Source organism: Schistocerca piceifrons, chromosome 3 (genome assembly GCF_021461385.2).
Source record: "Schistocerca piceifrons isolate TAMUIC-IGC-003096 chromosome 3, iqSchPice1.1, whole genome shotgun sequence".
NCBI lineage: Eukaryota > Metazoa > Arthropoda > Insecta > Orthoptera > Acrididae > Schistocerca > Schistocerca piceifrons.
Window position 1 is genome coordinate 363,629,812 of NC_060140.1, and position 72,089 is coordinate 363,701,900.

Sequence of the window (72,089 nt, forward strand, 5' to 3'; positions counted from 1 at the left end):
ATACACTGTACTAGTGCCGACATTGTGCATGCTCTGTTGCCTGTGTCTATGTGCCTGTGGTTCTGTCAGTGTGATCATGTGATGTATCTGACCCCAGGAATGTGTCAATAAAGTTTCCCCTTCCTGGGACAATGAATTCACGGTGTTCTTATTTCAATTTCCAGGAGTGTATTTTGAAGTAAGCTGTCATGACGGCAATCTACAATACAATGTTTGGAACATTATTCCAAGAAGTTGTCGGCTTCTACTTAACCCTACCATATTTTCCCCGTGGAAGTTTCGGGACTCCTGAAAAGCTGTGAAAAACTAATCTGCAGTTTCTTAAATACTGTCATATGTGTCGGCCTCCGTATGTAAAACACGACTCAAATTAAATTTCATGTAGAAATTAAGGGCAGATATCAAGTCAAACCTCCATTACTGTAATTAATGTGAAAGCTCTGTAGTCTTCAGTATCTGAGCTTTGATTTAAGGACATCCGCTTAACAAAACATGTTGATACTGGGAACGTTTTACATTTTTAAAGTTTATACGGAAAGAACATAAGCAGAATATCTTATAATGTGTGAAATACCCTTCACAACAGGTTAAAAATTTTATTTATTTATTTACTTAGTTACTTTTTTTGGCGAAAAAAAGAAGAAGAAACCAACTTTCGTTTGTCCAAATTATTGTGCTGCATCCTGCACGATATCAATGTTCCCACTCTGTGCTGTCGAAGAGTACGTGGCATTGCAAATTTTATATTGCGAGGCGTGTTTTTTAAGTAAGTACCGCTTTGAAATTAAAGAAGATGTGCTAAGATATCTCAATAATTTTATTTTTACATGAAAGCCTGTACCTTAGTCTACGCACTGACGCCATTACAGTCTGATTCTTCCTTGTTTACGTTGTGTACTGAGTGTTTATGATGCCACCTATAATCGTGAGTCCCGGCGACTTTGAAGTACGGAGTGTTACAAGATTTCTTAGTGATAAAGGCCTAAAAGCCACCGACATTCATCATGAGATTTGTGCAGTTTACGGAGAAAACATTATGAGTGATGGGATGGTAAGAAAGTTGGTGAGAGCATTTAAAGATGGCCGCACAAATGTGCATGATGAACAACGGAGGTGGCGTCCTTCGGTCGTTAATGAAAGTTTGGTGCAGGAAGCGGGCAATAAGGTGAGAGAAAACAGAAGCTTTACGATTTCCTCCTTGCGGGATGACTTTCCTAATATTTCTCGTAGTGTTTTGTATGGCATTGTAACCGAGCACTTGAATTACCGAAAATTGTGCGCACGTTGGGTACTGAAAATCTTGACGGATGTGCACAAAACCAAACGTTTAGACATTGTATTGACTTTCCTTGAGCGGTACCACAACGATGGTGATTATTTCTTAAGCCAAACTGTTACGGGTGATGAAACATGGGTGGCCCACGTCACACCAGAATCAACGCAACAGTCCATGGAAGTTGAGCAAGGGCACCGTTTTGCTGCAAGACAATGCCCGTCGCCATGTGGCGAATCAGACCAAAGATCTCATCACATTTTTTCGATGGGAAACTCTAGATCATCCTCCGTACAGCCCCGATCTTGCGCCTAGTGACTACCATCTGTTCCTGCACTTGAAGAAACACCTGGGCGGTCAGCGTGTTCAAGACAATGACGAAGTCAAAACAGTGGTGATGCAGTGGTTAACAAGTCAGGCGGCAGACTTGTATGAGGAGGTTACTCAGAAACAGGAACAACGTTATGACAAGTGCATCAATATTGACGGAAATTACGTAGAAAAGTAGATTAAGGTACAGCCTTTCGTGTAAAAATAAAATTATTGAGATATCTTAGCATGTCATTTTTAAATTTCAAAACGGTCCTTACTGAAAAAAACACGCCTCGTAAACTTCTTAAGCTATTTTTCTTCGAAGAAAGGTTATTTTAATTTTATATTAGAACAAAAGGTGCATTAGTATGTAGTCATAACAGCAGTGTAAACACAAATGTCAACACGCCGCAGTAACTGCCAACAAGACTACTTAAACTTTGTAGTCCGTTCCCTCAGCCCACAGAAGCTGCTAAAATGTTAATATATTAAGTGGAATAAGAGTCGATCCAGCACACCGCACTGCACGAAATTACAAAAATTATTTGCTTTTTAAATTAGAAAAATTAGAAAGGCAGTGTCAAGAATATTCAGAGCATATTTGTGTCTACTAAAATTCCGGCGACGCGGGAAACAGAAGCCAAAAGAGAGAGACTGTCCTGTTTTCTTTACGAGATGAATTCCAGCCGACTGACAACAGAGGAAGAGGCGACAAAGAAATTAAATTATTATGCATTGTCGTTCGTTCATAGCGCAGTTACGTCGAGTAATCCGAGTTAGTCAGTTCATCGCTCAGTGTTCAAAGGAAAAATCTTTGTGCTCGTGTGCCGTGTTTAAAGTAAAAAGCTATGTGCACATGACGGTTGGAGCTTTTACAATTTTTCCTTTGTTTTGAATGTTGGTTGACAATTTTGCAAGTGCCTGAACATGAATAACAGGGGAAAAAAACACCGTGCAAAATTAAGTGAAGCGACATTTCGTAAATTATCGAAGGCAAGGCGAAATCGAGAAGCCAGTGTTTTAAAAACGCTTGTCAAAGTACGTAAATTGTTCGCAAAAAATGTTGCTTATGCGACTTCCAGTTCAAGTACTACGGATAATATTTCTGGCACTCCAGCTGTTGTAAAAGAAGTAAATACAGACGGAACAAACGTTAAAAATGAAGAAACAGAAATTGTTCCTGATTTCGAGTTTCTCGAAAAACTATGTGTCGAGTCAAACATTACAAAAAGAAATAATGTTGTTATTGATGATCCTGCAGAATGGTGTATCAATGAATCAACAATCGACATTCTCTTACAACGTGGCATTTATCAAAATTGTAACGGTGATTTTTCTAATTCAAGAAGATCAATAAGCGATAAAACCAGATATTTGAACAAAACTGTATTTTACCATAAACTTTTAAATGTTGAATCAGTTTTGCGTGATTTTCTAGCATACTCCTGTAGCACCGGTGTTGATTTTTGTGCACGGTATAAATTGTTCGGAGGTAAGGCAGCGGTTGCTACTAATAGTATTGCAGTGGAAAAATAGAATTTCTAATATTTTATCTCATCATGAGAATTCACTTGGACACAAAAATTGTGAGTTATCTCTTTTAACAAGAAAAAAGTCACTTGCAACAACAGATGACCATTTAGAGTCATATATTGAGACAGAAAACATGTACTAGCGCAGTGTATTGAAAAGGTGTTTGCAGTAGTGAAGAAACTAACAAGTCGTGGACTTCCCCTACGTGGACATGATGGTCAATTTATGATGTCTCTGGAACTTATAGCCAAGTTCGATCCTTTTCTCGCAGAGCACATTAAACGATATGGAAATCCAGGACAGGGACATACAAGTTATCTTTCTTCAAGAATTTGTGATGATATAATAGAGTTTTTCTTTCTGATCGAATAAAAAGGATTATCATAAGTGAAATAAAACAGACTATATATTTTTCCATAATAGTAGATTCTACTGCGGAAATTTCACATATAGATCAATTATCTTTCATATTAAGATATGTGAACTAGAATGGTGAAGCTGTTGAACGTTCCTTCTGTTTTTAGCAAACGTGGGACACTAGTCCGAAAACTTAGCTGAGGCCATTCTAAAAGTCCTGTCTACAAATTCCATTGATATTAGTGACTGTAGAGACCAGTCATACGACAACGTAGGTAATATGTCAGGAACCTAAATCTGTTTGCAGGCCCTCATTAAAGAACGGAATCCCAAAGCGCACTACGTGCCTTGTGCAGAACTTTCTTTGAATTTAGTCGGAAATAGTGCTGCAAGCTGTTGTCGGGAAGCATGTTCATTTTTCAACGAAGTGCAAAACCTTTATAATTTTTTCTCTGCTTCTACACAGCGCTGGGATAAACTTCTTTCTTTCCTGAAACCAGCAAGCAAAACGGTAAAATGTTGATCAAAAACATGTTGGCCAGCAAGAGAGGAATACGTTTGAAAAACATCTTGTGCAAAGTGAGGGTTCAGCATTATTGAATCTACTCAGCAGACTAGAAATAGTGTTCATGATGACGGTTTGGAAGGACATACTACAGAGATTTAATAGTGTAAATCTGAAATTGCACAGTGTAAATATTGATACTAAACTAGTGCATGAACTATATGAATCACTTGTAGCGTTTATTGCATCTATTCGTGGCATGTTCGACTATTATGAAAATAAATCCATGGAGATTGTGATTGATATGGTCTATGAATGCCCCTATAAAAGATCACGAAAACGCAAACTTCATGAGGTCGAAGGAGCTGACTCTGAAGAAGTTTTTCTGGCTGGAAGGGAAAAATTTAGAGCCGAAACATTTCTCCCTGCATTCAACAACTTGTACGCCGAATTAGTGAGAAGGAAGGAAAGCTGTAGAACACTCTTGGACTCGATCACAGTTTTCAGTAACCTGAAGAACAGTTCACCTGACGATATTGCTGAACGTGCAGCTTCATATGACACAGATTTAGAGCCTTCTCTCCATAGCGAATGTGTACATTTCGTGGAACTTTTGAAATCTTCTGAGATTAGTGCTATACCAGTCGAAATGAGTAGATTTTTACGAAAAAAGAGGTTACAGTCCGTGTTTCCTAATGTTGACATTGCTGTTAGAATATGCCTACGTATGGCACTTGCAAATTGTTCAGCAGAACGCTCGTTTTCGGTTCTTAATAGATTGAAATCGTTTTACCTTGTTTTACCTTGTCTGAGGAGAGATTGAACGCCTTGTCCATTCTTCACATCCAAGCTGACCTCCTAATAACCATCTGCACTATGAAGATATGATGACGAGTTTTCCGTCGTCAAAGCCAGACGCAGACTTTGCTCACTGGTGAGTTTGTTTACTTATTCATATTAGTTTTAAAAATTTAAGATTATAATGTGATTGTTATTATAACCTAGAGCATATTCATTGATTTACAAACTACGTGTTACATGTTTATTTTACAATTGCCGATGGCAGAACGCGGAACTAAACCTCGTTTTCGTGCAGACGTGACGGAGGGCGCCCGACAAAACTTAACAATACTCGAATGACCCGGGCCGCTCAGCGGCGTATTCTTGGCGTCTGCTGAAATTTATAGTTACCGCGAAAATATACGTTACCGGAGAGTACGCTCAGAAGAAAAAGTGTTAATAAATAACGTAGTTCAATTCTGTCGATAAATACGTAAAAGCTTTGCTAATACCGTTAGAACGAGCTGTAGTAAAAAACTGTTCAGCCCTTAATGGTACTGGGTACACTTATTATGCAGCATCTATTTACACAGACCCTAATGCTTTACACGTCAAATATCAAATTTGATTTTTCCACACTAGTCTGTAAAATTATGTAATAGCAAATCGAGTTGGAGTTTGTTCGCCTGTATTTAGCTATTAGTTCGTGCACCGAAATCTCTATTTCATTTTTATTTCTTGCGCTTTCCTATAGATTCACGTGTTAATGCAGAAGGTGTTTTATTATCTGTTACACATTCAACAAACGACAGTTTAATTTTAATTTTGAATGCATCTCTGTAAAGGTACGTATTAATTTCTAATGTATGAGACCTTCGCTTTAATTTTTAGATCGTAACACAACTTTTTCATTTTAATTTTCAACGGTTTCGTGTAAACGAACATATTAAAAGTGAATGTATAACAAAAATCCGTTGTCTCCTACACGTTCTGCTGAATTTTTAGGCCATAAAAGAAAAGTTATTTTCCTTGTGTTCGTTTCTGATGTCTTTCGACAGAAGAATGAATTTTTAAGTTTGTTTTATCAGCTGCCGAACACCAAGTATAGTTCAGGAACCATATTATATTTTGATTGAGCGGGTCTAGACTGCTGACGCTTCCTTCAGAACAACGAACAGCAGACTACGGAAACAGCTCACAGCGCTCCCACCCAAAACGGCAATTGTGAAGTGATTGGGTAATAGTTATTACTTAAAGCACTTTTTTTGAGGAGGGAGGGCATATAATATGGTGTGCCTAGGCGCGCAAAATATGTAATCCGCCACTGGTTACCGCTAGGTAGCTGAAGTGTGCGCCCACATCAGTTCCAGTAAAAATGGCGTCGGAACAACAGAAAGCGTTTTGTGTTCTACGTTACGCGCAGTGCGGCTCAGTATTAACTGTTCAGCGTGACTTTCGTACTACGTATGGTGTGGGTCCTCCTAAGCACAGAGCATTAGATGATGACATGAACATTACCGAGAAACAGATTGTTTGTGTAAAGTCAAATCGCCGGGCCGCCCCGAGTCTCTGACACAGACGTCGAACACATCCGCCATAGTTTCACAAGGAGTCCGCAGAAATCCGTTCGTGAGTGCGGCTCGACAGCTCAACATACCTACGATGTCCATCTAGCGTGTGTTGCGTCGTGAAGGTGACAGACAACAACATGTGGAATTCTGTAATTTCGTTCTTGTCAAGAAGGAGGATGACATTTTCTCCCACGCTTAGTATTTAGTGACGAGACAACATTGCATTTAAATGGATAGGTGAATCGTCATAATGTGAGAATATGGGGTACGGAACAACCGCATGAAGTTGTAAGACATCAGAGGGATTCTCCAAAATTTAATTTGTTTTGTGCGGTTTCTTTGCCGAGAACACTTTTACAGGAAGCACGTATCTCGTTACCCTTGAGAACTTTCTTTTCTCAGAGTTGGAGACCGATTCGAATGACTTCATTTACCAACAGGTTGGGGCCCCGCAACACTGACATCTGGAAGTGCGGGAATTTTTAAATGAAAGGATTGTTGAACGATTAATCGGTCGCACTGGACCAAATGATTCTGCCTTACATTAGTGGCTTCAAGGTCACTGAACCTGACTGTATATAATTATTTCTCGTGGGGGTTTATAAAAGTATCTGTTTATATTCCTCCATTACATACAAGAATGAATGAACTGAAACATCGCATAATAGCAGATGTGGAGGCTATAACCCATGACATGCCTGCTTCAGTGTGGGAACAATTTGAATATGACATTGACATGTCATGCATCTCGGGAGGGGGGAAGGGGGGCATATTGAACACATATGAACAAGTAGGAAAAAAACTTTTTGAGTATCCCGTTCACCAAATAACAATATTTATTGTACTTGTTTATTAGTTGCAGAAATATAGACGTGTCAAATCGGATGATTCTTTTTAATACACCCTGCGTTAATATACTACACATACCACCAACATATTTATGGAAAAACAAGCAGTTTTGGTTATAGCAATAAAATTTTGATTATTTCTAAAGGACGCTTTCCACCTTTATTTAAGCATTTTCGGAATGGCTGAGTTTTTTATAGCGAAGGGTACATGGGATACCGCGCGTACAGTATCACAGAAGGTAAATGTCTCTTGTCAGAAGTATAAAAACACTGCACCATGTCTGATGTTTGGTAGCAATGACATGTTTATAATGTAAAGCTTTACTTATAGGCCTAATACCGTTTGGCTTGCATTCGACGGCGACATACAGTAATAAGGACACTGCACAGCGTTTTCAAAACTTTCAAAAGGGGAGTTTACCTGCTGGGATATTTTATGCGCAGTATCCCATGTGTCCCTCGCTACCATACATCAGCCAAACCGAAGATGCCTAAATAAAAGTGAAACGCATCATTGAGAAATAATACAAGTTGATCAATGCAAAAAAGACTGCTTTTTTCCGCTTATACTGTTTGGTTGCTGTACTAATCACGTTAGGGGGTGCAAAAATTATTATCATTATTTTTGTAGGACAGTACAAATGAAGAAATGGCAATTTTAGTGCAGAGTATGATTCACATCCCACACAGGTTTGTCAAAAATAGAATTACAAACAGATTTGTCACAAATTAAAATATACACAGTTACAATGCACCTTGTAGAACTTGGCAAGTGTAGATATGTAGCGCACCTTTGATCCTTGTCAGTTGTTCAAATCCACAGTATATAGTAAAAGTGGTGCTCATTTATGATAATGCTTACATTTCATGACAAGTTAAGCTCATCTTCGAACCTTCTCATTCGAAGTGCATTAATGCAAAGATAAGGCATGTAAATACCTGCAGCCACTAGAGGGATCTTTCGCATTATTCTGAAAACTTGTTAATATGTATACGCACAGTCAATTCTCAGGTTCAGCGTGTTCCCCCCCCCCCCCCTTTTCCTGTTGATCACAACTTTTATGACACACTTTCTGTACCATGCAATCGTATTAAACAAGCTATGTATACTGTAAGAATATTGAAAAGGTTACGGAAAAATAGGGGTGCACTCATTGAGAGCCGAATGTATATATATTGTAATATACTATAACGTAGAATACTGATATCTGACTTGTATGTGATTAACAAGAATTTTTTGAAGTAAACAGCGAAAATATAAAAGCACTTATCACATGTTATCTATATAGTTCTCAAATGTTAATTTGTTAACACTACTTACACTATGTGATCAAGTTCCACAAGGTGCAGTTCAGCTGCGTGTGTGTTTGCTTGTGACTCGCCGCATGGAATGCAGAACATATTCTGCACCAAAATACCCTAACGTGACATGAGTAATAAACGTACAACATAATATGACGTACAACCAAAAAGTTACTGAAGTTAATGTACAATAGACATTTCTTCTATGTTTTGAAGTTAATGTGTTTTAGGCATTTCCTCATTTGCACCGTCTAACAGAAATAATGATAATGGTGAAGGAACAGACATTGGAGTATTGGCGACAATCTGCAGTGTACTAACACTAGGCATTTTTGTCACAGTTGCGGATACTTTTAATGTCAGCTGTATTAGGCATGATTTTCGTATCTATTGCTGACACATCAAAATTTGTGCTGCACACGGATTTTTTGCCTTTCGCGGGCAGTCACCTTAGCCATCTCGGCTTTCCCTATACGTTTCCTGGACCGGTCCTACCTTCCATATCTCACAGTGTGTACATTCACATTATTCGCGGCGTACCTGGATTCCCGCAACAGGGTTAATGAGACAAACGTGTTCAAAGTTAGCACTTTCGCCTTTTTGCCAATCTACGCTGTAATATTTATTATTAAAATGTCTCTTACTTGAGTGGCTGCCGAACTGATGCTCAACCTGGAATCTTTGACTTTCGCTGGCAACTTGGCCAATCATGGAATACCCACGACTGATGCTCATAGTTTTCCTCATCTCCTACATTCTACATTTAATTAAAGCTCTCCTGCTAAACTTGCGGGGCTACAGCTTCTGGACGAAAGGAAGTTACGTACACACTGCTTAGCGACAGCCTGGACGATTGTTTCCAGAACGAATTTTCACTTTGAAGCGAAGTTTCTGCTTTAATGAAACTTTGTAGCAGATTAAAAGTGTCTGCCGTACAGGAACTCGAAGCCAAGACCTTTGCCTTTCGCTGGCACGTGTTCTACTATTCTGGAAACAATCCCCGAGACTGTGGCTAAGCCGTGTCTTCACAGTATCTTTTCTTTCAGGAGTGCTAGTCTTTTCACAGGAGAATTACTGTGAAGTATGAAAGGAAAAAAATGAGGTACCGGCCGAAGTAAAGCTGTGGGAAGGGGTCGTGAGTCGTGCTCCGGTGACTCAGCCAGTAGTGCACTACCTCGGGAAGAGCAAAGGCCCTGAGTTCGAGTCCCGCTCTGGTAAAAAGTTTTAATGTGCCGGAGGTTTCATATCCGCTACACACTCCATATCCGCTATACACTTCATTCTGAAGAAAATTGCGTTCTTGCGAATAGGTGAACCCTCTAGAATTCGTTAATATTTCTGCAAGCACGAAAAAAGAACTTAGAGTTTCATTAAGGTAACCACCAATACGTGGAAAGGAGCTGCCACTAACTTCAGTATGAAGTATTGCCGTAGTTGGCACTAATTTATTAAAAATTTTAACTTTACGATTATGTCTCCAATTTCTTTGGGTCAAATTTCACCCATGACCTATGCAGGGTGAACGTTAAGAAAACCGATAAACTCCAGGGACGGATTCCTGATTGGAAGTGGAGGTCCCATGAACATGTGTCCGGGAATGGACGTTTCATAGGGTTTTCACTAAAATAATAGATATAAAAATTATAAAGTCTTTCACATATATACGTACCAGAACTTATGATCAGTTTACACGTGCAGATGAGGTGTGTATTGCTCCAAAGGGCTTACACCATTTTGGTGGAACACTTGCCCGGAGCAAAAGTCCTGTTCTAATTATGACTGGGATTCCCATAAAAAAACCTACGTATCTAATGAAAGGAACAGTTAAACTGAATGAAGGTTTCATCAGTGATTATTTTTATGACTTGTATAAGTTTTTCTGTAGCGGAATTAGCGATTTACTTCGTTCCTGTCTGTTGTTCTTTCATGATGTAGATTGTGTAACTGAGTGAAATTAAAATGTACATATCTTGGACTTAAGAGGAAATCAGTTTTGCAGTTGATTTGGTGCATGACTTTTTATTAAGGCTTCGACATTTTATATACATCTCCCTTTTTCTCTAGTTTGTAATAAAAAGTGCGATACATGTGACTCTAGACTAATGCAATGGTGCGTTGTTTCCAAGCAGAGTGCAGGAAATGTCTATAGTAAAATTTAGATCAGTCATCTCCACTCTGTCGACAAATATATTGGAGATATTATCACGAGTAATCGAAAAGCGACCCTTCATCTTCCCTAATGCCCTCTACTTAGACGGTATTTTGATCGAATCAGAGAAATTTGTTTGTGTAGGCGGAATGATTACACCTTTTAAAACTACGTTGTACAGTGTCACGCATAGATTTGTGTTTCATAAAAGACCTATAGGAGCCGATTTACTAAATGGTTTAGAGCAATATATTTACCCTCGTAATTTTCTTCTAATACCTGTTGGGATCAGTGCCCCTGCTAATCAAGAACAAGAAATTCTTATGGTCCGTGCCAAAATGAGACCAACTTTAACGTTCTTGCTATCGCAATCAGCAGTGGACAAAGTAACCGTAAATTACTCAGTTAATTAGGTTCATTGAGTAGAATCAGGGTAATGTTGTTCGAATGCCAGTTGCACGCTCCTTGTGTTAGCTGCTAACTGGACAAGAAAATTGTTCCAGTAATTACGAACATATTAGTGACAGAAGTGGGTGAACTTAAAGCACTAGGTAAGTAGTTCTAGTTCATGATGAGGCTTACTGTATGATAATTTCAAATTCTAGACCTCTGTCAAAACACAGAGTAAGGAGGAGTGTGCGATGATTATTTCAGCGAATACACTTTGAGGGAGAAGCTTGTACTGATGCAATGATGCTTAATTATGTGATTTGAGTCAAACATCGACAAGGTTTCTTCTGCAAAGATTGTTCACGATTTCTTCAGTTACTGAGTTGTTGGACCTTCTCCGGTAACAGAGTTTTCTACGTTGCTGTACACGTTAACCTGAATTGATGAAGTAACAACAACTAGAAAGAACTTGTTGCTCATACGCCCTAGATTTGTTTTATACTGCTGAAAAATTCACAGCTAGCAGTTCGGTGCTTTTGTTGTTTCACAGTTCTCACAAAAATCGTAACGCCAGAAAGTTCTCACCCACTCCATCCACCCGTCCTAGGCCCCCTCTCCTCCCCCATAGAATTCCAAAGAAAATTAATTCTAGGCTAGCCCTTCGCCTGAAACATAAACTGCAAGCACAGTGGCCATAAATAACACCCGCTATAAAATGTTTAGTCCTGCGCTTCTTTACATCCCAAGATTCCGTGCTTCAGCAGTATCTTATATAGCTGGCGTGCGACGGGAAACAAAAGGGAGAAGCAAGGAACAGGAAAAAATAAGAAAAAAAATTCCAGAATAAATTGTTTACTGCGTGTCATTCACCTTGTATTTTCATAGTGTGTAATTCATAAAGCGACACGGAGAAAATGGCTGAAATCTTTTCTTACTACGTGTAATAAAGTTTTTATGGAGCAGATAAATCACCGGTTAGAGCACACGGCGACGCTCCGAGAATGCAGAAGGCACAGCGACGCCTTGCTATACAATCCTCGTGTCCGCCGGTTCCGTTTTAATTCCGTCTGCCGAAGCACACAATTTTCTCGCGGCCCGTAAGGCGCAGGTGTTGGCAGCCAGACCAATACCCATCGATCGCCTTGAGAGAAATCTAAGTGTTGGAGAAAGTCTCTTCGTTGTGGCCTGAATTGTGTTGCCGAGGTACAAGAAGGAGCTGCTGTGACTGATGTCGGAACTTCAGCCATAAAAAGGGAATCTGATGCACGTGTAAAACGTCAGGTAAGCAGGAAGGGACGTCAGGAAATACAAGCGCTCGCGAAGGAAAGAAGCAGAAGGAATGGCGGCGGGAGACAAGATCCTCAAACAAAAACATTGAGTTTTACTACCTTTTCACTGACTACCAGAAGTGCTCCTCAAAATTATTAGAGCTGATTACGTGACAAAAGAGTTGTTTGTAAACATACGATGATCACAGCATAAAAGGTAAACTTTATTGAATTACTACTACAGCACGGCCGAGAATCTCCTGTTTTGAGGAGTCAATAATATGTTACCATCACGAGGCAATGTAAAAGCTTCTAATTGGAAGCGAAGGATGTCATCTGGCATGTTAAAAAAATATAGAATGCAATATAATTGACGGTTGCTATTCAGCTTGCCGTCTTAGGTTATTCATAAAATAAACACTTTCTTTGTACAGAGGAAGAACCAATAACGCAATAGGAATAATAAAGAGCACATTTTACTACAAAAATCTACCAGTATTCTATGACACAGAAAAGCCTAATAAATACACAATTGCCATAATGTGGATCACAGGTGACAATGTTGTTGTTGTTGTTGTGGTCTTCAGTCCTGAGACTGGTTTGATGCAGCTCTCCATGCTACTCTATCCTGTGCAAGCTTTTTCATCTCCCAGTACCTACTGCAACCTACATCCTTCTGAATCTGCTTAGTGTATTCATCTCTTGGTCTCCCTCTACGATTTTTACCCTCCACGCTGCCCTCCAATACTAAATTGGTGATCCCTTGACGCCTCAGAACATGTCCTACCAACCGATCCCTTCTTCTGGTCAAGTTGTGCCACAAACTTCTCTTCTCCCCAATCCTATTCAATACTTCCTCATTAGTTATGTGATCTACCCATCTAATCTTCAGCATTCTTCTGTAGCACCACATTTCGAAAGCTTCTATTCTCTTCTTGTCCAAACTATTTATCGTCCGTGTTTCACTTCCATACATGGCTACACTCCATACGAATACTTTCAGAAATGACTTCCTGACACTTAAATCAATACTGGATGTTAACAAATTTCTCTGCTTCAGAAACGCTTTCCTTGCCGTTGCCAGCCTACATTTTATATCCTCTCTACTTCGAACATCATCAGTTATTTTGCTCCCCAAATAGCAAAACTCCTTTACTACTTTAAGTGCCTCATTTCCTAATCTAATTCCCTCAGCATCACCCGACTTAATTAGACTACATTCCATTATCCTTGTTTTGCTTTTATTGATGTTCATCTTATATCCTCCTTTCAAGACACTGTCCATTCCATTCAACTGCTCTTGCAAGTCCTTCGCTGTCTCTGACAGAATTACAATGTCATCGGCGAACCTCAAAGTTTTTATTTCTTCTCCATGAATTTTAATACCTACTCCGAATTTTTCTTTTGTTTCCTTTACTGCTTGCTCAATATACAGATTGAACAACATCGGGGAGAGGCTACAACCCTGTCTTACTCCCTTCCCAACCACTGCTTCCCTTTCATGTCCCTCGACTCTTATAACTGCCATCTGGTTTCTGTACAAATTGTAAATAGCCATTCGCTCCCTGTATTTTACCCCTGCCACCTTTAGAATTTGAAAGAGAGTATTCCAGTCAACATTGTCAAAAGCTTTCTCTAAGTCTACAAATGCTAGAAACGTAGGTTTGCCTTTCCTCAATCTTTCTTCTAAGATAAGTCGTAAGGTCAGTATTGCCTCACGTGTTCCAGTGTTTCTACGGAATCCAAACTGATCTTCCCCGAGGTTGGCTTCTAATAGTTTTTCCAATCGTCTGTAAAGAATTCGTGTTAGTATTTTGCAGCTGTGACTTATTAAGCTGATAGTTCGGTAATTTTCTTTGGGATTGGAAATATTATATTCTTCTTGAAGTCTGAGGGTATTTCGCCTGTTTCATACATCTTGCTCACCAGATGGTAGAGTTTTGTCAGGACTGGCTCTCCCACGGCCGTCAGTAGTTCCAATGGAATATAGTCTACTCCGGGGGCCTTGTTTCGACTCAGGTCTTTCAGTGCTCTGTCAAACTCTTCACGCAGTATCATATCTCCCATTTCATCTTCATCTACATCCTCTTCCATTTCCATAATATTGTCCTCAAGTACATCGCCCTTGTATAGACCCTCTATATACTCCTTCCACATTTCTGCTTTCCCTTCTTTGCTTAGAACTGGGTTTGCATCTGAGCTCTTGATATTCATACAAGTTGTTCTCTTATCTCCAAAGGTCTCTTTAATTTTCCTGTAGGCGGTATCTATCTTACCCCTAGTGAGATAAGCCTCTACATCCTTACATTTGTCCTCTAGCCATCCCTGCTTAGCCATTTTGCACTTCCTGTCGATCTCATTTTTGAGACGTTTGAATTCCTTTTTGCCTGTTTCACTTACTGCATTTTTATATTTTCTCCTTTCATCAATTAAATTCAATATTTCTTCTGTTACCCAAGGATTTCTACTAGCCCTCGTCTTTTTACCTACTTGATCCTCTGCTGCCTTCACTACTTCATCCCTCAAAGCTACCCATTCTTCTTCTACTGTATTTATTTCCCCCATTCCTGTCAATTGCTCCCTTATGCTCTCCCTGAATCTCTGTACAACCTCTGGTTCTTTTAGTTTATCCAGGTCCCATCTCCTTAAATTCCCACCTTTTTGCAGTTTCTTCAGTTTTAATCTACAGGTCATAACCAATAGATTGTGGTCAGAGTCCACATCTGCCCCTGGAAATGTCTTACAATTTAAAACCTGGTTCCTAAATCTCTGTCTTACCATTATATAATCTATCTGAAACCTTTTAGTATCTCCAGGGTTCTTCCATGTATACAACCTTCTTTCATGATTCTTAAACCAAGTGTTAGTTATGATTATGTTGTGCTCTGTGCAAAATTCTACCAGGCGGCTTCCTCTTTCATTTCTGTCCCCCAATCCATATTCACCTACTATGTTTCCTTCTCTCCCTTTTCCTACACTCGAATTCCAGTCACCCATGACTATTAAATTTTCGTCTCCCTTCACAATCTGAATAATTTCTTTTATTTCATCATACATTTCATCAATTTCTTCGTCATCTGCAGAGCTAGTTGGCATATAAACTTGTACTACTGTAGTAGGCGTGGGCTTCGTATCTATCTTGGCCACAATAACGCGTTCACTATGCTGTTTGTAGTAGCTTACCCGCATTCCTATTTTCCTATTCATTATTAAACCTACTCCTCCATTAACCCTATTTGATTTTGTGTTTATAACCCTGTAGTCACCTGACCAGAAGTCTTGTTCCTCCTGCCACCGAACTTCACTAATTCCCACTATATCTAACTTCAACCTATCCATTTCCCTTTTTAAATTTTCTAACCTACCTGCCCGATTAAGGTATCTGACATTCCACGCTCCGATCCGTAGAACGCCAGTTTTCTTTCTCCTGATAACGACATCCTCTTGAGTAGTCCCCGCCCGGAGATCCGAATGGGGGACTATTGTACCTCCGGAATATTTTACCCAAGAGGACGCCATCATCATGTAATCATACAGTAAAGCTGCATGCCCTCGGGAAAAATTACGGCTGTTGTTTCCCCTTGCTTTCAGCCGTTCGCAGTACCAGCACAGCAAGGCCGTTTTGGTTATTGTTACAAGGCCAGATCAGTCAATCATCCAGACTGTTGCCCTTGCAACTACTGAAAAAGCTGCTGCCCCTCTTCAGGAACCACACGTTTGTCTGGCCTCTCAACAGATACCCCTCCGTTGTGGTTGCACCTACGGTACGGCCATCTGTATCGCTGAGGCACGCAAGCCTCCCCACCAACGGCAAGGTCCATGGTTCATGGGGGGGGGGGGGATCTGACAATGTATGGGATGAAATGCAAAAGAAATATTATATCTTCCAAGTTTCTTTTTTATTCTTATGTCAGAAACATACACGAACACAGTTTATGCAAATGTTGACATCGCCAATCACAATCTGCACGTTTTTATTTTGGTAATTTGTTGGTTTATTAACAGTCAGCTCTTCTCCAGATGGTATGTAGAGAGACGAAATGGTGCAATTTTGTTTCTGTGGTAAGGATTTCGATGTTATTTTCCTCTGAGTTCTGTAGAAGAATTTGGACGTCTGGATGACCGAAGATGGCGCTTCCATATACATCACGCGGTCTTTCGATGGTAAGGTGCTTTCCATTTGTTTTCAGTCTACACAGGTCGCAGCTCCCGTGTTTTACGTGTATGCACAGTCGATGACATTGGTGCTATCTGCAATGTTCTTGTAGCAGTTCTCCTTCCTCTGTTGTTATTCCTTGTAAGTTTACTGACGTAATTCTTAGCTGTGACCATAAAAAGGGCTTGTATATGGATGTTTCTAGTGTGAAAGGATCTGCCGTCAGTTCTTGATGTCCAGGGTACGCCCGATTGCTATTCTCAATATTTCCAGTGAGAGAGGTACATGTCATGGCAATGCTTAGCTCATGCTTAGCTCATTGAAATGACGCAGAGTACGTCTGTCCACTGCCCTACTGCTAATACACATATCAAAAGACGTTTTGCATCACCCTGGTTCCCTGAACTCCTAAAGATAGACGCTGACTGTGGATACTGTATCACAGACACAGTCCTTTTGACTGTTCAGAGATGTCACTAAGCCCGGCCAAAGATGTAAACAACCATGCATGAGCAGCGCCTACTAGACGGAGGGAATACGACAGCCTATCAGTTGCAGTCATTACATCAGGAAGGAGGTACATGGCTCGTGTTGTCTGTAGTTGAACCATGCCTAGACGGTCAATACCGCGGTACCATAGCGTCCACATTGCTACTGTGTGCCAATATTTGCTCTCAACAAGGGAAGTGTCCAGGCGTCTCCGGATGAACCAAAGCGACGTTATTCGGACATGGAGGAGATACAGAGAGACAGGAACTGTCGATGACAAGCCCCGCTCAGGCCGCCCCAAGGTTTGCTACAGCAGTGGATGACCGCTACCTACGGATTATGGCTCGGTGGAACACTGACAGCAACCCCAATATGTTGAATAATGCTTTCCGTGCTGCCACAGGACGTCGTGTTACGACTCAAACTGTGCGCAATAGGCTGCATGATGCGCAACTTCACTCTCGACGTCCTTGGTGAGGTCCATCTTTGCAAACCACGACACCATGCAGTGCGATACAGGTGGGTCCAACAACATGCCGAAGAGACTGCTCACGATTGGCATCACGTACTCTTCACCAATGAGTGTCGCATATGCCTTCAACCAGACAATCGTCGGGGACGTGTATGGAGGCAATCCGGTCGGGCTGAACGTCTTAGACACACTGTCCAGCGAGTGCATCTACGTGGAGGTTCTCTGATGTTTTAGGGTGACATTATGTGGCGTCGACGTACGCCGATGGTGATCATGGAAGGCGCCGTAACGGCTGTATGATACGTAAATGCCATCCTCCGACCGTTACTGCAACCATATCGGTAGCATATTGGCGAGGCGTTCGTCTTCGTGGACGACTATTCACGCCCACATCGTGCAGATCTTGTGAATGACTGCCTTCAGGAGAACCACATCGCTCTACTAGAGCGGCCAGCATGTCCCGCACACATGAACCCTATCGAACACGCCTGGGACATATTGAAAAGTGCTGTTTTGGACGACGTGACCCGCCAACCACTCTGATGGATCCACGCCGAATCGCTGTTGAGGAGTGGGACAATCTGTTCCAACAGTGCCTTGATGAACTTGTCGATAGTATGCCACGACGAATACAGGCATGCATCAATGCAATAGAACGTGCTACTGGGACTTGGAGGTACCGGTGTGTACAGCAACCTATACCGCCACCTCTGAAGGTCTCACTGTATGGTGGTACAACATGCAATGTGTGGTTTTCATGAGCAGCAAAAAGAGCGGAGAATGATGTTTATGCTGATCTCTATTCCAATTTTCTGTACAGATTCCGAAACTTTTGGAACAGAGGACATGCAAAACCTTTTTTTGATATGTGTAATTTCCTCGCTTCGCAGAAATGTGGCTGGGAAACAGTCACTTTCAAGACACCGAAACACATGTTAGCATACGATAAAACGAGCGAAATGTTAATTCCACCATCAGATGTACATTTAAAGGAAGGAAAAGTCAGTAGGAAGAGTTCCGGATTTTAGTAAGTAGGAGAGCGGAAAACGGTCCTTACTAACCGCCTCAAGAGTTGCTTGGCGTTCCACCGAGATATAGACATCCATCACCTAATTCCAAAGGAAATTGTTGGTACCGTTGCAGAGTGTTCATGGTGTTACAGTAATGCGGAAATCACCACCGTGTTCAGCCAGCCGAGGATTAAAAGTAAGCTTTTACATCTGCCACTGATAGTCTGTATTTCTCGACTAGACATGCGCAGGGACGTATCCTCTCGATCAGCACCTTCACGCAGTCTGTGTGTGGTGAAAACATTAAAGGTAAAACTTTTACGATGTTTAAAAGTATCGTCACTAACTTTTGCATTGCAAGTCGAGGGATGATATCTCCGATTCTTATTCTACTTCATGAAATAGTGTGTCGGACGGAGTTACTACCGAGGATTCCTGCAACCTAAGTAACATTTTAAGGCAGTCAGTCTCAACAGTGACGTTTGTAACACACTGTGTGACGAACCCTTCCAAGTACGCCAAGTGCAGTGAGAGCGCGTGGGCGTTCGCGCTAGGCCAGAAACAAAGTATGAGTGGAGAAATAACTAACGAAAATGGAAGCAGGTCACAGATTCGGGACCTTAAGATGAGGGACAAGTCGCTGCTCCATCTCTGATTTGCGTATCTATTTTACTTAGACTGATATAAAGGTTCAGCCGCGAATTAGACCATCAAAAGAATTACGTAAAGGAAAGATTCTTTGTAATAATGATACTCTACAGACAGAGGAAATGATATCAGAAAACAGATATCGGTAGCCATCATTTTTAGAGGAATTCATAATTTGTTTAATATGGCGACGGCGTGTAGAAAGATTCAAGTTTAAACGGAGCGTCTCCTTGGTCCCGAGGAGAGCATGAATACAGAAAAGCCGGCCGTTTCCACGGCCGATCCTCCACCAGGTTAGGAAACCTCTGGGGCAAAGAGAACGTAGTCAGTCGCATGGCTCAAAGGGCGACAGCTAGCCGCTTGACCGCCCATTAAGTTGGCATCAGAACTGCTTTTCCAGCCGTAAACACACTAGCGTGATGCGCCTACCAGGTAACAAAACCCTGAACCATCGGCACTCCGAGCTATTCTGCAACAGTGTCTTGGAAGGTTCACCAGCTGCCGTCTTGCCCGCCACCGCGTCTTGTCTGTAGGTCCGCTCGCCACCAGTGCTGGGGTAAGATTTATCGGTTCGTTACTTCGGATACCGTTTGGTAATGACGTTTCTGTTCTAAGATAGCTCCATATCAACTTTTGCTGTTGTATAAGAAAGTTTTCAGAAAACTTTACATTTTCTTAATTCTTCCAAAAGTGAAACATGACAGGGATCCTCTTATTTTTCAGGCTATGTTTTTTCTTTGTGGTGGCTTCTATTTTGGATTCTTTGCACACAAAAATCAACTGTTCGTGGTTTCGGGTGCGTAGGAAAACGAGAAGTAGTGCCACTCCCTTTGAAATACCGTAGAATAGTATAAAGTCGTGTTTACTTTTTGTTTCAAAAAATATTTTTCAGAAGAACATTTTCAGCGAAAAACTTCCAGCTTCATTACCAGTATTGCATTGACTTTATTTAATAATAACACATAAACTTTTTAATAATAACCTGTAGATACACTGTTCACTAAGCGTGTGGGGCACATGTGAGGAGAAAATCACATTTTCCAGTAAAAATACTTATTCTTCAATGAAGTGTCTTTTTTAAAAAAACCCTCTGCTTACCAGAAAATCTGTATAGCGCTGACTACCAGTCGGGCCTCTCAGGCCCGCATGTTTAAACAGACATAAATTGATACAATTTTGTTTATAATGTGAAAGACTTTTGAGATATAAATAATTTTAAAAGAATTTTATTTCCTTAAAATTATTTTATACTTTTGCTGGTGCCTTTTCTTCTTATTGCTAATTTGCAAAGGGTCTATAGACAACAACAGAGCGTTCCGAGCATACAGGTTTTGTCCACTTAGAAGGTGTAATTTGACTTTTCCTATTTTCGTTCTTTACACAATATGCACGTCCTCTCCTTTTCTTAGCTGCTGGTTTCATGTTGAAGAACACCACTAATGGCTAGCGCCTTATTTTTCTCTTTAATCTGTAGCAATGCGTCCTCTAGTCCATGGTGTCAACGCCACCCTTTGTGGCATTGTGTGTCACTGTAACTTCAGGCTTCTTTACTTGAGATGATGACACCGTTGGTTGGTCGTGAAGAGAGCTAAGGACGGTAACAACTTCGTTTTTCTTTGTAACATAAGAGGCCATCATCACATATGGTTGAAAACTATTTAATATGGAGTGAACTTCAGTCCTTCGGTATAGTAAAATCGGCAGCAGTTCACCTATGTTTCCTCGGATGGTACCGACTAGTGTCAGATCTTTTGACAGCAAATAACGTGTTCAATCGAGACATTGGCAAAAATTATGACACTTGATATTACGTCCTGATATTTCAAGTTCAGTCGCCAAGGTTTTCACAAAATTCTCTTCAAGTACCACGGCTTTGGTTTCTACCTCCTTCCCCAAATACACTTTTCCATTTCTACCAGGTTTTGATGTGATGTATTTTCGAAATGAGAAGCGACCTCGAAATGTGGCCAAATGTTCATCCGAGTTCATGCACCATCTTGTAATGTAGGCACCCCTAAGGGTAATATTCCACATGCCAAAAACTTCTCTGATTGATTCCAATTTGTCACTTGACCTGTGTTTACGTCGGGCTTCTGCATTGTCAAAGACCAGTAACCTCAGGAGAGCATAGAAGCGGTTGCTAGACATAATTTCATTGAACAGTGGTCGGCGATTCTCAGTACTCCAACTCAGACTGACAGCTTCATTTCCTGACTTGTACACTCCAGACAGGATTAGAATACCAAGAACCTTTTTCATTTCGTAAATGATTCAAACTTTCTAGTTGGTCCACACACACTGCTTGTCAATGAGGAGTAAACGAAAGATCAACATAAAACAACATTTTTCATCATCACAGTTACTAGTAGAATAACTTGTAGGTCCCCAGTCTTCTTTCAGTACATACGTTTTCCTCCACCTACCACATATTCCAGTTTGAGGAGTCGTGGCCCGCATTTCATTCCCATTACGAGAAAACAAAATAAAATTTGAACTGCATTATTCTTCTCCGTGTTAGTAAAGAAATTATTCATGATTATCATTTTCGCGTAGTTCTGAGTTTTCAGCAATATCTACCTCCTTAGTATCATTACTGGAAGATACGTATTCACTAGGTGGGTTTTCAGAATCAGAGGACTACTCCAACAGTTCTCTTATCTCGTCGTCTGATAGTCTTCGTCTCCGGAGCATTTTCAGTTTGTAGAACGGACAACTCTTACGAAATAATGCACCAAAATAAACAAGTGCTATCAAAAGGAGGACTACTGAACACACAAAGAATAACAGCGTGAGACAAAAATGACAAATGACGTAACCGACGCTGCGCAGAGAGAAATTTGGTTGTTGAAAAATTGTTTCTAACCGCACGGCCCTGCGAGGCCCATATGGGAGCAAACGTGCACAAACGCTTTAACACAAAGCCACAATTAAATTATTATAATTTTTCCCAAATTGTGAATAACCTGACAAACTAGGAGAAGTCATAAATTTCATTAAAATAAAATGTATAGTTACTAACAGATAAGATATTAAACATCTGTGACAGGTATCTGAGGCTCTACGGCAGGTAAAGGATTAAGTGGATACTGTCTCACACACTGAGGTCCATATGGCTGTTCCCGTTTTTGTTTTTGTAATTCACTTATTACTGTGATCCATGAGCTTGATCCTTGTCTCAGTCGGATAATTTACAACATTTAGTTTAGTATCTAGGTGTGGAGCACTGCCGTGTTTGTGTATGAGAATTCGGTTGGAAATTTTCCTCATGTCAGCACGCTGTAGGTGTCGCTACCGGCGCCAACCTTGTGTGAATGCTCTGAAAAGCTAATCATTTGCATATCACAGCATCTTCTTCCTGTCGGTTAAATTTCGCGTCTCTAGCACGTCATCTTCATGGTGTAGTAATTTTAATGGCCAGTAGTGTATTTCATTAAAAACGGACAGTTCAGTTCTGTTAGTCGATTTTTGGGATATGATCGATCCCTACTTTAATACATATGTAGCTTTGTCGGGTCTGCTTCACGGTTTTAAATTTTGATGCTGAAAATTAAGACGACAGAACAAGCGACGGGAACCACTAACGATATTTCCGTTTTTGTAAAGTCACTTGCGTAATATCAATAGCGACAACCTGATTCATAAACATGAAGTTTTGAAAGACATCTGAAATCGAAATACGGTGTTTTTCTTCTGAAGCCGCACAGGATCATGCTTCGACATACATACCGGCAAGGAAAATACATAGCGAACCAACTGTAGTCTTTTGTCGTGATGGAAATTCAGCTTCTGTAAGGAAAATAAACTTTTTCAGTTCATAATTAGTTTTCGCAATCGACCTTGCATGAACAAGGAAAGATACTCCATGAGATAGTTCATCGAGAAGAGTATTCGCAGTTAACTGAAAAAGTAACAACATAACTGTCTTATATATCTAATGCCTACAAGGTAAATACAAGACATCTTTTTCCAAAGCATTTTCACTGAAAGCACACGCTCCTTTAAAAGAGGTCATATGTCATCGTATTTTATGCTGTTCTCACTGACACTAAAGATTTAACAAAAAGCCACTTTGTGGAGCTTCACGGACAGCCTTCTGCCGCACTTTTCCGTAGTAAGTTAAACGACCGAAGTATACGGAAAATTAGCAGCACTCAACTAGTACTGCATTTCTCTTTTCTTTGAGTTTGAAGTACGTTTGTGTGTAAATTTTGTCTTTTAAGTATATTAATACATAATTTACTGATTTGTAGATTTTCCATGTTCGTTTCACTCTCGTCTGTTAATAGCTGCCTGTGCTCGCTCGGAAGTTCTTATTCTCATATAACCCATTACTAATTCCATGTATGTAGTTTGGGGCGTTTTTGAAATCTTGACTGATCAAAAACTAGTTATCTTTTCCGAATGTAATGATCTTGAAAGCTTTGACGAATGCCAATTCGAGAAGGTTTTGAAAAAGCTTCCTGTTTCTTTTCACGCGTTACTGGTTTCGACCATCTCCCAGTACGTTTATGTAGTTGCTATCCTCTTCATGCTAGTATTGTCTACGCAAATATATTTAATTTTCTCTAAATGAACTGCCATCCAAGAGATTGTTCTTCCCACTAAAAGCTTTCCTCGAAAGTGTATGACGATTCGGGTTGTCCGTGCTGGGCTGTAAACAGTTTCAATAATTCCACTTCTGTTCCGTATGTTCGGGCTCTGACTGCCTGTCTTTGCTGTCACTGCCCTTTCGGATTACCACACTAATGTAATGCGTTCTGAGAACACATTCAGGTAAGGAAATCTGAGTAAAAAAACCTGTCTCTATTAAGTAACCAATGAATTTATCATACGGAAGTAATACTTGTGCCTGCCTGACTATTTATTTCGGTACAGTTATCTGAAATCCATACAGCACACAATTAGGTAAAAAAGGACCGGCGAACGAGTTAAAATGAATAGTTCTCAAAAAGGAATGATCGCCAGTAAACTAAATGCCAAAGATTAACGGCTTTGCCCATTTCTATCCAGCACTTTGCGTGAGTGGTTTGGGGGTGCATTTGGAACAAAACAGCCACTTCCGGTAGGCATTGTAATTTCCACAATAGCTGTTATATTTGTGAAATGTTGACGTCGGCTGCAGAGTCCGGTCTTCGAGGTCTTTCCGACGTTATCTTTCAAGAAGATGAGGGAAAACTGCATGTTGCTGGTGTCCCGATGTAACAGTTACAGATGTTCTTCAACTTTGGCCCTGATCATTTGGTTCTTCAGATAACTCATACATTGAAAAATGTCTGGGTTTTTGTTGCTGAGAAACTGGCACACCACCAATCACCGTCCACGGCTTGGACCAGCATGAAAGTTCCAGCACGGGTAGCATCACAAAGACCGCGTCACAAAGATGTCTACTCCACGCTCAACCTGGTTGGTGCCTTTTCTATTGCCAGAGTTTGCAGCTGTGTGTAGTAAATTTCACACATGGTATACCCTCAGATAATCTATAAATTTTACTCACGCATTCTTCCTACTTTACTGTCCACTCACAGTAAGTAAATAATTCTTTTTTTATATTCCTCTCGGTGTATCATGTTGGATGACCAATAGCGTATTTGACAGCTCCCTCGAGTGTCCCACGCACTGCATGTCTGGGCTCCTGAAAACACCGCTACAGGAAGCACCCTCTGAATGTGAGCTGTAGCCTACCATTCAAAATAAACTTATCTTCATAGACCATAAGCGTAACACTTCATACTATTAGAACAGTAATCAGTATACGACGAATAAATAAAGTTGGTCTCGATGTTAAACGACGCAGATAATTTCATTACCATAAAATGTGGTGATACTTAAATAGTTCCAATTGTCATTAAATCAGATGACATAAAACAAAGCAGATTTGTCAAACAGTTAACAAAGAAAGATTCTGTAACATGTTTAACACATCCTGCAAGCCGGTAGAGATCCCTTCCTTAATTTCTTTCATTTTATGAGATTGACGATGATAACAGAATTTTGGATTCTCGACGTCACTGGTCTTTACAGCCTGGAGTGGTATGCTACAGAGGATGACATAAATCGCGAGAGTCTCCATCGTTCAGCTTCATAATTGATCCACGATGGCATAGTTTGCACCACTATTTTCTTGTGTCATGCAGATAGAAGCTGGATTATGTTATTCGGTTTGCCGTAACAAACAATAACATTAATCAATCATCAAACAAGTAGTGTCCGTTTGCACAAATACGGTTCCATGTAGGTATGTTCAAATGCAGCCCATTTAAAATATTTTGATAAAATTAGAGCTAATACAGAGGTTTATCGGCATCCATTCTCTCCAGGCGCCAATCCCAAATGGAACAGAGAAAGGGGGATGGGTTAGTGGTATCAGAATTACCCTCTGGCACATCACATCAATTGGCTTACGTATTATAGAAATAGATGTATATATTCTGAACGAAATCACTTACTAAGTGGAAAAGAGGTCCTTTCAGTAAAAATTTTAATTTAGCCAACAACGAAAACTCATAATGAAGCGCAGTCAGAGTAGTATAATATGTAACGGAGGAGAGGTTCAAAACTAGCCAAGTGACAAAGATACGTAGCGGTATTTTCGTGATGTAGAGCTATCTTTCTACTACTGCTGTCAGTCTTTGTCAATTTGCAGACTTAACATTATCTTGCATGACCGTTACTGTTATCATCTTTCCATAAGGGGGGATGTAACTGAAAATGTAAACATTTATTTAAAAACCCATTACAGCCATATTTATCAATGGGCAAAGCTAAAATTTTGCGTCTGTGAAACAAAAGAGCTATGCTGTGACGGAAAAATATAATAAAATATGCAGGATTAATATTGTGCCAGAAATTTGAATTTTTAATTTTTTTCTTTTCTTTATGAAAAGACATAACTAAAATTCTAATCATGCAATTAATCTGAAATTTTCTTGTAGTTCCTGAGAAGGTTATATGACCATTGAACTACAGTCATTAATTTATGGTACAAACTGTATTATTAACAGAGTTTTTAATTTTGCGCCACCAAGATTATTTTTTTCTCTACATACAGTCATCTAAAAATCGGAACGAAATTGCAGGATCTGGAATTTTTTAGTTCCAGGGAGACAGTAACACGTTACGAACAGTTCGTGAAAATTTCATAGCATTAGCGCATATACTTTTTGAGAAAAGCCTTCTAATAGCGTCAACAATGTATAACAGAGAAAATGAGGTTTCAAGATTTTCTTCTCGTACTTCTACATGTAATAAACTTAGCTCAATTTTAAAATTCTCCATACTGATACTCCTTATTCTCCAGGTTTCTCTTCTCTCCTCTTCGAATCTGCTTCGCCTGTATTTGCAGATAAGGCATGGATCTGTTAGATTTCTTTACCCAGCTCTCATCGATGATGTAAAATGCTTTTGTTGTAAACTCACCATAGTTTAGACCAACTCTCTTCAGCAACTCATATCTGCCATCACTTCCGTTATTGTAACATAAAACTGCACCATAGACACCTATTTTGAGTACTTCAAGTCCACAGAATGTCCTTTTTGAGCGCCTAATCCAAATTAAATCAGTGAGGCTTTCATTTGCATTTGGTGTCTTTCCGTGAAGACACTTCCTCAATAAATCAGTGTTTGCAATAAACCTGAATGTGGGCTTAATTGGATTCATAACAAGTTCTGGTAATGAGTGTTTATGTGAATGTGCCTCATTTCTGTTGCTGAACTTACACCAATCGTCTTTCACACACGGAATGTGCATTGGTGTTTGGTCAGTGGATAGTTTGTGGAAAGAAAACTGCCCACACAGCACGCCTCATTGCCTCTAAATTATGTGTGTTGTTGCTGATAGCTCTCCAATAAAATAACTGAAGAGAATCAGTTTATTTGAGAGTAAGCGTGCCTGTTCCTCCTAGTGGTTTTCCATCCTCAAGTACTTCACCTTTCTTCTCTTTCAGCAAGCGACGAAGCCTACCACCAAACCTCTTTTGGGTGCTGCCAACACTTTCCAACTTTTGTATTGTAGTATTGTACGATTTTTTGTCTGTTAACGCTTTGAACGAAAAGGAGTCCCTATCACCTCGATATTTAGTATATCTAACACCATGCTGATCCTCAGATCTGGAGAACATCCTCACAACTGCAGCAGCCTCCATGCCACCACTTGAACCACTACAATTTTTATAGCAAGCTAATGCATGCTTTTCTTGACACAGTTTCTCACTGTCTTCATTGTTGGACATTTTCCTTGTTGCACACTGGTGGCAGTATTTAGACATAATTTCTACATATACAACTTTACCTGAGTCAATACCAATAATAGATGCAACTCCACACAGAGATATGTGACCCATTTTCATCCAGGTTCCATCTACAGAAACACACAGGTCAGTAAAATTTGTAGGAGATTCACTGTCATGAATATCTACTCAGGATCTATTTCTTTTTGGTTTATTTCCACCAATTTGCTTTCTTCATAGAAAATTTGGCAGTTTTACATACATAATCAGACATTTCTTCATTTATTTTTTTAACCTAGTACAAGGTTGAGGCATGTTCAGAAAACCACACAATAAATCACCTCCTTCCTTGCCGTGTCCAAGGCATTTCAGGGTATATGATACCTTAAAATTGCTTTTGTATGTACCAGCGTCAGTTTTGTTGGAGGAGGAAAATTATGAAAATTCATAGCCACACGAACCACAAATTAATTTAAAATTACAAGCTATTCCTTCTCTTCTTTCTTCAACAACAATCATACATTCCGTGTTTTCACAGCTAACTCGTGAATATGAAAAACTTACGCACTGGCAGAGAAGCTCTAAATCAATAAGTCTGAATCCACTGGACTCTATATCAACATCATTCGCGCACCTGTGCAATTCTCTTGCCAAGTTTCGATGCTGAAGCTGAGAGCTTATGTTCTTCAATTCGAGCTGCTTCCCCTTTTTTGTTGGTAAACCGATTTCTATGAAACCTCCGTTTCTTAAACACAGTTTTCCACCACCCATTATGTATAAATCTTGACTTCCACTTAAAGGTTTGCGAATTCAACCTTCCACCTACTGTTATGAGTTAGTATCGTCGAAACGTAAATAAACCACATGCAAGAAAGATTTCAGGCAAAGATATAGATGTCAACCAGATACATAGATTCCGCCAAAGGTATCGAAAGAAAATAGCCTTCACACTGACAAAAATTCCACTGAAGCAAGCAGTTTCCCACATATCGGAAAAAATGGGAGTGGCCGCTAATACAGAGTTCATCAGTTTAATTCAAAGGCATCTCTAAAGCTGCTATCACAACAACATTCGCACACAACATAGATTGAACTATGTAGATAAAGAAAATAACACGTGTGAAAAATCGATTTTTTGGACCAAAATCCATCAGATCCCCCCTTAAACACAAACAATATCCATTCTCCTTTTATGATTTTTGTTCAATAGATTTTTGTTCTAAGTTTGAACATAAACTATATAAAATTTATGTTGTAGGATATAACTCATCACTTAGTCGACACAAACAGACCGCTCCCGGCCCCCCCCCCCCTCCCCGACACACACAAATATGGTATGTATACACTCAGGTTGCAAAAATCAAGGGATACCTCCTATATATACCCACAATATATATACACTCTGGGGACAAAACTCATGGGATACCTCCTAATACCCTCTCGGTCCACCTTTTTCCCTGCATAGTGCGCCAACTCGGCGTCCCATGATCTCTAAAAGTCGCTGGAAGTCGTCTGCAGAAATATTGATCCATACTATGTCTACAGCCAACCCTAACTGGGAAAATGTTACTGCTGACGAATTTTGTGTACGAACTTTCCTCTCGATTATGTGCCATAAATGTTCAGTGGGGAGCCAAATCGTTTCCTCGAACTGTCCAGAACATTTTTCAAATTAATTACAGTTGTGGGTCGGAGACATGGTGCATTTTCATACATAAAACTTCCATCATTGAGAACATGAAGTCCTTCAAAGGCTGCAGATGGTCTCCACGTAGCCGAACATAATCGTATCCGAGCAATGATCGGTTCAGTCGGATCAAAGGACAAGTTCATTCCATGTGAACACAGCCCGCAACATTTAGCAGCCATCACCAGCTAGTACAGTGTCCTGTTGGCAACTTGGGTCCATGGCTGCGTAGTGTCTGCGCCACTCTCGAACCCTACCTACCATCAGCACCTACCAAATGGTTCAAATGGCTCTGAGCACTATGGAACTTAACTTCTAAGGTCATCAGTCCCCTAGAACTTAGAACTACTTAAACCTAACCTAAGGACATCACACACATCATGCCCGGGGCAGGATTCGAACCTGCGACCGTAACGGTCGCGCATTTCCAGACTGTAGCGCCTAGAACCGCTCGGCCAACCCGGCCGGCTCAGCACCTACCAAATCAAATAGGAATCGATCTGACCAGGCCACGGTTTTCCAGTCGTATAGGGGTACCCGTGGTCTAGGGGTACGAGCGCCGTGGTCCTGTGGTTACCGTGAGCAGCTGGGGAACAAGAGGTCCTGGCTTCAAGTCTTCCCTCGAGTGGAAAGTTTAACAGTCGGCTCTCAGCCGTGGCAGCGTGCGGACGGCCCCGCGCGCCGGCCAATGCTCCGCTGCAGGCGTTGTTTACTTCCGCGTCGTAGCTTCAAGGCTTGTGTCCGTCCACCGTGAACAACATGTCGAGCGCTTACCGCCGTGCGACCCTTAAAGTTTCCTTCCCAGCTGAACATGCGCGACCTCGTGCACATGAAGTTGAAACGTTCATACGTGAAGAAGTTCGTTTAGATCCTAACCACGTTATCGGAATCCATTTTTCGATCACGAGTAGTGTCGTTCATATTAAAATGACAAACACCGAGGTGTGTGAAGATGTTATTCGCCGCCATGCCAATGGACTTAAGTTCAAATACTCTGATTGTCACGTCGGAGCTGTGACACTTGAACTCGCAGAGTACGGTCAACGCACGATTAGGGTGTTTGAACTACCTTTTGAAGAGCCGAAGGACGAAGTTGTCTCTGCGTTACAACCATACGGTAACGTCATCGGTTACGTAGAGGAAAAATGGCAAACCTTCACGACCTACCATGTCCTTAATGGTGTGCGTCAAGTCAAAATTGAACTGAAAAAACATATACCATCATACCTGACCATTGGCGGGTTGCGAGCCATTCTCATGTACGACGGCCAACCCCGAACATGTGCGGGTTGTGGACAAGAAGGCCACGTCAGATCCGCCTGCATGCGACGCCGCCTGATCCAGACGCCGGTCGGCGAGGAAGCGTCCCCAGCGGTGATGACTCAGATCCCTGTCACATACGCCAAGGTTGCCCAGGAAGGTAGCACGTCTACACAGAGTCTTCCTGCTCCGTTGACGTCGTCTGATCAGGTAGATGCAACCGCTCCTGAGATTCCTTCTGAGGTGCCCCAGACGCCAGATCCTGACCTGCCGAATCATCGCAGCACTGTGACTGAAAATGCTACTGAGATGGACGTTGATCCGGGAGTGGTACCTACTTCTGCTTTCCTTCAGACTGGTCCGGGGTCAGACGAAAACCACCCGCAATCGGACTCTGAACGAACTGTTCGAAAACAAGGGTCGACACGAAAGAGAAAGAAACGTAGCCGTACACCCCCTGATGAATCCACTCTACGGATGGATACCAGGGATGCAGACCCGAAGATGGACGACAAACCGCTCTTTGATGACCAAAAGTCTGATGCGAAAGACCCGCCACTGTCAACGAACACCCCTCCTTACTGGCGCCGTCGCCCCCGCAGGTCGACGTTGAAGAGAGCCTATCCGATGAGACGAAAACTACGTCTCCTCTCCAAGTGGATGATGTGCACAGCCGATGCCCTACCGCAGTATCAGTCTCCTGGGCAGACGACGTGGAGATCGAAGGGACTGGGGTGGACGCTGCTGATGATGGGGCACCCGCATCGGTTGCGCCCGCGCCCGCAAACTCTCCACAATAGCAGCCTCTTCAGCGGACCGGCAAGATCGACGACCTCTCGCTCCTGAAGAAGAACCCCCACCTGTGCCTATGCGACTCCAACACCAGCATTATCGCGTCGCAACGATTAACCTCGCGACCATTCGTGCGCCCCACAAACTGGCGCTGCTCCGCGATATGGTTTATGATGCGGACATAGATATTGCGCTTTTTCAGGAAGTGCATGTCGCCGATTTTTCACCACCACATGGCTTCACGGTGCATCTTTCTCCCGCTTCGGACACCGGTAGTGGTGTTGCCATCATCTTACGCGAAGGTCTACCTGCCGAAGATGTCCTATACCTCCCCAGCGGCAGAGGTATGGCCCTTACTCTCTTTGGTGTACGCATCGTCAGCATTTATGCGCCGTCGGGCTCCAGCTACCGTCGTGAACGCAATGCCTTCTTCGCGAATGAAGTTACACCTTTTTATGGGACCACACGATGACTGGGTCATGGGTGGAGACTTCAACTGCACCCAGCGACCTCAGGATCAATTGCCGCGTCACGCACCATGCGCAGCTCTGGAAACAGTCGTCACGCGGCTACAATTTGTCGACACGTGGAGACATGTTCACGGTGATCTTTTGGGCTTTACGTACTACACTGTGCACTCCTCTAGCCGACTGGATCGCATCTACATCTCGCGATCCCTAATTCAACACACTCGACAGGCTGAAATCTGGCCTGTTGCTTTCTCAGACCATGAGGCTTACTTCTGTGATGTTGTTCTCACAAGACAGGCAGTATGGCACGGACGTGGTTTATGGAAACTGAACACGGCACTTCTTAATTCACCTGACTGTCGACTTCTAATAGAAGACACTTGGATCACATGTAATAGACGCCGACCCGCGTATCCGTCTACCATATCCTGGTGGATCCAGTGTGCAAAACCTGCTCTTCGAAAAACTTTAATCCGGTATGGCAAAGATGTTGTCGCCTGGAGGAAGAGCACTATGGACTTTTACTACAGGATCCTACGAGAATGCTCCACGATGCAGCCTCCCCTGAGCGCCATACAATGATGAACCAAGCTAAGGCCCAAATCTCTAATCTCATGCGACGGCATTTGGAAGGAGCGATAGTACGATCTCGTACTGCTGATCGCATGCCTCATGAACACCCGTCGATGTACCATATCATCCAAGAACGACAAAATCGACCCCGAAAATTGATTCACGTCCTAACGGATCAAGAAGGGCGTCGCTACGTAACCCAATCTGCAACAGGGAATGTGCTTCACGCCCACTAGCGGCAGCTCTACGCCGCAATTCCACGTTCCCCAGAGTTGATCGACGAAGTCTCACAGCTCAACTTCGGTGGTATCCCAGGAGATGCAGCGATTGACTTGATGTCAGAGGTGACTGATGAGGAAGTCCGTGATGCGATCCGGGCAGGAACCATCAATCGCTCCCCAGGACCCGACGGTCTTCCCCTCGAATTTTGTCGCACCTTCCGTGATTTGTTAGAGTCCACCTTCACCTCCATCTGTCGGGAACTGATGTCTCCGGAAGTACCTGTGCCGGACGCTTTCATGGAAGGAATTATTATTCCTGTACATAAACCGCACGGTGGCAACAATATCAGTGATTATCGGCCCCTCACCCTCCTTAACAGTGATATGAAAATCTTCACTCGCCTTTCGGCAGCACGACTTAAAAACGTTGCCCGATATGTTGTGTCGCCAGACCAAGCATCTTTGGGAGGAGGTAATAATATTCGCACGGCTTTATGCCGCTACAGGGAAATGATCGCCGTTACCCAGGCACAACGCCTCTCTGGGGCACTTGCGTCTTTGGACTTTAGTCAAGCTTTTGATAGGGTTGACCATTCGTTCCTTAAGGCCGTTCTCCAGCATATGGGTTTCCCAGTCGCCGTTATCACAGTAGTGATGCGCCTTCTGCGGGGAGCCTCATCCAGGATTATGTACAATGGCAGACTCACTCCACCGATAATAATAGGTCGATTCGTACGTCAAGGTTGCCCTCTATCAGCAATTTTGTACACCTTTTCCTTGGAATCCTTGCTATGTGGACTAAGACAACGTTTGGTAGGGTTGTCCATAGATCGCTACTGGTTCTGTTGCACGGCCTATGCTGACGATGTAGTCATCTGTTTACGTAATGCCGACGAGGTTCGAGCTGTTTTGACGTGGGTAGCGACTTATGGTGAGGCGTCGGGTAGCTCTTTAAATGTACGTAAGTCACAAGTTATGTTCATTGGCACGGGACTTCCAGTGGAGTGCGTTACACCTCTCACCACCGTTGATACCATTCGTTGTTTGGGAATCGATTTTTCATCTGATCTCCGGAGTTCAGCCACCATCAACTGCCGACGCCTCCTCTTAATGATCAGAGCAGGTCTTATGGACCATCGCCTTCGATCCCTAGATATTCTCCAACGAGCTCGATATGTCAATACATATATCGCATCCCGAGTTCCCCATGTAGCACAAGTTCTACCTTTCCCACTAACTGTGGCACGTCGCATGTTGGCAGCGATGGCATCTTTCGTCAGCTCTGGGCTGTTGTTCAAAGTTAACTATGCAACCCTTACACTTCCCCGTGAACGAGGAGGGATAGGTCTGTTTCACGTGCCGGATAGAGCTCGCGCCCTATTTATCAGCTCCCAGATGACGGTATGGACACGTTGCCCAACGAGCCTCACTGGTCTCCTCCTGTCGGCATACTCGCCGGTCTCACTGTCAGCCCCAGTGATGATCTCGGATGTTCCGGCCCAGTTCCATTATATACGGTACTTCTTTCTGGAACTCAGTTATCTACGCCTCACCTTACCAAGACAGCTTTTACTCAAGACAAAGGCAGTATACAATGTCCTCCAATTATGTCGTCCACCTAACCCGATTGAACAAAAGTTCCCCCAGGTTGACTGGCGTCATGTATGGCGCACGGTGTTCGCCTGTTACCTTGACACGAATGTTCAATCTGTCTGGTACCTAACTGTCAATGGTAAGCAAATCAACCAATTTCGCCTTCATCGTATTCACCTCGCCCAATCACCTCTATGCTCCACGTGTGGAGTGCCAGACAATGATGAACATCGGGGTGTTTGCGGACCGGCGGCGGAGGTTTGGCACTTGGTTCGACGTATTGTGGCTTTTCTAACGCGGGACATTCTGGATCGGATTACTCCCCTTCCATTATTATTTCCGGAACGTGACTATTTTCCTCGGACAAAGACCAATGCTGTGAATTGGATTCGCGGACATGCCATTCACTACTTATTAGGACAAACTGTAGATTCTGTACTCGATTTTTGGACATACCTCAATGACCGTCATTAGTCGTTGTCCGTCACCCAAAATACAGACAATTTATCTCGAACTTCCTTGGGAGTGCTTTCCACGAGCCGCCTCGCAGCTGGAATGTGTTAAGCCAAGAGAGAAGGTTTCCTGTTTGAACCAATGAACATCTCTGAACAATTGAACGGAACACATCAATTTCGAGAAGACGTGACTCAACGTATTACCAGCGGGGCGCAGAAGGCCTCTGATCACTTACAAAAAAAAAAAAAAAAAAAAGTTCAGAAGAAGAAAGATTTTGTTTTGTTTGTAAGGATAGCCCTAACCTTGTTTTCCCGTATTTCCCCTGGTATATAGGCTGCTCTCTGGGGTAGGTTTAGTCAGGAGCCAACGCCTGAAGTGACCTAGATTTTTTTGTTATAGGATGAAAAGTGGCGGTGGCACTTGTTTTTTTAGTTCCATTTAAAAAAAAGTGGTTAGTCTATTTAAAAAAAAAGAAAGAGAGAAAAAAAGAAAAAAAAGGGGGTGGCGCAAAAAAAAGGTTAGCGTCTTTGATTCATAATCAAAACGTTTTCGGTCCCGGGTTCGATCCCCGCCACTGCCTAAATTTTGATAAATAATCAGCATTGGCGGCCGAAGACTTCCGGCGTAAGAAGTCAGCCTCATTCTGCCAACGGCCTTGTCAAAGAGGGCGGTGGAGCGGATAGAGGTTCAGGGCACTCTCTTGTCCTAGGGGTGGGAAATTGCCCCTAAAGGCGGAAGAATCAGCAATGATCAGCGACATGAGGATGCAGAAGGCAATGGAAACCACTGCGTTAAAGACACGTAACGTGTGTCCACAGGACATGTGGCCTGTAATTGAAGAAGTGTCATGATGATCTCTCCATTGGCTAAAGATTCCGGAATAGTCCCCCATTCGGATCTCCGGGAGGGGACTGCCAACGGGGAGGTTACCATGAGAAAAAGATTGAATAATCAACGAATGGATAACGTTCTACGAGTCGGGGCGTGGAATGTCAGAAGCTTGAACGTGGTAGCGAAACTAGAAAATCTGAAAAGGGAAATGCAAAGGCTCAATCTAAATATAGTAGGGGTCAGTGAAGTGAAGTGGAAGGAAAGCAAGGATTTCTGGTCAGATGAGTATCGGGTAATATCTACAGCAGCAGAAAATGGTATAACAGGTGTAGGATTCGTTATGAATAGGAAGATAGGGCAGAGGGTGTGTTACTGTGAACAGTTCAGTGACTGGGTTGTTCTAATCAGAATCGACAGCAGACCAACACCGACAACAATAGTTCAGGTATACATGCCGACGTCGCAAGCTGAAGATGAACAGACACATAAACGGTATGAGGATATTGAAAGAGTAGCGCAGCATGTAAAGGGGGACGAAAATCTAATAGTCATGGGCGACTGGAATGCAGTTGTAGGGGAAGGAGTAAAAGAAGAGGTTACAGGAGAATATGGGCTAGGGACAAGAAGTGAAAGAGGAGAAAGACTAATTGAGTTCTGTAACAAGGTTCAGCTGGTAATAGCGAATACCCTGTTCAAGAATCACAAGAGGAGGAGGTATACTTGGAAAAGACCGGGAGATACGGGAAGATTTCAGTTAGATTACATCATGGTCAGACAGAGATTCCGAAATCAGATACTGGATTGTAAGTCGTACCCAGGAGCAGATATAGACTCAGATCACAATATAGTAGTGATGAAGAGTAGGCTGAAGTTCAAGACATTAGTCAGGAAGAATCAATACGCAAAGAAGTGGGATACGGAAGTAATAAGGAATGACGAGATACGTTTGAAGTTCTCTAACGCTATAGATACAGCAATAAGGAATAGCTCAGTAGGAAGTACAGTTGAAGAGGAATGGACATCTCTAAAAAGGGCCATCACAGAAGTAGGGAAGGAAAACATAGGTACAAAGAAGGTAGCTGCGAAGAAACTATGGGTAACAGAAGAAATACTTCAGTTGATTGATGAAAGGAGGAAGTACAAACATGTTCCGGGAAAATCAGGAACACAGAAATACAAGTCGCTGAAGAATGACATAAATAGGAAGTGCAGGGAAGCTAAGATGAAATGGCTGCAGGAAAAGCGTGAAGACATCGGAAAAGATATGATTGTCGGAAGGACAGACTCAGCATACAGGAAAATCAAAACAACCTTTGGTGACATTAAAAGCAACGGTGGTAACATTAAGAGTGCAACGGGAATTCCACTGTTAAATGCAGAGGAGAGAGCAGATAGGTGGAAAGAATAAATTAAAAGGCTCTATGAGGGTGAAGATTTGTCTGTTGTGATAGAAGAAGAAACATGAGTCGATTTAGAAGAGATAGGGGATCCAGTATTAGAATCGGAATTTAAAAGAGCTTTGGAGGACTTACGGTCAAATAAGGCACAACGGATAGATAACATTCCATCAGAATTTCTAAAATCATTGGGGGAAGTGGCAACAAAACGACTATTCACGCTGGTGTGTAGAATATATGAGTCTGGCGATATACCATCTGACTTTCGGAAAAGCATCATCCACACAATTCCGAAGACGGCAAGAGCTGACAAGTGCGAGAATTATCGCACAATCAGCTTAACAGCTCATGCATGAAAGCTTCTTACAAGAATAATATACAGAAGAATGGAAAAGAAAAATGAGAATGCGCTAGGTGACGATCAGTTGGGCTTTAGGAAAAGTAAAGGGATGAGAGAGGCAATTCTGACGTTACGGCTAATAATGGAAGCGAGGCTAAAGATAAATCAAGACACTTTCAAAGGATTTGTCGACCTGGAAAAAGCGTTCGACAATATAAAATGGTGCAAGCTGTTCGAGATTCTGAAAAAAGTAGGGGTAATCTATAGGGAGAGACGGGTCATATACAATATGTACAACAACCAAGAGGGAATAATAAGAGTGGACGATCAAGAACGAAGTGCTCCTATTAAGAAGGGTGTAAGACAAGGCTGTAGCCTTTCGCCCCTACTCTTCAATCTTTACATCGAGGAAGCAATGATGGAAATAAAAGAAAGGTTCAGGAGTGGAATTAAAATACAAGGTGAAAGGATATCAATGATGCGATTCGCTGATGACATTGCTATCCTGAGTGAAAGCGAAGAAGAATTAAATGATCTACTGAACGGAATGAACAGTCTAATGAGTACACAGTATGGTTTGAGAGTAAATCGGAGAAAGACGAAGGTAATGAGAAGTAGTAGAAATGAGAACAGCGAGAAACTTAACATCAGGATTGATGGTGACGAAGTCAATGAAGTTAAGGAATGCTGCTACCTAGGCAGTAAAATTACCAATGACGGACGGAGCAAGGAGGACATCAAAAGCAGACTCGCTATGGCAAAAAAGGCATTTCTGGCCAAGAGAAGTCTACTAATAACAAATACCGGCCTTAGTTTGAGGAAGAAATTTCTGAGGACGTACGTCTGGAGTACAGCATTGTATGTTAGTGAAACATGGACTGTGGGAAAACCGGAACAGAAGAGAATCGAAGCATTTGAGATGTGGTGCTGTAGACAAATGTTGAAAATTAGGTGGACTGATAGGGTAAGAATGAGTAGGTTCTACGCAGAATCGGAGAGGAAAGGAATATGTGGAAAACAATAAACGCCGAATTTCGCCGCATCTTCCTAACGGATACGTTTATCGTACGTCCAACATTGATTTCTGCGGTTATTTTACGCAGTGTTAAAATTGAAATCTCTTCGCAAATGCCGCTGTTCTCGGTTGTTAAACGAAGGCCGTCGGCCACTGCGTTCTCTATGGTGAGAGATAATTCCTGAAATTTAGTATCATCGGCTTACTCTTTACACTATGGATCTCAGACTATTGAACGTTCTAAAGATCTACCGAGTGGAGTGTCCCATGCGTCTAGCAGCTAATACCATTCCCCGCTCAGAGTTTGTTAACTCCCGTCATGCGGCCATAATCACGTTGCAAGCCTTTCCACTAGAAGCACCTGAGACAAATAACAGCTCCGCCAATGCAGCACCCTTTTATACCTTGGGTACACGATAGCACTGCCATCCGTAAATCGCTACTACATGACTTTGTCACCTAAGTGTATACACTGATGAGCCAAACATTATGACCACATCTTTAATAGCTTTTTTGTCCGTTTTTGGAACGAAATACATCACTAATTCTGAGTGTCTAACAGTTTGTTCGTATGTTTATGGAAGTATGTCGCATTAGATGCCTACGCACAGCTCATGCAATTTGCCTTAAATAATGGGCCATTGATGTGGGTTGGCGGTGGCGGCGTTCGGTAGCGACCGAGATGGGTACCGTAGGATTTACATTAGAGGCAGCATGGGTGTGGCTCCGAAGCACGGAGAATTATACTGCTGGAAGATAACATCACTGTCGGGGAAGATATCGACCATGTAGGGATGCTGGGGGTTTGCAGTTGTCAACATTTCTTCGATTACTACCACAGGTCCCACGCAAGCGCAGGAGAATGTGTCCCACATCATAATACGGCTCCCTACAACCTGCGTCCGTGGTGCGTTGCACGTTTCGAGCCGTCGTTCACCTTGATGACAGCGTGTATGGAGACGACCATCGCCTTATCGTACCAAAAATGTGATTCATCCGAAGAGCCGACATGTTTCCATTGATCGACGTTCGAATCCCTACGGTTCCATGCTCACTGCAATCGTAACTGACAATTCTGTTGGGTCCACATGTAAACACGTAAGGGTGGTCTGCTGTGGAGCTGCATGTTCGACAATGTACGATGAATGGTGTACTCAGAAACACTTGTGCATGCACCAGCATTGTGCTCTCTAGGCAAAGATAGTGTCTTGAAAGGTGAACATCAACAAAAGCAAAACGAGGATAATGGAATGTAGTCGAATTAAGCCGGGTGATGCTGAAAGAATTAGATTAGAAAATGAGACACTTAAAGTAGTAAAGGAGTTTTGTTATTTGGTCGAAGAAGAGAAGATATAAAATGTAGACTGGCAATGGCAAGGAAAGCGTTTCTGAAGAAGAGAAATTTGTTACCACCGAGTATAGATTAAAGTGTCGGGAAGTCGTTTCTAAAAGTATTTGTATGGAGAGTAGCCATGTATGGAACCGAAACATGAACAATAAATAGTTTGGACAAGAAGAGAATAGAAGCTTTCGAAATGTGGTGCTACAGAAGAAAGCTGAAGATTAGATGGGTGGATCACATAACTAATGAGGAGGTATTGAATAGGATTGGGAAGTAGAGAAGTTTGTGGCACAACTAGAAGAAGGGATCGGTTGGTAGGACATGTTCTGAGGCATCAGGGGATCACCAATTTAATATTGGAGGGCAGCGTGGAGGGTAAAAATCGTAGAAGGAGACCAAGAGATGAATCCTCTAAGCAGACTCAGAAGGACGTAGGTTCCAGTAAGTACTGGGAGATGAAGAAGCTTGCACAGGATAGGGTAGCATGGAGAGCTGAATCAAACCAGTCTCAGGACTGAAGACCACAACAACAACAACAACAACAACAAGCAAAGGTGCCACAGGTCACCATTTATCCTACTTTCCAGAGCAGATAAGCCTGCGAGCCGCACATTTTGTGAAGAGTAGTGGCCGTTCAACCATATAGTGCCACGCGGAATTAGCCGAGCGGTCTGGGGCGCTGCAGCCATGGACGGTGCGGCTGCTCCCGGCGGAAGTTCGAGTCCTCCCTCGGGCATGGGTGTGTGTGTTTGCCCTTAGGATAATATAGGTTAAGTAGTGTGTAAGCTCAGGAACTGGTGACCTAAGCAGTTAAGCCCCATAAGATTTCACACGCATTTGAACCATATAGCGCCTAGCGGTAGTTTTACTGCCCTTCTACCTCTTTCCATAGATGTTCACGACAGTAGAAACTGAACATTCGACCAGCTTCACCGTTTCGAGATATTCGTGTACGGGCTCTGCGTAATAATAATCTGCCCTTTGTCAAAGTCTCTTATCTCAATGGATTTCCCCATTTGCGGCCCATATCTTCAGTAGGGTGATTCGCCGTCCGTCTGCTCCGCTTATATCCTTTTGTTATAGCGTCAGGTGCCCGCAACGCCTCCAGGTGGCATCCAACGTCACGGTAGGCAGTGGTCATAATTATTTGGTTGATGAGTGTATATTGTGTATACAGGCTGTCCCAAGAAACAAGGACAAATTTTAGCGACAGGTTCGTCATACACACAAAAAAGGCCTAGTGGCCATGATCCCTAAAATGATTATCGTAAGAGGTATGAGCAGAGCACTTGTTCATCTTCTATACTATGAAACAGATCTCTGCTACTCCATGGTCTTTGTTTTCCATACTGTGGAAGGAGGATGTATTGACCGAAACAAGAATGAAATATCTAGTGAACACGCAGTGTAAAATCCATATTAAAGAGCTGTGGGCACATATTCATCTTTGTTAGTGTGAAACATTGTGCTAATTGTTTTGTGGAGTATTCAACCTACTTTGTTTCAATGTCGTCTACAAGAACTCAGTCCTTCCGTGATAAGCCTCTGCATGAATGTTTCGCCGTCGTCAGCTTCTTCAATGAGTTTCTTCAAACGATAATTCGACATTTTTTTGATATTCAGAATATCTCCGCCTGCAAGACGCATCGTAGATCTTCCTGGTCAAGACTCACAACAATGTCTGATTGACGAGCACTTCAGAATAATGACAAACAGCATTTATGACGCTTCGTTCGACGCAGATCCTCATTTCTGAACGCTTTCTTGAAATATTCAAACGTTTTAGTTACATTACCGTTTTGTCACACAATATTTCAGATAGTTTCATATCTTCCATTACCCCAACTTCGCGAAAATCGCCATAACCACTGTCACTCCTTTCACTCAAGTAACAATAATTCGGGAACAATGTCGTCATTGGGGAGTTCTTATGGATATACAGGATGTTCGAAAATCTCCGTTAGGAACTTCTAGGACTTGTACAGGGGAATGAGTACATAATTTTTTGAATAGTAACAAATCACCGGAAACGTCATCCAACGACGCTACACAGCGCAAAGGTACAGGCGCTGGCGACTGTAAATGTATGTATATACAAGGTGATTCCGTGACAATGTTAGGAACTTTCAAGGATGACGGAGAAAAATAAATGTATCAGTTTGATTTAATGGTCCCTGTGCCGGAAGCAAACGAGTCGAAAGCTACAAGCGAAAACCGTTGTGATACCTTTTACAATGGAGTAAATTTACTGGTACTGTTGTTGCTGAAATTGTAGGGTACGCAATTTTCAGTGGTGGCATGGACCAAACCTAGAATAATGCCTAGTAAACATGGCCTATAAAATGCATACCTTAAAAGCTACAAGCACTTTTTAAGTAGAGGACATGGCCTTCCCAGTAGTGAAGATGAAACAGTGCTCTTAATTCCCGAGGTATGCGTTTTAGAGCCCGTGTTTACTGGATATTTTTTCTTGTTTTGGTCCATTCTACCACCACCAAACGTTGCATACCCTGCATGTTTAGCAACAATAGTACCGGTAAATGTATTTCACTGACATGGGTATCAGAATGATTTTCGCTTGTAGCTTTCGACTCGTTCGTTTGCGAACTAGGGACCTTTGTCTCATGTGGACATATTTATCCATCTCTGTCATCCTTGTAAGTCTGCAATCATCACAGAATCACCCTGTAGCGATACAGTTACAGGCGCCGCCGTCTGTAAACTTGACGCTATGTAGCGTCGTTTGATGACGTTTCCGGACATCAATTCCTATTCAAGACATTATCTACTCCCTACCCACTAGTCCCAAACGTTTGTAACGGCAATTTCTGAACAGTCTGTGGGGCTGAGAACAGCAAACTTAATTGTCACGTGGGAAACTTTCGGTCATTATTTTGAGCAGAGGTCGTGATATGATGACTGTACTGGACCGAGCGCTAAGGCAACAGCGGAGTCGCGCCCTGAGACTTCCTCCCCCTGCGGCGTGGCGCAGCAGGACCCAGTTTGGAATCGTCAGCTGGGCGCAGCTATTTTGTTTTATGGGAGGGCGCGCTCGCGTCCTTACCGCCCCCGGCGTCCCCAGAGACCAATAACTTCCAACAAGAGAAAAGAGAAACACGATGAAGAAGTAAGGGTATAAAAAAAGATTCCCAGGTAAGGGAAACACGATGAAATTCCTTTCCCGCCCCGAGGCTGTTGTTGGCGGCGGCTGCAGAGAAGCCACGTATTTCCTCGACTCGTGCGGGATTGGTAGGTCTCTTTGTGGGGGGGATGCACCGAAGTCCAATGCACTGCCTGGCCACATTCGCTCAAAACGATGGCCTAGCATTTTACAGCACTTAAGTGTCGACCAAGAGATGTAAATATAAAGTTGTGTGAAACTAACAAACCCAGTAATGCTTCACAAATGCCAAGTATTTATGGGAAATGCATAAACATCATAAATTTCTTGCCGCCCCCCTCTCTCTCCCGATCTTCTCATCCCCCCCCACCCCCTCTCTCCATACATCTCCTCTTCCCATCTCTCTGTGCATAATCTCCTCCCACCTCTCTCTGTCCATCTCTTCCTCCCCTCTCTTTGTCCACTTCCGTCTGAATGTTCAGTAGAGTATTGTGTAAAAATCTGAAGTAGATTCATCAAGATCTTTTTGAGATTTTTTGTTAGAGCGTTTCCTGGCCGCCTGCTTTGCTGAGTGGTAACGTGTTTGACTACCATGCAGCCGGACTCGGTTCATCTTCACCGACATGCAAATCGCCAAATGTTGCATCGCCTGAAATAAGACTTGCACCCGGCGGCCGAGCTGCCTGGGATGCGGCCTCCCGGCCAACCATGCCACATGATCATTTCACTTTTTCACAGCATTTCCCCTTTATATATTACAGTATATTTACTTTCGTAATGTATTACACAAATATATTATCCACGTCCGTCCAAATGTTCATCAGAGTATCATGTACAAATTCGACGTAAATTGATCAAGAACTTTTCGAGATTGAACATGTGACAGCAGAAATGCCAAAAAGAAGGCATTTTCTTAAAATTTTCTTTTTCATGCTAAAGATGCCATTTCCATTCAATATACAATTAAACAGTAGAAAGAAGACAGATTGACCAAGTCATTCTCAAGTGACGATCTTTCACAATTAATTTTAATTTCCGAGTTTCCTGGTGAATTTCCCAAAAATTTTCTTTCATACAAACCTCTTCCCGACAATAATGAATACAGCGATGACAGACATCAACCATATGTGTCGAGACGTTTGTAATTGATAATATTTCATATATGCGGCAACTGATGTTGATTTCCGACTTTTCTGTTGGATTTTCCAAAAATCGAAAAATTTTCTTTCATAGAAACATTCTCGTGACAAAACGAACAAAAAAAAAAAAAAAAAGAATCAACGAAATTCGTGGAGCCTGTCCTCAGGGGACGTGGCAATTGATTTTTATTTAGCCGGCCGGGGTAGCCAAGCGGCTCTAGGTGCTTCAGTCTGGAACCACGCGATCGCTACGGTCCCAGGTACGAATCCTGCCTCGGGCATGGATGTGTGTTATGTCCTTAGGTTAGTTACAGTTACGTTTAAGTAGTTCTAAGTTCTAGGGGACTGATGACCTCAGATGTTAAGACCCATAGTCCACAGAGCCATTTGAAGCATTTTTTTAATTTTTATTTGTATATAGACAGAAAATTATAAGATTTAAGGGATGGTGCTTTTTTTTTTGTCATCAGTCTACTGACTGGTTTTTCTGCGGCCCGCCACGAATTCCTTTCCTGTGCTAACCTCTTCATCTCAGAGTAGCACTTGCAACCTACGTCCTCAATTATTTGCTTGACGTATTCCAATCTCTGTCTTCCTCTACAGTTTTTGCCCTCTACAACTCCCTCTAGCGCCATGGAAGTCATTCCCTCATGTCTTAGCAGACGTCCTATCATCCTGTCCCTTCTCCCTATCAGTGTTTTCCACATATTCCTTTCCTCTCCGATTCTGTGTAGAACCTCCTCATTCTTTACCTTTTCAGTCCACCTAATTTTCAACATTCGTTTATAGCACCACATCTGAAATGCTTCGATTCTCTTCTGTTCCGGTTTTCCCACAGTCCATGTTTCACTAACATACAATGCTGTACTCCAGACGTACATCCTCAGAAATTTCTTCCTCAAATTAAGGCCGGTATTTGATGTTAGTAGACTTCTCTTGACCAGAAATGCCTTTTTTTGCCATAGCGAGTCTGCTTTTGATGTCCTCCTTGCTCCGTCCGTCATTGGTTATTTTACTGCCTAGGTAGCAGAATTCCTTAACTTCATTGACTTCGTGACAATCAACCCTGATGTTAAGTTTCTCGCTGTTCTCATTTCTACTACTTCTCATTACCTTCGTCTTTCTCCGATTTACTCTCAAACCATACTGTGTACTCATTAGACTGTTCATTCCGTTCAGCAGATTATTTAGTTCTTCTTCACTTTCACTCAGGATAGCAGTGTCATCAGCGAATCGTATCATTGATATCCTTTCACCTTGTATTTTAATTCCACTCCTGAACCTTTCTTATATTTCCATCATTGCTTCCTCGATGTAAAGATTGAAGAGTAGGGGCGAAAGGCTACAGCCTTGTCTTACACCCTTCTTAATACGAGCACTTCGTTCTTGATCGTCCACTCTCATTATTCCCTCTTGTTTGCTGTACATATTGTATATGACCCGTCTCTCCCTATAGCTTACCCCTACTTTTTTCAGAATCTCGAACAGCTTGCACCATTTTATTTTGTCGAACGCTTTTTCCAGGTTGACAGATCCTATGAAAGTGTCTTGATTTATCTTTAGCCTTGCTTCCATTATTAGCCGTAACGTCAGAATTGCCTTTCTCGTCACTTTACTTTTCCTAAAGCCCAACTGATCGTCACCTAGCGCATTCTCAATTTTCTTTTCCATTCTTCTGTATATTATTCTTGTAAGCAGTTTCGATGCAAGAGCTGTTAAGCTGATTGTACGATAATTCTCGCACTTGTCAGCTCTTGCCGTCTTCGGAATTGTGTGGATGATGCTTTTCCGAAAGTCAGATGGTATATCGCCAGACTCATATATTCTACACACCAACGTGAATAGTCGTTTTGTTGCCCAATGATTTTAGAAATTCTGATGGAATGTTATCTGTCCCTTCTGCCTTATTTGACCGTAAGTCCTCCAAAGCTCTTTTAAATTCCGATTCTAATACTGGATCCCCTATCTCTTCTAAATCGACTCCTGTTTCTTCTTCTATCACATCAGACAAATCTTCACTCTCATGGAGGCTTTCAATGTATTCTTTCCACCTATCTGCTCTCTCCTCTGCATTTAACAGTGGAATTCCCGTTGCACTCTTAATGTTACCACCGTTGCATTTAATGTCACCAAAGGTTGTTTTGACTTTCCTGTATGCTGAGTCTGTCCTTCCAACAATCGTATCTTTTTCGATGTCTTCACATTTTTCCTGCAGCCATTTCGTCTTAGCTTCCCTGCACTTCCTATTTATGTCATTCCTCAGCGAGTTGTATTTCTGTATTCCTGATTTTCCCGGAACATGTTTGTACTTCCTCCTTTCATCAATCAACTGAAGTATTTCATCTGTTACCCATGGTTTCTTCGCAGCTACCTTCTTTGTACCTATGTTTTCCTTCCCAACTTCTGTGATGGCCCTTTTTAGAGATGACCATTCCTCTTCAACTGTACTGCCTACTGCGCTATTCCTTATTGTTGTATCTATAGCGTTAGAGAACTTCAAACGTATCTTGTCATTCCTTAGTACTTCCGTATCCCACTTCTTTGCGTATTGATTCTTCCTGACTAATGTCTTGAACTTCAGCCTACTCTTCATCACTACCATGTTGTGATTTGAGTCTATATCTGCTCCTGGGTACGACTTACAATCCAGTATCTGATTTCGGAATCTCTGGCTGACCATGATGTAATCTAATTGAAATCTTCCCGTATCTCCCGGCCTTTTCCAAGTATACCTCCTGCTCTTGTGATTCTTGATTCGCTATTACTAGCTGAAACTTGTTACAGAACTCAAATAGTCTTTCTCCTCTTTCTTGATCTACATCTACATTTATACTCCGCAAGCCACCCAACGGTGTGTAGCGGAGGGCCACTGTCATTACCTCCCTTTCCTGTTCCAGTCGCGTATAGTTCGCGGGAAGAACGACTGTCAGAAAGCCCCCGTCCGCGCTCTAATCTCTCTAATTTTACATTCGTAATCTCCTCGGGAGGTAGAAGTAGGGGCAAGCAATATATTTGATACCTCATCCAGAAACGCACCCTCTCGAAACCTGGCGAGCAAGCTACACCGCGATGAAGAGCGCCTCTCTTGCAGAGTCTGCCACTTGTGTTTGTTAAACATCTCCGTAACGCTATCACGGTTACCAAATAACCCTGTGACGAAACGCGCCGCTCTTCTTTGGATCTTCTCTATCTTCTCCGTCAACCCGATCTGGTACGGATCCCATACTCAAGTATAGGTCGAACGAGTGTTTTGTAAGCCACCTCCTTTGTTGATGGACTACATGTTCTAAAGACTCTGCCAATGAATCTCAACCTGGTACCCGCCTTACCAACAATTAATTGTATATGATCATTCCACCTAAAATCGTTCCGCACGCATACTCCCAGATATTTTACAGAAGTAACTGCTACCAGTGTTTGTTCCGCTATCATATAATCATACAATAAAGGATCCTTCTTTCTATGTATTCGCAATACATTACATTTGTCTATGTTAAGGGTCAGTTGCCACTCCCTGCACCAAGTGCCTATCCGCTGCAGATCTTCCTGCATTTCGCTAGAATTTTCTAATGCTGCAACTTCTCTGTATACTACAGCATCATCCGCGAAAAGCCGCATGGGACTTCCGACACTATCTACTAGGTAATTTATATATATATATATATATATATATATATATATATATATATATATATATATTGTGAAAAGCAATGGTACCATAACACTCCCCTGTAGAACGCCAGAGGTTCCTTTAACGTCTGTAGACGTCTCTCCATTAATAACAACATGCTGTGTTCTGTTTGCTAAAAACTCTTCAATCCAGCCACACAGCTGGTCTGATATTCCGTAGGCTCTTACTTTGTTTATCAGGCGACAGTGCGGAACTGTATCAAGAAAAATAGCATCTACCTGGGAGCCTGTATCTAATATTTTCTGGGTCTAATGAACAAATAAAGCGAGTTGGGTCTCACACGATCGCTGTTTCCGGAATACATGTTGATTCCTACATGTAGATTCTGGGTTTCCAAAAACGACATGATACTCGAGCAAAAAGCATGTTCTAAAATTCTACAACCGATCACGTCAGAGATATAGGTCTATAGTTTTGCGCATCTGCTCGACGACCCTTCTTGAAGACTGGGACTACCTGTGCTCTTCTCCAATCATTCGGAACCTTCCGTTCCTCAAGAGACTTGCGGTACACGACTGTTAGAAGTCCCAAGCCCATATTCTCCTGTAACCTTCTCTTCTACTCCTTCCCCTACAACTGCATTAAAGTCGCCCATGACTATTAGATTTTCGTCCCCCTTTACATACTGCATTACCCTTTCAATATCCTCATACACTTTCTCTATCTGTTCATCTTCAGCTTGCGACGTCGGCATGTATACCTGAACTATCGTTGTCGGTGTTGGTCTGCTGTCGATTCTGATTAGAACAACCCGGTCACTGAACTGTTCACAGTAACACACCCTCTGCCCTACCTTCCTATTCATAACGAATCCTACACCTGTTATACCATTTTCTGCTGCCGTTGATATTACCCGATACTCATCTGACCAGAAATCCTTGCCTTCCTTCCACTTCACCTCACTGACCCCTACTATATTTAGATTGAGCCTTTGCATTTCCCTTTTCAGATTTTCTAGTTTCCCTACCACGTTCAAGCTTCTGACATTCCACAGCCCGACTCGTAGAACGTTATCCATTCGTTGATTATTCAATCTTTTTCTCATGGTAACCTCCCCCTTGGCAGTCCCCTCCCGGATATTCGAATGGGGGGCTATTCCGGAATCTTTTGCCAATGGAGAGATCATCATGACACTTCTTCAGTTACAGGCCACATGTCCTGTGGATACAGGCTACGTGTCTTTAATGCAGTGGTTTCCATTGCCTTCTGCATCCTCATGTCGTTGATCATTGCTGATTCTTCCACCCTTAGGGGCAATTTCCCACCCCTAGGACAAGAGAGTGCCCTGAACCTCTATCCGCTCCTCCGCCCTCTTTGACAAGGCCGTTGGCAGAATGAGGCTGACTTCTTATGTCGGAAGTCTTCGGCCACCAATGCTGATTATTTATCAACATTTAGGCAGTGGCGGGGATCGAACCTGGGACTGAAGACGTTTTGATTATGAATCAAAGACGCTACCCCTAGACCATATATATATACATATATATATATATATATATATATATATATATATATACACATACATATGCAGGAATTATGGGTTATAAGATTAGAATTATGTAGTTCAAGGTCGAATGCCTCTTACATTGAAAAAGTAGCTTTAACTCATGTTGAATATTCACTGTCCAGTCTCATTATCGTGACCACCACTTATATTCGACGTACACCTGATACAACTACTCGCAGATGGTAGGTGGCAGCACTAGCAGTGAAGCGTGTTGGATGGGGGCGATGCAGAAAACAGTGCATCCCTTATCGTAATGCCGAAACGGAGCGATCAGGAAAATTTGCGGTAAGTTCTATGGGACCAAACTGCTGATGTCAATGGTCCCTAGGGTTAAACGCTACTTAATCTAATTGAAACTAACTTACTCTAAGGACAACACACACACCCATGCCAAGGGAGGACTCGAACCTCCGACGGGGGGAGAGGCGCCGACAGCGGCAAGGCGCCCAGACCGCACGGTTACCCCGCGCAGCTCGGAGCGATTAATGTGACGTCGAAACGTGAGTGGCCACTGGCTTGCGGATCAAGACTGGACGCAGAAGAACAGTTTTTAAGCTGTTCTCGTGGTGCCGTGGTCAAAGTGTACCGTGCATGGCAAAATGGCGCTATCCAAACAGGCGCCGATTCAACCTTCTAATGGCTCTGAGCACTATGGGACTCAACTGCTGAGGTCATTAGTCCCCTAGAACTTAGAACTAGTTAAACCTAACTAACCTAAGGACATCACACACATCCATGCCTGAGGCAGGATTCGAACCTGCGATCGTAGCGGTCTCGCGGTTCCGGACTGCAGGGCTAGAACCGCGCGGCCACTTCGGCTGGCCGATTCAACCTTGGTGCACCACAGGTCATAGATGACAGAGGTGGAAGACGGCTGCGGAGATGTGTGGAGGTGAACAAACTTGTAACTATTGAGCAACTGACCACCCGAATGAACAAAGGGGTCCGCCAGAAGAGGCCGAGCGGTTCTAGGCACTTCAGTTTGGAACCGCCCGTCCGCTACGGTCGCAGGTTCGAATCCTACCTCGGGCATGGATGTGTGTGATGTCCTTAGGTTAGTTAGATTTAAGTAGTTCTAACTTCTAGGGGACTGATGACCTCAGATGTTAAGTCCTATAGTGCTCAGAGTCATTTGAACCATTTTTTAACCAAGGGGCTACCAGTAGTGTCTCCTCAACGACCGTTCATCGAACACTGCTGTGGATGGATCTCCGCAGCAGACACCTGGATCATGCATCCATGCTGACTATTGTTCGTCGGCGACGAAGACTGAAATGTGCGCTCTAATACCGCAACTGGACGTCCACTGAGTGGCCACAGGTTGCCCTTTCAGATGAATCGCGTTTTATGCTCTGAAACGCCAGAGAACAAACGCCCTGAAGCAATTGTGGTAATGGTCCAAGTCGGAGGAGGGAGCGTTGTGGACGGAGGAATGATTTTGTGGCATCCCTGGGTGATTTAGTCATCCTGGAAGGCCGAATGAATCAACGCAAGTATGCTTCTATCCTTAGGATTCATGGTTATCCGTGCATGCAGTTAGCAATTGCGACAAAGAGCAACGAAGGTTCATGCTACGTTGCTGTAATTTAGTGAGAAAAATTTAACAGTTTGAAAAGCTGAGGTCTGCCATACAGTTCTAAAATTTTACGTGCTACCAGTCTTCCTTGTTGGTTGATTGAAGGTTTGAAGTCGTCGATCGAGGAGGTGGTGACAGTCACTCATTGTCGGCCATCGCTGTTGGAGAAGCTGGATGTTGGCGCGCCTTCTTCTCGACACGGTCTCCAGCCGAAACGGGCTCTTGATGTGTGCCAGCTAACGCTTCCCGTCCGCGACACCATGTCAGAAACTAACATAGCAAGTCGAGCGCAATTACATGCTGCCAAACCCCGAAAGCGCGGCAACTCGCGGGAGCGTCACACAACACACCTGCTCCACTGCCCTCCTCCAGCCAGACTGCGCTCTGCCCGCGCTCCACGCGGCAGAGTTAACACTACCAAAGATCCTAAACACTTTGGTTCTCAACACGACCTATCGATGTAATCGTTCGATAGCATAGTTTTCCGTAGGCCAGACCCAGCGTAAAAATACAAATAATATTTACATAACAAACCAATTATACATCGACATAAATGCATATATATATATATATATATATATATATATATATATATATACATATATATACAAACAGTAAAATAATTACATTATATAAATAGACAGAACCGTCATATCTTCAGGTAACAAAATAAGGAAAAAAATTTGTAGTACTCTAGATGTAAATAAGAGGATATGCATTTCCGGCGTTACATACAGCAGCCATGTACCTGATCGTTGATTCAGTGCTGGTCATCATCAAAAGGTGTTGCTTCTGCGAAGACTCTGTCCACATCAAACAAGTGGTGTCAGTCAATCATTATGTTGTAATGAACCATGTACCTGACATTGTCCCATACGGATGCACTTCAATCAGAGTGCACAATTTACGATTACCTAACCCTGTGTTGATGTGAGTCACAGAGTATTCTCGTATTCTTAGGATAAAGTTAGAGACCATAAGATCTCAGTGCTTTGCCTTCGACCTATCCTCCCTACAATATTATCGGCAGTTTAACTTGCAGCTGACCAGAAATAAGAGGGCACTATAACCAGTACATTTCATGTCTCACGAAGCTGCTGTTCAGAGAAGACTGCTCCACACCGATATTACTCACAGCACCCATCCAATTCCACACTTGTCGAGGAAGTTAACACCCCTTATCAGTGCACAGTAGATACAAGAGTGTTGTGATGATGTAACAGCTGGTTAAGATTAAACATATTTTATGTATGATTTACAGAATATGACGAATTTTAGGTAAATCATCTGTGCTGACAATTCTGAAGTACTATTTTAGTGTTTGGGATTAGTGACAAGAAGGTATCAACAAAAGTGAAATGATGTAGAACATAAACACACACAGTCCTAAGGTAAGACAGTTCTTGACTGAAGCATACTATAATGTTAAAGCCATGAAGCTTCCGAAATGTCATGTAGAGTGCAGTGCTCTGAATACATCAATGCAGGATATCTATATCCAACATCTCACACATCCACACCACACAATTTTTGTATCCTACACACAATTGTTAAGATGATACAACTACTTCCTTCTACAATGGAGAAAACCGTAGATTCTGTATGATACATGCACAGTATAGTTTTCCAGAGATGTATGGCGCCTACTGTTCACATCTGGTTATGCTTCAGAAATTATACTGTGCTCACGTTAGTCGTACAAAATGATGATCAGGAATGGAAAAATACTCTTATAATGAAACTGACAAATGCATCGCAGCAGTGTTTGACACGTGAAATTACACACCATGTTGCAATAACCCGATAATCTGGACAACTGCCAAGTAAATGTATACATAGAGTTTGCAGTACCTCACAGAAACCTGTCAGTAACTTAGAGTCACTCCAGTTATGAAACTAAAGACTCGATTTTTGTCGAAGATGTGGCAGAGAAATTGAGTATTTCACGTACATCTTCGTTCATGTAGAGGAAGGTGCTGAAATAAGTTTCTCATCGATGAACATCAGTCATAACACAAGCACTGGATGCCCTCTGCTGACTGTGGTGTGTCCGCAGCTCGTGGTCGTGCGGTAGCGTTCTCGCTTCCCACGCACGGATTCCCGGGTTTGATTTCCGGCGGGGTCAGGGATTTTCTCTGCCTCGTGATGACTGGGTGTTGTGTGATGTCCTTAGGTTAGTTAGGCTTAAGTAGTTCTAAGTTCTAGGGGACTGATGGCCATAGATGTTAAGTCCCATAGTGCTCAGAGCCATTTGAACCGTTTGACTGTGATGTGGTGATGTTAGCTGTTAACGATTGCAGGTAGATACAGCTCTAAGCTACACACAGAATACGCAATTCTACATAAGTCAGTCGTAAGTTACGCCACACAACTGACACATGACAGAACAGAAATAAAATGTTAAATGCGTGATAAATGATCTGAAGCAACATCTCCCTCTCACTAGAATACATTATCAGCCTACCATTAAGTCATACCTCGTTACAACTCCTCTTACCCATTTATTCCACATGCTTTCTACCATCCTTAAACGCAGATCCATGCCAGTTTAGAAGCACATGGTTTCTCTTTTTTTTCCAGAAAAGCATCAAAGACAGCAGACAACTTCCATGTACCAATATTACCTCAATATGCATATAGTAGAATGATGTTAAAAAACAGTACAGCAATTTTTCTGTAAGGTATTTGTTAGGTGACACTGCATGGTTTACTGGTGGAGAGTACAGGGAAGCACATTGTGAAAACAAAATCTTAGAGCTTAAAACATAAGTACAGATTATCCTCATGGGCTCATAATCCACTTAGCAGAACAATAGTTTAAGGACCTGTTAATCAAACGAGAACCATAGGTTAAGGGCTGACGTGCAGCAGAAGAATAACTTTATGTAGGCCACTGTCACTACCAGAACGCCCTTATGCTCTCTTTGCCCTACTACCCGGCTGCGAATAAACGAGGCAGTGCAAGAACTAACTGGTTGGCTGATGTGACTCATATAGCGAATCTGAGTTAAGTTCTGTAATAACAAAAGTACCTCAAAGTTAATTCTCTTCCGTGCAAGTTTAGCATGGCAAAGGAAATATGTCTCACGTATTTAGAGGAGCGGCTGCATGGTCTGTCCCTAGTGGAATCTTCTAGAGAAATGCCTATGAGCTAGTAGCTCCTTTGTTAACGCTTTTCCGTATAATGTCCTACACCTCAATATCCAAGATAAAGCACTGCTGACGCATTGTGCTCCATTCGATCTTCACTTGTCTTATTGACATCTTTGACCAACCAAAAAGCGTGAATATGCATTAGAAAAATTCTGAACGAAAAACGGAAAGCTTTCTCTGTCTCTCTCTCTCTATCTATCTCGGTGCTCATGCATGGCACCATCTGTACTGCTCGGTAATAAAGTAGATATGAGTACCAATATACTTCATAGAATTCTGATTATACACTGTTACTGAGTCAGTCACACATTGCAGGTACCTTTCGAAATTATATTTTGATACCATAAATATTTGAATGATGCTCCATGGATTATTATTGTTGTTGTTGTGGTCTTCTGTCCAGAGACTGGTTTGATGCAACTCTCCATGGTGTTCCATCCTGTGCAAGCTTCTTCAACTCCAAGTAACTACTGCAACCTACATCCTTATGAATCTGCTAAGTGTATTCATCTCTTGGTCTCTCTCTACGATTTCTACCCTCTACGCTGCCATCCAGTACTAAATTGGTGATCCCTTGTGGCCTCAGAACATGTCCTAAAAACCGATCCCTTCTTCAAGTCATGTTGTGACACAAATTCTTCATCTTCCCAATTCAATTCAGTACCTCCACATTAGTTACGTGATCTAATCTTCAGAATTCTTCTGTTGCACCACATTTCGTAAGGTTGTTCTCTTCTTGACTTAACTGTTTATCGTCCATGTTTCACTTCCATACATGGCTACACTCCATACAAATACTTTCAGAAAAGACATCCTGACACTTAAATCTGTACTCGATTTTAACCAATTTCTCTTCTTCAGAAACGCTTTCCTTGCCATTGCCAGCGTACATTTTATATCCTCTCTACTTGGACCGTCATCAGTTATTTTGCTTCCAAAATACCAAAACTCATTTACCACTTTAAGTAGTGAACGGATTAATATAGCAAATATTCAAATAAATCTCCAACTGTAGGACTATGGAACACACTACATGATTTGGAAATGAACTTACGATATATAATGTGACGAAACGGAGCATCTACTTCCAAAGCTATAGACGTAATGCCAAAAAGAGAATTTGCAATCGCTAAAAATATATTTTTAAATAGTTATAGCAACTTAATTACTATCACAATTACTCAACAATAATGCGCTTTCTTGTTAGAGATACCTCACATCTCTGTGGTTTATGCAGAAAAGTTATTGCCACAGTAACTACAATCATATTTTGTACTCTGACAAAACGCTTTGCTGTGGTACTTATGCTGAAACGTAAACCTTTACAGGTTGTATGTATGGTGCGTATGAGCTAGTTTCGTAATTGTCATGACAAATAGTCGTCGCCTGTAGAGGAAATTATTCTTCACGAAGTACTACTTGTGTCCAATATGGAGGCACATCAGTGTTTGTATTAGTAATCAGCAACCAGGCACTTCACGTAGGGTTTCTTAGAAGCCGTACTAATTTTATCCAATTCGTGCACGTGTTTATTCATAATAAGCAACCACGTACTCGACTTACATGTCATTATAAAGCAATTTAAACTTATTCTTCATTAAATACTATCTGTGTGCCTTACAGACACACATACGAGTTTGTATTCGTTATGAGCAGCAGAGTACTCGACGTATGGGTAATTATAAAATACGTGTACTGCGGAATCAAAGCTGGTACAAGGCGCGGTGCGTCTGCCCGCTATATCTGTTTTCCTCTGTTTACGCGTCTTCTATACCAGTACTGATGGAATGTAATCGGCTCCCTAGTATCATGAAAATTCGTCAGCGCTATCGGTCATAGGTACAGCGATTATCGCTGAAACAACCGGATATCGATTATGCCGTTTTTTTCTCCACGCCGCTGTAACGTGACTGTTAAGACTGCTCAAAATAACTGGTTTCTAAACTAACCGATTTTCAGTCTTTTAGTTATACTGTTTCCTGTAATCAACGTACAAATCGAATCGAATCCTTCTGTATGGCTATGGAGCCTCATTGCTCGCCTGAGAGCTGGCAGCTTGTCCCAGTGTCCTTCCAAACGGCTTCATACTTGTATACACCACACAAATCCGAATAAGCATTTCATTTCTCGGTAGTAATTAATTATTTCTCTGTAATGGGTCTCTACATTCTGGTTTCATATTAGTTGTTGTTGTTGTTGTTGTGGTCTTCAGTCCTGAGACTGGTTTGATGCAGCTCTCCATGTTACTCTATCCTGTGCAAGCCTCTTCATCTCCCAGTACTTACTGCAACCTACATCCTCCTAAATCTGCTTAGTGTATTCATCTCTTGGTCTCCCTCTACGATTTTTACACTCCATGCTGCCTTCCAATGCTAAATTTGTGATACCTTGATGCCTCAGAACATGTTCTACCAACCGGTCACTTCTTCTTGTCAAGTTGTGTCACAAACTCCTCATCTCCCCCATTCTGTTCAATACCTCCTCATTAGTTATGTGATATACCCATCTGATATTCATCATTCTTCTGTAACACCACATTTCGAAAGCTTCTACTCTCATTTAGTCCAAACTATTTATCGTCCATGTTTCACTCCCATACATGGCTACAATGTATACAAATTCTTTCAGAAACGGCTTCCTGACACTTAAATATATACTCGATGTTAACAAATTTCTCTTCTTCAGAAACGCTTGCCTTGCCATTGCCAGTCTACATTTTATATCCTCTCTACTTCGACCATCATCAGTTATTTTGCTCACCAAATAGCAAAACTCCTTTACTACTTTAAGTGGCTCATTTCCTAATCAAATTCCCTCAGCATTATCCTAATTAATTCGACTACATTACATTATCCTAGTTTTGCTTTTGTTGATGTTCATCTTATATCCTCCTTTCAAGACACTGTCCATTCCGTTCAACTACTCTTCCAAGTCCTTTGCTGTCTCTGACAGAATTACAATGTCATCGGCGAACGTCAAAGTTTTTATTTCTTTTCCATGGGTTTTAATACCTACTCCGAATTTTTCTCTCCTTTCCTTTACTGCTTGCTCAATATACAGATTGAGTCACATCGGGGAGAGGCTACAACCCTCACTCCCTCCCCAATCGCTGCTTCCCTTTCATGCCCCTCGTCTCTTATAACTGCCATCTGGTTTCTGTACAAATTGTCAATAGCCTTTCGCTCCCTGTATTTTACCCCTGCCACCTTTAGAATTTGAAAGAGAGTATTCAGGTCAACATTGTCAAAAGCTTTCTCTAAGTCTACAAATGCTAGAAACGTAGGTTTGCCTTTCCGTAATACATTTTCTAAGATAAGTCGTAGGGCCAGTATTGCCTCACGTGTTCCAACACTTCTACGGAAGCCAAACTGATCTTCCTCGTGGTCGGCTTCTACCAGTTTTTCCATTCGTCTGTAAAGAATTCGTGTTAGTATTTTGCAGCTGTGACTTTTTAAACTGATAGTTCAGTAATTATCGCATCTGTCAGCACCTGCTTTCTTTGGCATTGGAATTATTATATTCTTCTTGAAGTCTCGGGGTATTTCGCCATCTCATACATCTTGCTCACCTGATCGTAGAGTTTTGTCAGGACTGGCTCTCCCAAGGTTGTCAGTAGTTGTAACGGAATGTTGTCTACTCCGGGGGCCTTGTTTCGACTCAGGTCTTTCAGTGCTCTGTCAAACTCTTCACGCAATATCATATCTCCCGTTTCATCTTCATCTACATCCTTTTCCATTTCATGATACTGTCCTCAAGTACATCGCCCTTGTATAGAACCTCTATATACTCCTTCCACCTTTATGCTTTCCCTTCTTTGCTTGGAACTGGATTATCGTCTGAGCTCTTGATATTTATACAAGTGGCTCTCTTTTTTCCAAAGGTATCTTTAATTTTCCTGTGGGCAGTATCTATCTTAGCCCTAGTGAGATAAGCCTCTACATCCTTACATTTGTCCTCTAGCTATCCCTGCTTAGCCATTTTGCACATCCTGTCGATCTCATTTTTGAGACGTTTGTATTCCCTTTTGCCTGCTTCATTTACTGCATTTTATATTATCAACTTTCATCAATTAATTTCAATTTTTCTTCTGTTACTCAAGGATTTCTACCAGTCCTCGTCTTTTTACCTACTTGATCCTCTGCTGCTTTCACTACTTCATCCTTCAGATATACTCATTCTTCTTCTTCTGTATTTCTTTCCCCCATTCCTGTCAATTGTTCCCTCATGCTCTCCCTGAAACTCTCTACAACCTCTGGTTTAGTCAGTTTATCCAGGTCCCATCTCCTCAAAAAAAAAAAAATCAAATAGCTCTGAGCACTATGGGACTTAACATCTGTGGTCATCAGTCCCCTAGAACTTAGAACTACTTAAACCTAACTAACCTAAGGACATCACACACATCCATGCCCGAGGCAGGATTCGAACCTGCGACCGTAGCAGTCGCGCCCATCTCCTCAAATTCCTACCTTTATGCAGTTTCTTCAGTTTTAATCTACAGTTCATTACCAATAGATTGTGATCAGAGTCCACATCTGCCCCTGGAAATGTCTTACAATTTAAAACCTGGTTCCTAAATCCCTGTTTACCATTATATAATCCATCTGATACCTTCTAGTATCTCCCGGATTCTTCCATGTATACAACCTTCTTTTATGATTCTTGCACCAAGTGTTAGCTATGATTAAGTTATGCTCTGTGCAAAATTCTACCAGACGGCTTCCTCTTTCATTTCTTACCCCGAATCCATATTCACCTTCTATGTTTCCTTCTCTCCCTTTTCCTACTCTCGAATTCCAGTCACCCATGAGTATTAAATTTTCGGCTCCCTTCACTACCCGAATAATTTCTTTAATCTCATCACACATTTCATCAATTTCTTCATCATCTGCAGAGCTAGTTATCATATTAACTTGTAGTACTGTAGTAGGCAGGGGCTTCGTGTGTCTTGGCCACAATAATGCGTTCACTATGCTGTTTGTTGTAGCTTATCCGCACTCCAATTTTTTAATTCATTATTAAACCTACTCCTGCATTACCCCTATTTGATTTTGTATTTATAACCCTGTATTCACCTGACCAAAAGTCTTGTTCCTCCTGCCACCGAACTTCACTAATTCCCACTAGATCTAACTTCAACCTATCCATTTCCATTTTTAAATTTTCTAACCTACCTGCCCGATTAATGGATCTGACATTCCACGCTCCGATCCGTAGAACGCCAGTTTTCTTTCTCCTGATAACGACGTCCTCTTTTGTATCGCCACCCGGAGATCCGAATGGGGGACTATTTTACCTCCGGAATATCTTACCCAAGAGGACGCCATCATCATTTAACCATACAGTAAAGCTGCATGCCCTCGGGAAAAATTACGGCTGTATTTTCCCCTTGCTTTCAGCCGTTCGCAGTACCAACACAGCAAGGCCGCTTTGGTTAGTGTTACAAGGTTCAAATTCAAATGGCTCTGAGCACTATGGGACCTAACTGCTGAGGTCATCAGTCCCCTAGAACTTAGAACTACTTAAACCTAACTAACCTAAGGACATCACACACATCCATGCCCGAGGCAGGATTCGAACCTGCGACCGTAGCGGTCGCGCGGTTCCAGACTGTAACGCCTAGAACCGCTCGGCCACTTCGGTCGGTGTGTTACAAGGCAAGATCAGTCAATCGTCTAGACTGTTGCCCCTGCAAATAACGAAAAGGCTGCTGCCCCTCTTCAGGAACCACACGTTTGTCTGGCCAATCAACAGATACGTCACCGTTGTGGTTGCACCTATGGTATGGCCATCTGTATCGCTGAGGCACGCAAGCCTCCCCACCAACGTCAAGGTCCATGGTTCATGGGGTCGGTGATGTTAGTTACGGGACACGTTTAGAGAAAACAGTTATGTAACAAAAACAATAAAAATGCAGAAAATCCTCACGGAATAGGAGTGACCTAGGCAGCATTCCAGGAATTAGGATTTACGCTACCCAACAAGTATGTCCAAAATAACTTGAAGGCTAAAGTGTGTAACATGTGCCTCCTCTTAGCTGCAAGTTACAGTCTGGACACTATGATTCTGATTAAGCCGAGTGCTGATAAACTAGAGTGCACGAAATGAGTCTGCATCAACAAATGCTAAGCGTCAGCCTCGGCGATAGGATTTGATAATAGGACGTTAGAAGGAGACCGAACGTAACATAACATACGGAATTCCAAGGCTGCAATGGCAATGTATCAGAGACGAAACTCGACAAGATCACAGCAAGTGGATCCGTAGAAGTGTTCATTGGGGACCACGTGATTACAAAAAAGGTACTGGAGGGCTGTACATGTGATTGCTTAATGGTCTGAAGCTGACAGGTGGAACACGGTGATAACGCTTGGCTAAAAATCGAAGGAGAAGAAGACGGTTATATTCAGCAGTGAACTGAGATAGGCAGAACAAGAAGAAGGAAGAAATCATGTGGAGAAATCTCTACAGATCAGACGACTGCATCTTATAGTACATACTGCGGCTTCAATCTAAAATTTAAAAAATCAGAATCTTGTTTTAATCAGTTTCGTCCCAAAAATTGTGATACAATCGTGACGTGGCTTTTAACTTAGGAACTGTTACTGAGACGTAACTTTTCCGCCAGTTGTGAGTTGCTTGTTCTCGTGATTGCAGGTAGGTGTCTCACTGATGCAGCGAGCTCGGTCGATCGCTCACTCGCTCGACCGGTCGCTCATTTACGACCCATTGTTCGCCAAATCGATATAAACACAACACAATTCCATCCCCCTTTTGCGTTCTTCGTTTCAATTATTCTGAAATTCTGTTAAAATTGAGCAGCAAGATTTTCATCAACAGTACGGGACTTCGCCTGCTTAAGCTCAAAGCATTCGACGGCGGCACCATCAGTCGTGACAGACTGGTTGTTTAAGTAAGGGAAGATCCATGAGTACCCCCCCGAGTGCTCCTTGAAGCATTGTAGCGCGCTCAATAGCTGTTTTTTAGTTCACAGAAGTTTGCTGGTCGTGTCAGCCGAGTGCCAGTGAGTCCGCGTGTGCCTGTATGACGTATTGTACAACGACATTTATGTTTCAAATCATACAGGAGTCAATCTGTAGAATCCCTTCGCGATGGTTATAAACAACAACGTGTGGAGTTTCTGCCGATAATTTTGGGAATGAGAATGGTAGACAAAAATTACAATAATACTTATATTGCAGCCAAATAGCCAAACAAGTTCTAAGTACAACCATAACAACATTCGAAACAGAGATTTCACACATTGTGGTTTTTCAGTCTTTTATCGACGGTATGTTTTTGGTAAAGGTTTCCAGATTGGTGCGTTTGCATGTTTCATGACACAGTTTGCATTCACACTTTGCGTTTGGTTCACGATATGACGTGTTGTTGCAAATAAGGCGGTAGAAACCCCGGACTGCTATTCTGAGGATCACCTGTCTCATCGCCAAGTTTTCCTTCGTCCATATTCGGTCAATGATGACGGCTGAGTTGTGAGATTCTGGAGTATGTCTTCCCTTTCATCCTTCGCTGTTTTTAGTAGACTTTACTAAGCGCTGATGTTGGGCATCATCAGGTTTGTCCGTAGGGTTTTAATGAGGAACGATTCCCTCGCCTGCAGGTAGACGAGTGTGTATCGTGTCGTTTCGGACACTTCGATCGCTTTCTTTATATTCAGGGTGGTCCATCTGAAGCTTCGGATGAGATTATCTCGAAAACTATAAATCGGGTAAAATTTCGTAAACCCAAAGGGGGACAACAAATGATACTACACGTGACCTCCAGCCCCCGCCCCCTTAGGTTGGGCGGGGGGCAACTTTTAAATCTTAAAGGGAAACACCCATTTTTTATTGCAGATTCGGATTATCCATAAAAAAGTAATCAAGTTTTGTCCGAAACTTTTTTTAAACCATTGACAGATGGCTCTTAAATCGAGAAAAAAGTAAAATTCGAGAAGAGTGCTGATTTATTATATTTATCCGAGAAAGACGCATGAAATCGATAAAAAATGTGCACCAATTCTTTCGTTACGACAAATTAAGCTATTTCTCTACAAAATGTGTTGTATCGTACATTTAGTGTAACCGAGGAACAACGACATGGACGTAGTAGAATGATGTTCCGTGGGCTGCTTCATTAGTGTGAGTCCCCTTGCTCTCACATTTTGGGGTGCTTCATTAGTGTGAGTCTCCTTGGCTCTCACATGTTGGGGTGCTTCATTAATGAGAGTCTCCTTGGCTCTCACATGTTGGGGTGCTTCATTAATGAGAGTCTCCTTGCCTCTCACGTGTTGGGGTGCTTAAGAAATGAAATTAGTCAGGAAGAAATTGTTCAAAATTATCCCCATTTGCCTCAATGCATGAAGTCAATCGTCTGCGAAAGTTGTCCACAGTTCTGAGCAGCACATCCCGTGGTATGGTTGCACACGCTCTTCGAATGCGTTGATCTATATCGTTTCGGGTTGTGGGCTGCCTTTCATAAGCAATATCTTTAAGTAACCCCACAAGAAAAAATCTGGAGATGATAGGTCCGGTGAACGTGGAGGCCATTAAATTGGTCCACCGCATCCTATCCACCGACCAGGGTACCGTAAATTTAAAACGTTCCGCACATTTTAGCATAATGGGGAGCTGCTCCACCCTGTTGGAACCACATTCATTGCCTAGTTTCTAAATCAACATCTTCCATCAGCTCCAACAAATCATCGCGGTGAAATTGTAAATAAGATTCTCCAGTAACATTTCGGTCAAAAAAGTACGGTCCTATCAAGTAACCGTATAAAATTCCACACCAGACCATGTTGATAGACAACGGGACTGTGCCATTGTTGATTGGCAAGGGACCAATAATGACAATCATGACGATTTAGTTCGCCATTGTTTTTGAATGTGGCTTCATCGGTGAACATAATGTATCTCAAAAATTCATTGTCACCTATTATCATTTCCAAGGCCCGTTGGCAGAAATTCACTCGTATCTGCATATCTTCCGGCGTTAATGCCTGTGCCTGTGTGATATGATATGCGTGATATTTATGTGGCTTCAAAGTCCTCAGAACAGTTGATTTCGTTATTCCATTTTGTCTCTGAATCTCACGACTACTCATTTCGGGATCCAGTTGAACACAGGCGAGAACGATAAGTGTACGAGCGTCATTTTCATTGTATTCTCGATGACGAGGTGGACGGTGCATGTATCCATTTCGAGCTCATTGAGTGTAATTTCGAATAATGTTTTCGCTTGGATGTCGTCTGTTTGGGAAACGATCCACATACAACTGCGCAGCTGCAGCATGATTGTTGTGGCATTCACCTAAAATTAACATCATATCAACAATCTCTCTAGGAGGATAGCGAGCTATGTTTCGCTAAAGAATAATTTACTTTCGTCAGTTGATGTTTACGGTTCACAATCTGAAGGTGAAGTGACATATGATCGCATTGCACCGACCTTTATACTGAGCCCTAGTTCGCATGTGAAGAGTTCCCTAACGAGATTTTAATATCATTTCGCCTCCCTCCACCAAAAACTTTGGTGGGTAGCATACATTTTGTAAATGTAATTTGGCGTAATGAAAAAATTGGTGCGCATTTTGTATCGATTTGATGTGTCCTTCTCTGATCCTTCTAAATAAATCGGAGTTCTTCCCCAATTTTAATTTTTCTCGATTTCAGCGCCATCTGCCAATAGTTTAAAAAATGTTTCAGACAAAACTTGATTACTTTTTTATGGAGAATCCGAATCTGCAATAAAAATGGAGGTTTCCATTTATGATTTCAAAGTTGACCCCCACCCCACCCAAGGGGGAGGGGGCTGGGTGTCACGCGTAGTATCATTTGATGTCCCCCTTTGAGCTTACGAGCTTGTCTTACCCACTATTTTTACCCGATGTATAGTTTTCGAGTTAATCTCATCCGAAACTTCAGATGGACCACCCTGCAGGTCCCCTTCTCTCTTTCTAGTGCCGTTAGCATTTTCACTGTGCGATGTGGTCTGTTGATTTCTATGCCGTACGTCAGTACCGGCGAGATCGTCGCTCTAAATAATTCCGTTCCCATCTCTAGGCTGACGGATCTAACATTTTCTAATTCACGGATAACCATTATCGCATCCATTACTTCCTTATTTGTATGTTTTCCGAAATATTTTACATGTGTCTGAACGTTACGTATAGGTACTTGAAGTCTGGTACGATTTTCAGTTTTTTCGCACGTATGGAGACCTCAGCCATTGCAGCACCAGCACTCCTTTTTATGCCACATTTATTTCAAAGCCGTGTTCGACTCACCCATGTTCTACACCGTTCATTGTTTCTTATAGCTTTTTAATGTCCTCTAAGCCTATAAAGGAAACAAAAGAAAAATTTGGAGTAGGTATTAAAATCCGTGGAGAAGAAATAAAAACTTTGAGTTTCGCCGATGACATTGTAATTCTGTCAGAGACAGCAAAGGACTTGGAAGAGCAGTTGAACGGAATGGACAGTGTCTTGGAAGGAGGGTATAAGATGAACATCAACAAAAGCAAAACGAGGATAATGGAATGTAGTCGAATTAAGTTGGGTGACGCTGAGGGAATTAGATAAGGAAACGAGACACTTAAAGTAGTAAAGGAGTTTTGCTATTTGGGGAGCAAAATAACTGATGATGGTGGAAGTAGAAAGGATATAAAATGTAGACTGGCAATGGCAAGGAAAGCGTTTCTTAAGAAGAGAAATTTGTTGACATCGAGTATTGATTTAAGTGTCAGGAAGTCGTTTCTGAAAGTATTTGTATGGAGTGTAGCCATGTATGGAAGTGAAACGTGGACGATAAATAACTTAGACGAGAAGAGAATAGAAGCTTTCGAAATGTGGTGCTACAGAAGAATGCTGAAGATTAGATGGGTTGATCACATAACTAATGAGGAGGTATTGAATAGAATTGAGGAGAAGAGGTGCTTGTGGCACAAGTTGACTAGAAGAAGGGATCGGTTGGTAGGACATGTTCTGACACATCGAGGGATCACCAATTTAATATTGGAGGGCAGCGTGGAGGGTAAAAATCGTAGAGGGAGACCAAGAGATGAATACACTAAACAGATTCAGAAGGATGTAGGTTGCAGCAAGTACCGAGAGATGAAGAAGCTTGCACAGGATAGAGTAGCATGGAGAGCTGCATCAAACCAGTCTCAGGACTGAAGACCACAACAACAACAACAAGCCTATTGTAATATCGTCTGTATACGCGTATGAGATTATACCCTCTCTTGGCAGAATTCTTACAATTTCTTCCGCTGCAAGGATAAATGACAGTTGACTTAAGGGGTCACCCTGAATTACTCCATTGATTGGAGTATTGGCTCTGACAAGGAGAGGTTGTATGAGATCTTTATTTCGTTCCACATCCCCTCACGTTTAATGTTCACTGCTTAGGCTGCTTCCCATTTAAGTTGAAAAGGGAACTGCTACAACGTAAGAATTTGAGGAACACAGCTCCAACAAACAATACTGACGCACGAGTGACAATATCCAAGCCTTCGTGTGTTCTACACCGTTTCCCGAAGAAAGATTGACATTCCATTTCTCTCTAAAGAATAAGCGATTACATCAGTGATGTTCATGTGTGTTAAAGAGATCCAACTGTTTCAACAACTGCGAGAATATGATTAAAATTTCATTTCTCGACATTGCGCAGCGATTCATTCCTGCAGCAGTATGCAAGTAAATTTATTTGCTATGAGCTACGTTAACAATGGCCCAGCAGTAAGATTTCGCACTGTGATTTTATATTTTTGTCAGTGTTGATGAAAGAATCCGCCTAGGTACATTCCTTGCCTACAACGTAGAATGAATTGTGAAGTCGGACAGAACAAGAGTGAATTCACTAACTCTGGACGTGCTCGAAAAATAGGAGACTATGTGACTCATGTGGAAACAGGTGTGTCGTGTACGTCGCGTGTACGGAGGAGAACGCACTGAACATTTGTGGAGGGTAAATGAAAACTTTGTACCGAAATCTAATAGTAAAAATGGTTCAAATGGCTCTGAGCTCTATGGGACTTAACATCTGAGGTCCTCAGTCCCCTAGAACTTAGAACTACTTAAACCTAACTAACCTAAGGACACCACACACATCCATGCCCGAGGCAGGATTCGAACCTGCGACCGTAGCAGTCGCGCGACTCCGGACTCTAGCGCCTAGAACCGCTCGGCCACCATGGCCGGCATCTAATAGTAAATGTTCACCAAGTACGCATGTTTAATCCTGTAAAAGACATGCCCTTGAAATACCAAATAGTTGTTTTTAAAAACAAATACCGCTTGCTCTCCGGATGAGTTAAGATTTACCCACGTTTATATCTTAATTCATTTCAAAGATGTAGTTTTTGAAGTGAGATCAATATTTTTGAAATACCCTGTATTAAAAATGACAGTACGAATAGCATACCTGTGGCGAAAAGTGCTTTCCTGTGGGCTATGTTTCGGTAAAAAACAGGGCAGAGAAGCGAAAGGATCATTATTATGCCCAGTGCGTAAATCGAGAACGCTTTATACTTTGCAGATATTTCAGTATTTGTTTCGGTTATAATACGGATCCTTTGTAAATGTAATTATTTTATTTTCATTTCGCAGGCAGGCCGCGCTTGTACGTGACTGGTGCGCTTGCACCGGGCAGAGCTGTCGAGCCACAGAGTAAATGAAAATATGCGGCAAAAAAATTTTATCTTGCTGTTACACTTAATTTAAATTGGTAAATCGCAGAAGTCCTCTGCTTTGAAAGCGAGTGCGAGAAGTGGGTGCGAAGAACTGAAGCGTTTACTTTATCCCATAAGCTAGTTTATACGGGTGTAATGAACCATAAAATATATAAACCGAGCTTCTAAGCGTTCATAAAGTAGTCAAATTATGTGTGGCAACAAGGTATAAGTATTGAAATAGTCTATTAGGTCTCTACAGAATAGCGATATAGAGAACTTGAAACTCGGAAAAGTTTACCGTAAAGCAAGCAACCCACAATTGCAGTAAAATATTGATAATAATAAATGACGATAGAAGTTTCTAATAAGAGGAATTACAACTATCTGCAGCGAAAATAATTTGCTGAAATCTTTGTCAAGTGGATGGAAGAGTTTATTGGTGGTTACGAGTTAAGGAGTACTCAGTTAACCTGGGAATCTGAAGAGCAGTAGAACACAAGAGGAAGAATAATATTGTGTGGCCGGCCTGAGTGGCCGAGCGGTTCTAGGCGCTACAGTCTGGAACCGGGCATGGATGTGTGTGATGTCCTTAGGTTAGTTAGGTTTAAGTAGTTCTAAGTTCTAGGGGACTGACGACCTCAGATGTTAAGTCCCATAGTGCTCAGAGCCATTTGAACCATTTGAACCAATAATACTATGTACGAAAAGGTAACTGCTGACAGCGTCCGAATATTACATGGTCTGTCTTTATTTGTTCAAGTTCTCGTTGTGAGTTGCCTCCTGTGAAAAAAACTCTGTAATAATGTCAGCGATTAGTCACTCTCCCTTGTTTCATCTGTGAATGGAACAGCATGCAGCAAGTGTTAACAAGACAAACATATCTTCTGCTCTGGATCACGTTAGTATGCAAAAGCATAGCAAGCAATTTGACTAAAAGACCTGTGGTCCACAGGACAAACTAAACGGTGAAATAGAACGATGGCTTTACAAATGAGGGATGTGGTGTATTTTTAACTGTTTGTTAAGAAAACGTGGAGAGAGAAACGATCCTGAAATTGTATAGCAATTCTACAATGAAACAGAATCCAGTAATAAGGTAACCAAGAACATTAAGAAATGAAGGATAAAACTATCATGTTATAACTGATAATCACTAACGATAGTGGCTAAATCAAACAGAAGTGTAATGACTATAGCACAAGACTGTAGACCGAAAATTATTAATGGGAAATTAAAAAAATAATGGTAACTATGGAAATGCATAACACTAATAAGAAATATTGTCATCATGACATTCAAGTGAAATGGATAACGAAATATGTGGAAAAATCAACATCAGACATGTTTTGACGGATGAGGTTTAATTATTTCTTTGTAAGTGAAATTTATCCGGTTCCTCACTGCATCCACCTTTTAATGGTACGAAGGTACTTCAATGAATAACTTTACGTTCTTAAAGCATTTAATATACGTAGGTAACAGTCCTGTTAGGTGCTTCAAATATAATGTCATTCTTCACGTGTGCGAAGTTTCGAACAATTCCCACAGATGGCAGAGCGTAGTGAAACCATCAAGGAGGCGTCTACACGAGACATTTGTTACAAGCAAAGTGCTATAACTGAATTCTTGTTTACGGAAAAGGAAATGGTGGTGAACATCCACAAGCGATTATTTGCAGTGTATCGTAACGATGAATTTGATAGGAGATGGGTTGTTGTTGTTGTTGTGGTCCTCAGTCCTGAGACTGGTTTGATGCAGCTCTCCATGCTACTCTATCCCGTGCAAGGTCCTTCATCTCCCAGTATCTACTGCAACCTACATCCTTCTGAATCTGCTTAGTGTATTCATCTCTTGGCCTCCCTCTACGATTTTTACCCTCCACGCTGCCCTCCAATACTAAATTGGTGATCCCTTGATGCCTCAGAACATGTCCTACCAACCGATCCCTTCTTCTGGTCAAGTTGTGCCATAAACGTCTCTTCTCCCCAATCCTATTCAGTACTTCCTCATTAGTTATGTGACCTACCCATCTAATCTTCAGCATTCTTCTGTAGCACCACATTTCGAAAGCTTCTATTCTCTTCTTGTCCAAACTATTTATCGTCCATGTTTCACTTCCATACATGGATACACTCCATACAAATACTTTCAGAAAAGACTTCCTGACACATAAATCTATACTCGATGTTAACAAATTTCTCTTCTTCAGAAACGCTTTCCCTGCCATTGCCAGTCTACATTTTATATCCTCTCTACTTCGACCATCATCAGTTATTTTGCTCCCCAAATAGCAAAACTCCTTTACTACTTTAAGTGTCTCATTTCCTAATCTAATTCCCTCAGCATCACCCGACTTAATTCTACCACATTCCGTTATCCTCGTTTTGCTTTTGTTGATGTTCATCTTATATACTTCTCTCAAGACACTGTCCATTCCATTCAACTGCTCTTCCAAGTCCTTTGCTGTCTCTGACAGAATTACAATGTCATCGGCGAACCTCAAAGTTTTTATTTCTTCTCCATGAATTTTAATACCTATTCCGAATTTTTCTTTTGTTTCCTTTACTGCTTGTTCAATATACAGATTGAATAACATCGGGGAGAGGCTACAACCCTGTCTTACACCCTTCCCAACCACTGCTTCCCTTTCATGCCCCTCGACTCTTATAACTGCTATCTGGTTTCTGTACAAATTGTAAATAGCCTTTCACTCCCTGTATTTTACCCCTGCCACCTTTATAATTTGAAAGAGAGTATTCCAGTCAACACTGTTAAAAATCTTTCTCTAAGTCTACAAATGCTAGAAACGTGGGTTTGCCTTTCCTTAATCTTTCTTCTAAGATAAGTCGTAAGGTCAGTATTACCTCACGTGTTCCAGTATTTCTACGAAATCCAAACTGATCTTCCCCGAGGTCGGCTTCTACTAGTTTTTCCATTCGTCTGTAAAGAATTCGTGTTAGTATTTTGCAGCTGTGGCTTATTAAACTGATTGTTCGGTAATTTTCACATCTGTCAACACCTGCTTTCTTTCGGATTAGAATTATTATATTCTTCTTGATGTCTGGGGGTATTTCGGGTGTTTCATACATCTTCCTCACCAGATGGTAGAGTTTTGTCAGGACTGGCTCTCCCAAGGCCGTCAGTAGTTCTAATGGAATGTTGTCTACTCCGGGGGCCTTGTTTCGACTCAGGTCTTTCAGTGCTCTGTCATACTCTTCACGCAGTATCGTATCTCCTATTTCATCTTCATCTACATCCTCTTCCATATCCATAATATTGTCCTCAAGTACATCACCCTTGTATAGATCCTCTATATACTCCTTCCACCTTTCTGCTTTCCCTTCTTTGCTTAGAACTGGGGTTCCATCCGAGCTCTTGATGTTCATGCAAGTGGTTCTATTGTCTCCAAAGGTCTCTTTAATTTTCCTGTAGGCAGTATCTATCTTACCCCTAGTGAGATAAGCCTCTATATCCTTACATTTGTCCTGTAGCCATGCCTGCTTAGCCATTTTGCACTTCCTGTCGATCTCATTTTTGAGACGTTTGTATTCCCTTTTGCCTGCTTCATTTATTGCATTTTTATATTTTCTCCTTTCATCAATTAAATTCAATATTTCTTGTGGTACCCAAGGATTTCTACTAGCCCTCGTCTTTTTACCTACTTGATCCTCTGCTGCCTTCACTATTTCATCCCTCAAAGCTACCCATTCTTCTTCTACAGTATTTCTTTCCCCCATTGCTGTCAATTGTTCCCTTATGCTCTCCCTGAAAGCTGTACAACCTCTAGTTCCTTCAGTTTATCCAGGTCCCATCTCCTTAAATTCCCACCTTTTTGCAGTTTCTTCAGTTTTAATCTACAGGTCATAACCAATAGATTGTGGTCAGAGTCCACATCTGCCCCTGGAAATGTCTTACAATTTAAAACCTGGTTCCTAAATCTCTGTCTTACCGTTATATAATCTATCTGATACCTTTTAGTATCTCCAGGATTCTTCCATGTATACAACTTTCTTTCATGATTCTTAAACCAAGTGTTTGCTATGATTAAGTTGTGCTCTGTGCAAAATTCTACCAGGCGGCTTCCTCTTTCATATCTTAGGCCCAATCCATATCCACCTACTACGTTTCCTGCTCTCCCTTTTCCTACACTCGAATTCCAGTCACCCATGACTATTAAATTTTCGTCTCCTTTCACTATCTGAATAATTTCTTTTATTTCATCATACATTTCTTCAATTTCTTCGTCATCTGCAGAGCTAGTTGGCATATAAACTTGTACTACTGTAGTAGGTGTGGGCTTCGTATCTATCTTGGCCACAATAATGCGTTCACTATGCTGTTTGTAGTAGCTTACCCGCATTCCTATTATCCTATTCATTATTAAACCTACTCCTGCATTACCCCTATTAGATTTTGTGTTTATAACCCTGTAGTCACCTGACCAGACGTCTTGTTCCTCCTGCCACCGAAATTCACTAATTCCCACTTTATCTAACTTTAACCTATCCATCTCCATTTTTAAATTTTCTAACCTACCTGCCCGATTAATGGATCTGACATTCCACGCTCCGATCCGTACAACGCCAGTTTTCTTTCTCCTGATAACGACATCCTTTTGAGTAGTCCCCGCCCGGAGATCCGAATGGGGGACTATTTTACCTCCGGAACATTTTACCCAAGAGGACGCCATCATCATTTAATCATACAGTAAAGCTGCATGCCCTCGGGAAAGATTACGGCCATAGTTTCCCCTTGCTTTCAGCCGTTCGCAGTACCAACACAGCAAGGCCGTTTTGGTTATTGTTACAAGGCCAGATCAGTCAATCATCCAGACTGTTGCCCTTGCAACTACTGAAAAGGAGATGGGTAAAAGGAGTTAAAGCTGCAGGAAATGCAGAAACTGAACTCCGGCCACATTTCGGGGAGACCTGTCACAGCCACTGCTCCCGACGTGGTGAATCGCACGGATGTCATTTCTTGTGCAGACCGGGGCATCAAGAATCGACATTGGGCTCTACAACAATCAGTGAGCATAGGAAGTGTGTGTGTAATAACTGAAACTATTTGACATTCAAAGGTGTATTCAAGATGCATTCCACTAACAGACCACTAGATTCAAATGAAAGCCATTTCATTTGAAGTGTTGGAGCAGTTCAAAGCCAACGAAGCGGCCTTTCTGTCACAGGTCGTTACTGGTGGCGAGATCTGGGTGTGTCACTTCGGACCAGAAACAAAAAGGCAGTTACTAAGTGGGACCGCCCACAGTAAACTAAAACGGGGAAATTCAAGGTAGCTCCTCGCCTCGCAGTTATGGTGATAGCTTTTATGGATTACTGAGGCGTCATTCTCGTGCATCTGTTGTCAAAAGGGGAAAACATGAATTTAGTTGTACACACATCAAAGAAGTTTTGTATCACCTCGGTTACCAGAACTCCCGAAGATAGACTGTGGATACTGTATCATAGACACAGTCCCTTTCACTGTTCACAAATGTCACTAAACCTACCCAAAGACGTAAACAACCCTGCATAAGCAGCGCCAATTAGACGGAGGGGTCCGACAGTCGATCATTTCCAGTCAATCCACCATGAAGGAGCTACACGGCTCGTGTTGTCTGTAGTTAAACCATGCCTAGACGGTCAATACAGCGGTGCGATCGCGTCCGCATTCTTACTTTGTGCCAAGAAGGGCTCCCAACAAGGAAAGCCTCCACGCGTCGCGAAGTGAACCAAAGCGATGTTATTCGGATATGGAGGATATACAGAGAGACGGGAACTGTCGATGACACGCTTCGCTCAGGCCGCCCAAACGCTACTATTGAAGTGGATGATCGCTACCTACGGGTTATGGCTCGGAGGAACCCTGACAGCAACGCAATCATGTTGAATAATGCTTTTCGTGCAGCCATAGGACGTCGTGTAACGACTCAAACTGTGCGCAGTAGGCTGCATGATGCGCAACTTCA